Genomic DNA, 68,885 nt, shown 5'->3' with positions numbered 1-68,885 from the left:
TCTGCTCGGTCAGCCACAAGACCAGAGGTGGCTTTTTACACAACTGTGTTGTACATGTGATTCATCAACATCTTTTAGTGTGCATCGAGGAAGTTTTTTAATAGAATAACAGAACGGGACCGGCAGCTAAGTGCAAAAAACTGATGCATGCAAGTTGTTTTTTTTTTTTAAGATTGTTTCTTAAAAAAAACAAAAACTGCAGTGCATATAAAATATACTGTGTATTTATCAAAAAATAAATTCATTAATAAGGGGTGCTTAGTTAGTGAGTGGAGTGTCCATCTGCTGTGTCTACTGCTCCCAAATGTGGTTCAGACCACTGCAGAATGTGGCCTGTACTGAAATACTGCAGCTAATTTCAACGCAGTCCGTCTGCTCTTTTTAATTTTTTCTCATTTGAAAAAAAAAAAAAAAAAAGGTAATGAGAAGGGAGTTTACGTGTGTTAGCTATCTATTACCTGGGGACACCAAAAACAAAAAAACTTGTGACACCAAATCAAAAGCATCCATTGTAACCTGTGTTAAACCATATTAAAAAAAAAAAAAAAGAAAAAAGGTCAAAAATAGAGAGAAAATTCTTCTTTTTTTTCTAAATGCGACAGTTTTCTCTGGTGTCCAGTGCAGCAGCCAGCGGCACACAGCGCAGAGTTTTCCATATCTGCTGTTTATGACTTTGTAGTAGTGGCCCACCACAGTGTCACCACTGCCTACCACAAATTAATCCTACTTTGGGTGGTGTGGGCAGGCCACACAGCTATAAATATACCATGTAATTGTTCTTATAATAGACACATTTTTATCGTCTAATGAGTTTAAACATCTGCATGGAAAAAAAGGTTGTAGCCATCAAAACACAGCAACAAACATCAATCTTTTGCAGACTGAAATGATGCGCAAATTGTTCTACATGTCTGCAAATCTTTTCACTTAGCGACGGAAAAAAACAAACAACTTGTGGCCATTTTCAGACCGCCGCCATGTTTCCTCAGTTGTTATTCATCGTATGAGCCCCCGCCGCTTTGACTTGGGTCATCATGTGACCCTTGGGGTTCGACAATAACATTGAGATTTCACACCTTATTCATCACTTCCTGGGATCGGCCCTGGAGATTAGAACAAGTTTAACTTTGGGGCTCTTAAGACACTGCTCCAGTCTGGAGTCACCTCTTTTTTTCTTTTTTTTTTTTTTTTCCCATCGAACGCGGCGCGGACGTCATGTGAACGGCCATTAGAAAGCTTCCAACGTCAACAATCTTCTTCAGTATATTTCACAGATAAAGAGGCAACACTGGGATACACGGGCACTTTGTTAAATCCACCTCCCGGCTTCTCCGCCAGGGGAGCGGGGGAGTTTAAATAAACACTTCCTGTCTCACGGGTCCTGAGCTCATGGATCAGCCTCGGCTGTTATCGCCGCTCTGGCGCTCTGGCGCTCGGACACAAGACGGCGTTTACTCACCGCGATGTCCCTCTGCACCTTCTCGTAGGCCAGCGCGAGCGCGGAAGCGCCGTCGGGCGGAGACGGCGTCAGGCTGAAGGTGTAAGCCGCCGTGTCCCCCGACGCCTCGGCCAGCGCCTGCTGGAGGTCCTGGACGTAGCGCTCCGTCTGCATCTCCAGCTCCTCCGCCTCGCTGCAGACCTCCGCTGCACTCACTGCAGGCACAGAATTGGAGAATTTAGTACAATTCCTTAAGTAAAATAAATGACATTTAGTCTGACTTTTGTTGGGGTTCTGGCTGACGGCGTCATGAAGACCAGCTTCTTAAGATGGAGTTTTGAGTTGAGAGTTACAGGAATTGTGAAAGCCTCAGCTTCAGGCGTGAGGATGGCCTCCCCATTAAACAACAAAAAGGCTGCTCTTCTTTTGCCTTCAAGCACAAGCTGTCATCTCACATCCATTAAACTCCCCAACAGGCAGCGCAGTTCCCAACTTAAGCCTCTCAGCTGGTCAGTAGAAGCATTAAAACTCCTCCTCCTCCTTCTCTTCCTCTGGTTATTGATGATGTATTTTTATTTATTGATATATTTCTGAAATTTCTGATCTGCTGCAATCCAGTTCCCCCATGGGGACAGATTTACTGCTACTATATACGGTTTCCAAGACGGACTACTGAGAATTTGCCTTTTTTTTGTTTTGATGGCTGTTTGATCTGATGTCGCAATTTAGAACTGAGAATGAAGTGAAGCAACAAAAGTAAAATTGAAGATTTAAAACTAAAGGGTTGCTTCACTCCTCTCTCTCTCTGAACAAAAAAACAATGTTTTTGTGCTTGTTTGTTTTTTTTCCAGTTTTAATTCCTCAATTCTAAAAAAGCACAGCTCTGAAAACAACAGCACTGTGTCATTAAACAGCTGTTGTCTGTCTGGAAAATGTTGCATAACGCGAAGTGAGGAAAAGACGACGACCTCCACAGGTGATGGACGACATCACAACCGGGACGCCTGATTTTCCGAGCAAAGCATCTCGCAAAAGTCGGACCCTGCCAGGCCCTAATAAATCTCCCTCAGAGTGGAGCTGTCCAAGCAGCTGACGGGGTCAACGACGGCCGGCCCTAAACGTTCCCAGGTGAGGAAAGTGTGTGTGTGCGTGTGTGTGGCCACACAGGTGAGGCCGTCCACGCGGAGGCAGGGGCGTGTTTAATTCGAGGCAATTAGGAGGAGCGCTCACCTTCTCCTCTCCAGGCGTTCTGTCCGTCAGTCAGCAGCAACTGGAAGCCGGCGCCTAAGTCCCGCCCTCTCCAGTCCAGACGCAGGAAGTAGGACGAGTCGGGCTCGGACGGGATGCTGACTTGGCGCACTGACATGTGCATCTCTGCACCAAAACAAATGAGGAAGCAGGAGACGACTTTGAAGGCGGAGTGTGAATGTTTTTGGTGTTAAGATCGTGTGTCTATAACGCAGAGCCTGATGGCCAGGACCAACTTTTATATTCATGAAGCGTTCAAATTCTCCCAAAGTCATGCGGGCCTATGTCTGTGTATATTCTATTTTCTTAAATGGCAGGCGTGGCCTTCTAAAAAAAAAACAATGGGTTGTTTTGAAGTAGAAAACCTACAGTGTGCTGCAATCCACTACAACAGAACAGTCTTTATTGTCTTGATCTCGAGGCCTCTAAAAACCTTTTCACAGTTCACTCGCACAACAATAACCTCCATTGAAGTATTTTTAACAGAAAATGGACATTTTGCACAGACAAAAAAACAACTATTGGATCAAAGTCAGTCTTCAAGAGCCTTGACAAATGTCTTAGCCAATCGCAATGCTTGTGTGACATCATATCAGTTTAACAGTGAATTAGATTTATGTCTTAAAGCATCAGCAATCAACTGGGCTAGTTAGACTCGTCGCTGCCGCTGTGTCTTCTTTAAGAGCCGCATTAACTCCCACTGTAGCAGCTCATTGTGAAAAACCAGCATGCTGTCAGCAGCTCATCATCAGCGCCAAGAAATGTGCCGTCGTGATCCTCAGCTAAGGGGTTAAACTTGCTAAGATCATTTAAACCTGAAACATTTGCTTGTCTTTCACCATAACTGCTCTCATAGGGCTGAACACAGCATTCATATTTGCATTTTGCAACTTGTGTGACCTAATTTGGGGAAAGAAAAAAGAAAAAAAAGATCAGGTGTTGGTTGCATGCTTCGTTCTTCGCTGAACTATGATGAACATTCATGCTAGGCTTTAGAGGTTATATAATTGCTAAACACTGTTTTTTTTTTTTTCCCGAAGTGCCAGTCGGTCGTGTAATGACCAAAGTGAAAATAATGAGTCCAACGCCGTGCAAACCATGTCATCACGGCCCTGTACGCACTGTAATGCACTAATATGCAACCTCTCATTAGGTCTAAGTACAGGCTCACTTCAGCGAGGCAGAGCAAAAGTCACATCTCAGGTAGATGGATGGCAGCTGAATACTAATGACTGGCCACAGCAGGATGCTAAAATCCTAACACATGTTTTGGAACGGGCGCAGCAGCAGCCTCACCTTTAACAACATCCTTTCAACATCTGCTCCGAGGCTAAATGTATGCACAGTCAGAGGAACCACTCATTTTGAAAAGAAATACTGGAAAGCGTTTTTTGGGGGGAGTTTTCTGCATTCAAATATTTTCTTCTTCTTTGCAGTAGGATGTGCAGATGCCTCAGATGGGCACAGCCCAGGAAAACTTGGAGCAAATCAATGATCATCAATCAACCCAAGGCAGTCCCTTTCATTCAGTGAGCAGTGAGGGCTGTAGACTTCTCTGCTCTGTCATTTCTTTCTTTATTTATGATGCGGAAAAGAAGTTACAAGATGTACACAGAGTTCAATTTACCTATCTTAAACACACACACACACACACACACACACACACACACACACACACACACACACACACACACACACTGTTTAAACATGTTAAGCAGCATGAAACTAAATGGGGCTGATGAACTGTACCTCCTAAGTAGTTAGAACAACTTCGAACGCTCTAAAATAATATAAGTTTGGGGTCATAAGCTCAAAACTATTAAAACAAAACAAAAAAAGGCATGGAACATTTGCACACAGTGTGCTAGTGGGATTTCGGATCAGTCCATCACTAGTGGGTATATTTCAGTTATTGACGTGTTTCTGATCGTTTCAAACAGTGACTCGTTTTAGCTTCTTCTGGGAAGAAGCTAAAACTACATGTTGCCAGCTAAGCCGTGGAAATATATAATAATCAGCAGCAAAAGCCCTCCCCCCCCACACCCATCCCTGTCTTCTCGTACACGGACTGTACAGCCAGTGCCAGGGAAGCTAGCAGTTCACCGACAGTCAGTATGACAAGTGTGTAAACACAGGCTGAAACCTCGACACGTGACGGCACGAGAAGAGACGAGGCTCCGGCAAAAAAGAGAAACGGAGAGGAGGAAGGGGGAACAACTTACCGCCAGCTTATTCGACCACTTCTGATAGCTTCTCTTCATAAAATTTAACTTTACTTTCTCCCACATAGAGCTTCACCGGCTGAGCAAATTAGACGCGTGACGTCATCATTAAGCGACATCAGTCAAAAACAGTCCAGCATTTATTCAACGTAAAAACAAACATATAAAACTTTAAATAAATAAACAAATAAATACATTTAAAAAACATACTCAAAACAATGCAATGATGGGAGTCTGAAAAATATTTTAATGTGACAAATGTTTTTAAAAATGCATTCTTAAAACGATTTATTTATGCAGAAATACTACCAAGTTTTTTTGACAACTTTTTTCATTACTGCAACCTATTGTAAATACATTTAATGCGGGGCTGATAGTAATCAGATTTACAAGTGTCCTATAAGTGCTCATGTATGGAAGCAAATAGTTACCATAATCCAAACGTTCATAGTCATGGAGTGATAGGCCCAGGGTGTAATGTCAGATCATGATTTGAATGTTTTGAGAAGTACTCCAGGTGGAGCCAATTTTTAAAGTACTTTAATTAGAGTCAGCAAATGCCAACTTCAAGCTTCCCCGAGAGAATAACTGGACTCCACTTATACATTGTCAAGTCATTCACTGCACTCTGGATGATTAATAATCACTCTGGAAATCACAGTAAAAGAAACCATGTGAAACAGTTTTGCGCTTTACGAGTTGTCTGACACGATCCCGGAAGTTGTTTTGGTTTACTTGTCAGAGGGGCAAAGGCAACAAGCCGTGTGCCACATGTTGCTGAGAGGAAATGAAGAGATTACAGCAAGAGTATGATTTGAGTTCTGCAAACAGACTCTCTCTCCAACAATAATTGCTTTAAGAAGTTGCATGAGTGAAAGAGCACTTTACTAGCAGTCATGAAGTCGAGAGACATGGGGACCAAATCAGCTGTTTTCCTGCAGGGATTAAAAAAAAAAAAAGAAAAAAAACCCACACAAGACATGTGTTTAGTTCAGGACTTTGTGCATGACTGGAGTTCACAAGGAACTAGTCAGTTCTCCCAGGTGGCCTTTAAGTATGTGCTACCATGTGTGTGGGACTGTGGGAAAGAGTAAATCAGAGTAAATTTGGATCTATTTGGAAAGGAATTCAGGGTTGCCCTGTTTAAACAGAAAAAAAGGTTGCATATCTGTTTTCCTCTGACTGTTAAAAATGTATTTTTCACATTTTAAAACACATGCTACCTGCTATAAAAATAAATAAATAAACACAGGATTGTACAGATCCGTTTTACTCTTGTTTATTTTAAAAGAGCTGTAAAATTCATCAACTTTTTCTTATTGCTTAATCCGTCCTTTTTTAAATTCACATTGCTCCGTGATGCTCAGCAAATGAAAGAGCTTGGTTAACATGTGTACTGATTATAAGGTTATTTTGGAGGCCTAACTAGAAAACACAAATTCTGCTGCTGTGACTTTGCATGTTTAATGAACTGACAGATAAAATTTGTATGCATTGCATTGAAATAGATATCCATGACACCAAGTCGTTAACTGTTTTTTTTTGTTTGTTTGTTTGTTTGTTTGTTTGTTTGTTTTTTAAGCTTGCTGGTCAGTATATCTGCATTTTATTAGACTCAGTGAGAACAGTCCACTTTGGGAAGAGACATGGCTCCAGCACAACAAAACTTTGTTCACTCTGCCCGCAGGCATTTACTATCAAACCTGCATCAGCCATCCAAACTGGCTTCCAGACGTCTTTGTAAACACAAACGTCTGGTTATGTTTCAATATTATTGTTGTTATTAATTTTGGGCTGTCACTGTCCAACAAGTTAAGCCCTCTGGAAAACACTGGAGTGTTTTGATTCTGGCCACTTCTACTTTGTTTTGAAATATGCACAAAATATCTGCAAATAGACTTTTTTTGTGCCTTTCCTGCAGGCGAGCTGGGTTTGTGGGAAGAAAAAAAAAATTGGATGCATTTCCACAGCTCATAGGGTTGCTCGTTATATTGTTCAAAAGATCATGACTTATGATCTGTCGAGTTTCTCCGTGTCTTTTCTGCGGTTTTAAAGGCAACGTAGACGCAAATCTTTCAGCCCGCCCAGCTTCTAAACGCATCAGACTGAGATGACCCCCCAAGATGGTGTTTGTTTCTGGCCTGGCAGCGAGTCGGTGCCATAGCAGCTGATCAGAATAAAGGGGTTATTCACAGAACTTCAGACTGGTTGTTCTGACAGACCGCGGAGGGACTACTGATAGAAAAGGTCAACAAACTGCTGCCCTCCCCTGAGTCTGGGTCATTTATTTAGGTTGGTACATGGAGGATGTGGTGTTGGACCTTGTTTGGTGTTGTTGGTATTAACAGAAAAGGGGAGAGAAGACAGGATGTGAATGCTGAAGCAGTCTTTTGAGTACAGTCTGGGTTTCGGAGATCTCCAGATAAATGCATTTGTGTCCCCCCCCCCCACTGGTTTCAGTGTTTTAACCCAATCTGTGCTCAGGGAGCACTATGCGCATTGTCACATATCGTTTCCACAAACATCACAGCAAAAGGGGAAAATGTTTATTGACTGATATCATGTAGGAGATTTTATCACCAGATGTTTTCGGCTTTAGCTCCGACAAATATTCTCCTGTCCTTCTGGAGTGATGGAGAAGGCGGAGAAAGTGGTTTTATTTCATTAAAATATTGTTTTTGTAGAGCATAAACATGTTTAAGGCAAAAAGCAGGCGGATATGTAGCAACAAATACATGTTTAAAAAAGGACATTTGACTGTCTTTGAAAAAAGTAGGGGATGCAATATAATTCAATCATGAGAGGCATGTGGGGGAGTGCAGAGGTTAGAAGATGTGCGATAACAGTGTAGTCACAAAAGCTGTTCCTGAAATCCTGGATTACAGTGTCACAGTTAAAACAAACACAGATGGGTCAAGGGGTATGAGTGCTGCAGTGATTGTAGATAGTGACTCAAAAAAAACAAAAAAAACACTCACTCCATTTCAAATCTGCCATTACATGCATCCACCTTGAAAAGCTCTAATTCAAAGACTAATTAGCATCCAAGTTATAGCAAAAGCAGAGCACAACCGATGGAAGCTCCCATAAAAAAAAAAAAAAAAAAAAAGAACAGAGTAGCGTGAGAGCAGAGCTAGTGCTAGTGTCAGATTTGCTCGGAATTTTGAAATTTTATGAAACAGCAATCACTCACAAACATTAGTTGTCACTCTCACACCACTTGAAAGCCTTGCGCTGTTGCACAACTGGCAGTAAAAACTGATTTGATCTGATTCAATGGGTCTGCTTTGAACGCAACAGACAGATGGGCCATCCAATCACCTTCCACTTTTTTGCAACTATTTCTATGGGCTCTTTTGAAAATGGATACGTAAATTTAATTTGAGGGATTTGAAAATGTTCTATTTAGCATGCCAGGATATTTTATTCCTTCTTTGATTTGTTTCATTTATAAAAAGAAAAAAACAAAACAAAACCAAAACATGAATATGATAATTAAAACAACATTTTCTGCAACTTTGACTGTGGAAACTCACATTATAAATGACCGAGGCAGCCTTAGAGCAAACCTGTTTCCCTTTGGCCCCCTGGCATCACCAGCGGACCAGGCCCAGTAGCAAAGCCTTATTAGCTCCAATAGAGTCCTGACAGATCCACGCGGGGCCCTTTTTTCTGATCTCCTCTCCTCTGTCATTAACTGAAACTTTTCACTTTCATCTCCTCGGTTCTACTCGGGGATCCTTCCTTTCCTTCCGCCTGTCTTTAGCGTATAGCCCACACCAGCATAGCCCCGAGCGGACATATGTGGATGAACGTGTCCCGGCACTTTAGACTAGATCCTGCAGTAATGACTTCCAGCTCAAGGTTCAGGTAACAAGCAGACACGGCACTTGTGTCTGGTCAGGGACAGCTGACTGCAGCTCTGCAGTCTGTCAAAGAAAGCCGTCTCTGTCAGGCTTCTGGGTTCCATGGCTGCTGTTACGCAAGCAATTCCAAAGCAATTCCAAATACTTAAGGTAAAAAATAATAATAATGTTAATCAAACAATAAAAAAAAAAAAAGAAAAGCAAATTGGCAACATTTTCTTTACACCTTCAATTTTGGTGGTCTGTTGAAAAATGTAATTAGTTAACTTAGTTTTGATGTAAGGAAACACATCAGTAGAATAAAGAAAGCTAATCTCCAACTCATATGTACGATATATATTAACTAGACACAGCTAGACATTTGGCTATATTAACACACACACACACACACACACACACACACACACACACACACACACACACACACACACACACTTAATCTAGGTTTGTGAAGAGGCAAGATGAGGATGTTCTGTGACAAGCTCTCAATATCGCCAAGGGTCTTATTGAGAGTCTTGAATATGTGAATCATTATAAACCCATTCACCACCACCACACCACAGAGCTGTCTGTTATTGAAAATAATTTATCATACATTTACACTTCTGTGGGATTTTTCAGTTATCCAGGTCAGTGTAGTGTAATGAGGGTTGAGGGGGAGGCAACAGGATTTAGTTTACTATCGGTGTTCTATTTGATTGTGGTTTACTGTACCTATCTAAATGGCCACTTGAGGGCGCACGTACAAATGACAGCTTGGTATAAAACGATTCAAAGGTCATCTTCTCAGTCAGGTGAGAGAATCAGCAGACATGAAACTCTGCGCTGAGCGTCACTTCTGTTTGAGATGGCATTGAACGAGGCAGCTTTTCTCTCCCTCTGTGCCTCTGTGGTTTAACAGGAAGTTACTGTTAGACCTCAAATTTCTGGAGCAACATAGCAGCAACTAGATCAACCAGACTCAGACTGAGAATTCATTGTAACTTATTGCAGACCAAGCACAAAATTACAACATTTTCTTGCGTTTATTTGCAAATTGCACTTTTTCGGAACGATGGAATTTTAAGAAGTCAATTTTGCAAACGTCAGTGTCCGAGAGACAGGGTGGTTTCCATTAGGGCACCACAGCACAGGTGTAGGTATGGGGGCGTTTAGGTCAGGCTGATAAACCTGTGATGTGCCTCTGAAGTTTTGCTGAGCTTGCAAAAAAAGGAGACAGGAAACTCTTCCTTAACTGTTGCTCTTCCTTTCACCTTTAATTTCACTTTCAACATTTGTGGGATGAGGGGAGGATGCCTGTTAAAATGGGGTCCGTCAATGTAGGTCACAAGGTTCGTTAATGCCATGAAAGCGTGGAGTCTGGGGGTTTCAGTGGCCATAAAAGCAAAACATGTGGGGCATTTACAGTGAAGCCCACCTCAAACCGCTGGAGGCAGTCCTGCTCGAATCTGCATCGGTCAGTGCAACGGCATCGTAAACCATCCAATCAACCCTCAGCCAAGTCGATCCTCAAATATGTATGTTGTTGCATAAGAAATGTCGGGCCCAAGACATTATCTTTTCACTGAAACAGAACTTCCAACTGTTGTTCCAATCAACGTCAGGTTGGCAAAGATTTTGGCTGCTCTGACAGCTGAAGATGTTGGGATAAGGCCCAGACGGAGCAAAAGCAGAATCAAAAAATCAGAGAAGCTGAAGCTGTAAAGCTGCAGACACTGTGAAAACTGCCAAGAGTTGCAAAACTCTTGAATCATTGCTGTTGCTGAAAGGAAACCACTGGATGGCTGGAAGGGGAAAGGCCGAGTGTGTGACATGTAAAGGAAATAGAGAATACCTCTCACTGAGTGCAGTGACAATAAAGGCATTTTTAATTAATACTGTATGTAAGTATCTCATTACACAAAGTCAAAATAAATCATAGCTGTGTGTTCATTCATCATTACTTTGACCAGAGCTAAAAATGACAATGTGCTCTTGGGGATCACAACATAGATCCGGATTCATGTGGAACGTCAGAAAACAGGGATTGATGCGGAGAGAACGACAAAGTGTCTTATCAAACCTACAGGCGGAAGCACTCGGTAGAGAGCGGAGCAGCACCGCACAGACTCAAAGTTGCGCAATCCAGAGACAGAAAGACAATTGTTGGGAGTTGAAGACCCCAAGCCCCTCCTCAGCTCCTCCTAAATTGGATCCAGGAGACGTTCAATGGGATCTGCTGTGCTTTTGTTGTAAGGCTCCCGCTCTCTTAAACACACACTCAGAGAGTTTGGGTAAATTGTGTAATCATGCCTCAGCGAGCTGGCAGCACACAGCTGTCTGGCTGCAGTTTCGCTCGGCTCCATGAAAACGCACCGGGTTCTGTGGAAACCAGGCGCGCGCAGGGGGTTGGGGGTTTGAGGAGAGTGGGGCGGTGGGGGGTCTCCTGAGGGTAACCTCAAGGAGGCGGTTCCCCAACATCTTTACTTAGTTTGTGTTTCACCTTTACGCAATCGCCAAGGCTCTGGAGCGGGAACAACAACTTTGTGCAAGCTTCTGGCGAAGTGAACAAGCCAGGCAGAAATGAGCGGTGGAAGAAATAGTCAGACAATTGATATGTTGTACTATATGCACCTGAAAGTGCTGTATAGTGTGCGCAAAAAAAAAAAAAAAAAATACACACCATTATGTGGAATAGCACTTCTCATTGTAAGACAGTCCATGTTTGAATTTCAGTTCCTGTTGCAGATTTTTGGGATAAAACAGATTGTAGTCTTGTTTGTTCACTGATTCAAGGATTCCACACCAGAGGAAGCAGAAGACTTGCGGATCTGGTGAGCGATAAATTTGAGACGTCTTAAGACGGACTTTTGTGAGTGCAAAACTAGCTCTTTGAGAAGCCAACATACAGAAGATAGACACCTGCTTAACCCAGTTCTGCCTCTATGTGGTTGAACCATGGAATTACAGCTGAAAGGGGGGAAGGGGTTTGATTCTCTCACACTTTATAGGAATGGTACCATAGGCCAGATAAAAAAAACAAAAACAAATAACAAAACAATGCAAATTTCAAATCATTCTTTATTTGTTTTTTTTTTTAACATATTTAGAAAACCACTAAAGGGAGTCCAACAAGATGCCTGGGTGCACATGATGGGTAAATGAGTTTATTTACAAGCTTCCAGAGAATGAAGCCGCTCACAATCAAATGGAAGTGTGAGCGGTCAGAGTCTGCGCTCTGCAGGTGATACCTGGACGCTAGAACGTCACAACTTTGGCCTGTTTGGGCTTGACCTTCTTGACAGGAACATACACATCCTCATGGTCTGCACTCATGTTGTTGGACAACCAGGGGAGTGTCATAGCGTTGGCTGGAGGGAGAGGTGGAAAATGTTAAAAGACGCGAGTGAACTTTCTCACATCTTTACTTGACTAAATCGAAGAAACCTATTTTAAATACGTATATTGTGTAAAATGTTTGAAACCTGACTGGTAAATTATATGTATAATTCTATAACCAAGCTATAAGTAGCAAATTCACAAGTTCATATTAATGAGATATATCACATATTTTGTAAAAATGAAGGCAACAAACATATCTGAAATCATCACGGTTAAGCGGACAGCAGTGGCTTCACTTAGGTGATACCCATCCTAACTGATTGCTTTAACACTTGACAAGTGTAAATACTTCTTGGGAGGCCACAGAGTGCAGTGGGGCAACAAAGTCTTGCAGAAATGCCAGAGTCTCACCTGCAGCTTGGTGCTCAGGACAGTCCTTCTGAAAATGTTCGACTGAGCCACAAACTCGACAGCAGCCGCCTGTAGACGCAGACGGGAACATTTTCAGTGGGTGAACTACCAACTGGTCCACTGGCCCAGTGAGAGTTTGCGTGCGTTCGTACCTTTGGCATAGAGTCCTTTGGGGTTGTCAGGGCAGGAATTGGACAAGTGTCCCGTCTGACTGCAGATGAAGCACTTGGCGTACGGGTAATCACCTGGAGGGGAAAGAGCGGCTCCGCGTCAATAGAACAACTCGGTATGCATCGACCGCCGGCGCCCGCCCGCGAGCCTGGTCCTTACCAAGGGCCGGGTCCACTTTGGCTCTGCACCTCTGGATTTCGTGCTCGGTGGAGCCACAGCGGTAGCAGATGCCGCGGCCCATCTCTTCGTCTCGGTCGGCCTCGGGGCAGTCGGCCAAACCGTGGCCGGGCTTCCTGCAGTTGAAACATAGCTGGAAGGCAGGACAAACGCGAGGAATGTCAGAGGAGAAACCAGGGAATGCAAATTCAGAAGAAGAAAAGGTCCCGCTGCCACCTCACCCACGGCTGCCAATCCCCCCCCGCCGCACCCCGGGGGGAGGGGGTTTGTGTCTTCTTGTGAAAGCTTCACCACATTACTGTATTACAAACTGTACTGCGTAATTGGACACAAACTTTTAAATAGCAGGTAAACGTTGGTACAGCCTTACCACTGTCAAAGCAGTAAGCACAACCGAAGAATGGAAGTAACGACACACAAATTCCATCTGACCAGAACATTTTTTTAAACTCTTAATTCAAGCCTGCGGTCTAATCTGTCAGAAGGAACAAAGCCAAAACCACTTATTTTTCTTGTAAGAAAAACATTCACAATTTTTTGTGAGGTAGGATGCAACGCAAAGCATCTAACTGCTTCTTTAGTTTATAAAAAAAAAAAAAAAAAAAAAAAAGCATAATGGGACGCGCTATTAATTTTACACTATATACCTTATTTTAATCAAACTTGCCCATCTCAACTAAGATCTGACACTTTGCACCAATGTATTGGTGAATGTACCCACCATTTGGCTCTTCTTGTCACTCTGCCTCTTCACCCTCCTGGTCTCTCTTCTGATGTCCTTTTTCAAGGCAGTTTTCACCTCCTCCCGGAGCTCCTGGTCCTCCCCGCCTCCTCCTCTGGGGAGCTGCCGTCCTGATTGTTGTAGATACTCCAGGAAGCCGTTCACATCCTCGTCCGTGTACTCCTTCTTCTTCCGATTGGGCTTTTTCACGGCTGAGCCGCCCGGTACAGTCCTCCTCAGATAATCCTTCTCGCGTCCTTCATCAGCACCTCCAGAAGAGGCAGAGCCGCCAGACTGACTCTTCTCCCCTCCGGCTCCTTTTGCTTTCAGCTGGTCCCATGGAGTGGCATCAGCTGGCTTCTGCTTGTGGTGATTGTTGGCTCTTGCCCACCTCGTCATGATTTCACCCTCTGCCTGCAGCTAAATGGAGGCAGGAAGAATTGTGATTCAACACTTATGAACAACAATACATCAAAAACAAACAACAAAACAAACAACAACAGATGGTTGGAAAGTGGTTAAACATAACAAGCTCCCTGCTGGTATGACATTCGTGGAGAAGCAAGCAGAGCTGATTTCTCTTGGTGTGTTTCATTTTCTGCAAGTTGCACCAGAGACTTGTGATAGTTTGATTTCATTTTATTTTTACCCGATAAAAGTCTTAAACGACAGTAAAATAAACCGCAAGGATATGATTGAATTTGATGACAGCATGAAAACATTACCGTTGGACAACTTTAACGTTAACATGTATTTAATGCGTTTCCAAAAGTTACGAAAGGATTTTAGATCTTCCGAGGTTCATGATGCTACTAGCATGTCAGACAGCTAGCTAAAACGATGCCTAGTAACCCTTCTTTGAAAGGATTGAAATAATGTTAAAGCCTAGCGATGTTTCGCATCACCACGTAACAATTAGGAGAAAATATATATATATAAAGTTTCTCAAAACATTATTAGAAGGTGTCGCTAAATCTTAAAGCATTACCCGGACGGTCGAAGCCCATGTGTTGATATTTTTCCGGAAGCACTTTCTTCTTCTGCGATTTCCCTTCTCGCCTCTCTCTTCTTGGGGTTCGTTGGGAGTGAATTCGCTCCATACTGCCGCCTCCCGTCCTGAATTGTGAACAGCAGATTGTTGCGTCGAGTCGGACACTCGCAGGTGATTTTATTTAAGGTGACTGATTTGTGGAACAGCCGGTTACTCCTGAGATCCGAGGCCATGTGTCACAAGTCCTTCTTCACTGTACTACTCTTTGCCCAATTTATTAATGCTGGTAAGAAATGCTGAAGACAGACATCAGTCGCCGCCGATCGATTTTAAATTCCAGAGATGTTTATTTATTTAACGTAATCTGTTTTGTTTTAGTTGTGCCCAGTCCCATACCTAATGCAACACAAGGTAAAAACCTTTAAATCACAAGTTTATGTGTTTATATATGACATGTTTATAAAAAAATATCTATCTATCTATCTTTTTGCCTCCACAGTGCTGCAGCAAAACGCGAGCAAGACGTTTATGTATACGAACAACCCGGAGACTCTAGATGGTGCTTGGCTTTGATCTGTAAACCTGTTTACCCGAAAAGTTTTCAGGGGTAAAAAATGAGAAGAGAAACTTTTTCGTTTCATATTTTAAAAAAGTAAACATTTTTGTGACAGAGATGTTGAAAAAAGACCAAGCAATAGTGGAAGGCGACATGATATTGGTCGTAAGTAATATCAATTTTATTTGCCTTTACTTGTAATGAAAGTTGAAGCCTATTTTTTAGAGGGATTGGTTAGACATTATTCTACAGCTGTAATACTTTTAAAATGTATCATACTTATCTATTTTCCTCACAGGGCTCAATTGAAAGGTTACAATGTTTTGCATGATAAGTTAACGTAAACGTTCAATACCAACAAGAATTATTTTTGCTTTGGTGTTACAGGAGTCCAGGATCGCCGTAAGAAGGAGTTGGTCGACTAAGGAGATCCCGTACGTTATTAGCGCAGAGTTAGGTGAGGCGCGTCTGACGTCACACCGTGTCGCGGGCAGGGAGGACGAGTTTCGCTCAGGTTTTTTTTTTTTTGTGTGTGTGTGTGTGTGTGTGTGTGTGTGTGTGTGTGTGTGTGTGTGTGTGTGTGTGTGTGTGTGTGTGTGTGTGTGTGTGTGTGTGTGTGTGTGCCTTCTTTACGCAGAGAGTCGGACCGATGAAATCCTCTTGGCCACGGCAATGCTGTCTGAGCGCACGTGCGTGTCTTTCCACCCGCGCACCACCGAGAGGGACTACCTGCTCTTCAAACACAGCCATGGGTGTGAAAACGTAACATTTATTATTATTATTATTATTATTATTAAGGCCCAGTGTGTAGTAAATATTTCAGTAGCCGTAGCGGCGGCGATGGTTCTTCTTCTTCTCTTCGACACGAGCATTCATCACGCGCAGGTGCTCTTCGTTCTTGGGATGCATCGGCGGGGAGCAGCCGCTGTTCTTGGGCCCCCACTGCGGCGTGGGCAACATCGTCCACGAGATTCTGCACGCCCTCGGCTTCCATCACGAGCACACGAGGAAGGACCGCGACCAGTACGTCCGACTTCTGCCCCATAATATCAAGGAAGGTAAAAGTCGCAGCGCTCGCGTCCGAACAAAAGGAAGAAGTTGAATTTTCTTCTCGCATTGTGAAAGCAAAAAAAAAAATAAATGAAACGATTGCAAACGCGATCAGCTCACGTCTGATGCTGCAGGGGCGGAGTTAATATGACAAAAGGCCTTGCACTTCCACACCACAGTGTCTCAAGTCATATCTTTGCTGATTGATGTACAGCATCTTTAAAAGTGGAAGTTAAGTTGGCCCAACTTGACCCTTCTACTTTAAGATGACTGAGAACCTTCACAGACAGTATCTACAAGGAATCATTTGAAGATTGGCCTGGATTTTGTTCTTGGTGGATACAAAAAGCTCAAAGAAGACATTTAATGTAATGCTTACCCAGGTCCTACACAGTATGAAGAAACTGATATTGGCTTATTACCAATACCCACATTTCCTGTTCTTTAATCCATAGGCCAACTGTTATAAAGTCACACTGAAAACGTTTAATGAACACAAACGACTACAGTAACAATTAGAATGAATAAAAGCAGTCATGTGGACATCAGGTTTCTACTTACTGCCATCCCTATGTGAGAAAAAAGTCTTACTGAAACCATATAGTGTTGTTGTCCACAGTTGTGATGCTATGAGTGAGGAATAAGCCATGTCTTCCAGGGAAGGCGAAAAACTTCAACATTCTAGAAGGAGAGATCTACAACCTCTCCTACGACCTTTCATCCATCATGCACTATGGAAGGTAATAAGAAAAAGAAAACAATTTATCCAAAATATAAGTTCATGAGCGCACATGAGGAGCTGCAAGTCTTGAATCTACCTCCCACTTGTGTTTCAAACGCCTGCACATTTCTTCTTCTTACAGCCATTTTTTCTCACAGAATGGGCTGCCCACTCTTGTACCCCTGGATGAAAACAAGAGCACTGGACAGCGAGTCATGATGACCGAGATGGACATTGAGAGAGTTCGACGCCACTACAACTGCGGTGTGTGCCTGTTTCTCGATAACCTGGCCTGAAAAGCCATGAGGGGAAAGTTCCCGAAAACTGTGGCTGGATAAAATTCTACAATGATTTCCATCTGAATACAAATATTCTGCCATGCAGACCTGAACAGCTACAAGCAAGACGCCCAAAGTCATTAATAGCCACCTGCATTGTGGATAATTAATAGTCTTGTACAGTCAACCAGCGTATACAGTGCAACTGTTTTTTCCCCCTCCCTTTTCTAATCATACACATTGTTCCACTACAGATGCAGTGGACGAGAAGACCGGGGATGAAAGCGACAAGTTAAAAAACAATGTTAACAACAAGAAAGAAGAAACCACAACTTCAGCGCCTACCCCGCTGCACCACGTGGACGCCGCCACTAGAGGGCAGCCTGGCACCGGTGGAGCGACGAATCGGCTTTGAGAGTTAAAAAGTTGACAACGGCCTTGTGTTTACAGTGCAGAGCGAAGATCCGGATTTCTCTTGCAGATTAAAACACATTCATTTTTTCACTTTTCCTTGATTAATGATCAATTCCTACAAACAAGTTTGCTATGAAAACTTTTTTGAGAATATGCATTACATTTTATGAATATGCGTAACACACACACAGACGGACCGTCTCCAGCTGTAAACTGAACTCTTGATGGTTTAATGTGTTTGACACCTTCGAGAGAAGATCAAGAGCCCAGTCTGGGGTGTGCTTGAGCATATTGCATTGCACATTGTCATAACCCCCCCCCAAAAAAAAAAAAAATAAATAAAAAAAATCCTGCATTATTTAGCTTCACTAGCTTTGTTAAATGCAGCTTTGGTAAGGTTTCTTTTTTTTTTTTCTTGGATCCAGCTGAGCTGCTGACTGAGACATTCCACCTCAGAGAGCTACTGACTGAGTTCCACCTCTCCAGCAGTGGAGCTACTAAGACAACGGATCAAAGTTCAGGGTTCACAAACGGAGTCGTCTGGTTAATGTTTGCAGGTGATGTGATTGCTGCTGACACGCACACGCGCACACACACACACACACACACACACACACACACACAGTAGGATCTCAGTGGGACTGAACAATCTTATTTATTTATTTTATTTATTTATTGAGGGGATAGCCTCTTGAGATGCACCATCTCGTTTTCAAGGGGCCCCCAAAATAAAACAAACAGAATACATAAACACATAAGCATAGCTATATAGATACTTGAATATATAGCTACATACACACATAGCTTGCTCACCCTCTCCCACCCACCCCAAAGACCACTACACCATCAGCTGATACACAACACAGTAAATAAGAGCAAGAAAAAAAGGGAGAGAAGGGGGCACAGTGAAAATACATTCAAACATATCAGGATAATGCAAGTACAATCACTTTAAAAACATAAACAGGTTGGATCTAAATAAAGATAAGGAGGGCAAGTAAAGTGCATGCATTCATAAATGAAGAGATACCAATGTAATTGCCTTCTTGATTTAGGCTGCAACCAATTGAGGGAGTTGTACATGAGACAGTGATGAGTTCTATATGGACACCTCAAGATAAACCTGCACAAAGAATTGTGCTGTTACTGAGGGACTACACTCAAAACTAATAGAAACATTCATTCAGAGGATTTTCTTTGTCCCAAAATGACGGAAAGAAGGAAGAACAAACTGTTCCGGATTGGAACAGATTCACTCAGAGTGTAAATTAAGAGTGTAGAAAGCTTTCAAAATGAATTTTCACATTGTCAATGCAATTCAATGTGAATGACATAATCAGCTTGAGCCAATCAGCGGCACTCGTTCCCTTTGATGAGGAAGAAGGTTCCCACAGCGATACCCAGCAGACCGACGGCCAGACCAAACCCACAAAACACAGCTGGACCGATACTGGGGGGCTCCGCCTCCACTTCTGCAAGCAAAACACACACACACACACACACACACACACACACACACACACACACACAGGTGTTTATTCTATTCTGCAGGCTTGTGGACAACGTTATGTTGTTTGTTTCTGCAGTGAGAAAGAACAGAGTTGTGTACCCCAGGCTCTGGTTAATGGTGTGCTGAGGGACTTATGAGTCACGGTGCAGTTGTATTTGTCTCCATGTTGAGGTGTGAAGTCCAGTCTGGAGATCTGAGTGAAGGTCTCGTCACTCTGAGGGTAAGGTGTCTTACTGGTTCCCTCTGGCAAGACCTCCCCGTTTCTACTCCAGGAGATGGTGATCGGTGCTGGATAGAAATGGCTGACGAAGCAGATGAGTGTGTTCTCCCTTCCCACGACCACATTGTCTGTGATGTAGATCATCGGACTGGAAGGTTGCTCTGCGGAGAAACGTCATAGTGAAGGTTGAAACTGCTCCACCACAGTCTGGTTTTGTTGGTTTAGTGGAAAATTGAAATGGGATTCATTCACTGATGAAACTTCTTCTTCTTCTTCTGCCGCTTATCCGGGGTCGGGTCGCGGGGGCAGCAGCCTAAGCAGAGATGACCAGACCTCCCTGGCCCCAGTCACCTCCTCCAGCTCATCCGGTGGGACCCCAAGGCGTTCCCAGGCCAGCCGGGAGACATAGTCCCTCCAGCGTGTCCTGGGTCTTCCCCGAGGCCTCCTCCCGGTGGGACATGCCCGGAACACCTGCCCAGGGAGGCGTCCAGGAGGCATCCGGAACAGATGCCCGAGCCACCTCAGCTGGCCCCTCTCGATGCGGAGGAGCAGCGGCTCTACTCCGCAGATTACTGACGATCTCGTTCTCAGAGTGACGCTAGTGAACAGATCTCACCAGCAGGCGGAGCTATTGCTATGTTTCAGTAAATCAGACACGTGCACTAGCGCCACAGCAGCAGCAGCAGCAGCGGCAGCGACAACAACAATAATAATTATGTTGAAGTTACAGAAGGATGATGTTACAGGAAGAAACGCAGTCGAATAGGAAGTTGAGAGTGAACTGATCTGCAGCTGACGAGAAGAGAAAAGGTTCAGATATTTACCAACACGCATCGTTGCGTTTTTGCTGAGGCGGATTAAAGTTTTCATGTTATATGTGCAGAGATCTTGATCTGCCACGATCCGTTCATAGGTTCCCTCTGCATATACAGTAGGACGTGCGAAGGGCGGAAATTCGTTGACGCCGTATCCCCTCTCGTAGTCTGCGTACCACATCTCTTCACCATCCAGACCGAACATGGACTCTCCATCAGACTCAGAACAGCCAACAGCGCGGACGTCTTCATGGAAACCTGGGGACAGAGACAGCAGACTCACTCACCTGTCCGCCTCAGCAGTTGTTCACCTCGGGCAAGAACATTAAACTCACTGTGAGCGGAGACGCAGGAGAGGAAGAGGAGCAGCGCTGCCTTCATCATCAGCTGTCGGAGGACCCTGAACCAGTGAGTGCGTCAACCAGTGAGTCAACCAGTGAGAGTGTGAGCCGCTGCTGAGGAAGACGCGCGGGGGAAGAAAAAAAATAAAAAAATAAAAATAAAAATATCAACAGCAATTCGACTGTCACGTAGTGAGCAGCCAATTAGAGAGCAGGGAGGACGTGACATTATCAACAGCCAGGTAAGAGAGGTGAGCTGTAGTCAGCACAGATGAGTGATCCGGGCAAAAGCAGCAATAAGTGGCCAAATCAGAATCAGTTGCTGTTTCTGTGGTGGCAACGTCTAATTTACATTTTTTTTTTTTTTTTTTACAATCGTCAGAACACAATTACTGGTTCTTCTCACACGTTTCCAAAACTGCTACTGTTGCGTCCCTGAAATCAGGGAGACATAATCACAAGGTGTCATAATGATGCTTCTTCGTAAGAGCGTTTACTGGAACGAGGAAGACACCGCGACTTCCCTGTGGTGTTGTGGGTGGAGACCAACATAATTAATCAAGAACTCACTGATCCAGATTACCGTGCGGATCACTGATAACATTTTTATTTACCTTAAGAAAAACAAAACAAAAAACCCAATAAAGATAACGGATGAATGAATTAAACCTTATTCAATTTAACCATCATCAACTTCACTATTGTAACATCTCTCTTTTATAGACACTTCATATAAATAATTTCTTTCTTAACATTATCACAGGATTGTGATCAATCACAGACCATAATCTACTATTATAACCCCTTACACAAACATTGTTTCTTTAGAGCAAACATTCAGTGGAAATGAGTTCACAACTGTGATGGAATTGTTGCAAAGGCTTTACTTGTTATAGTAAATGTTGCAAGCCTGCAAGAAAAAAAACAACAACGTTGTCATTCAACAATGCGTGGAAGAAAAAAGATCCTCATTTGCCCGGTCTTCTGCATTGGGCCACATGGCAAAGTGCGATGTTGATGTGTATTCACACTACAATGAAGAGTCAGTGTATCACAATCTGTGGGGCCAATTTATGGAATGGTCTGAATCTCAAACTCAAGGAAAGCAATAGCATTGTGCAGTTCACGTTATTATTATTATTATTATTATTATTATTATTATTATTATTATTATTATTATTATTATTATTATTATTAATAACAATAATAACGTGAACTGCACAATGCTATGTTTGTCTCCAATCTCCTATCCTTCCCTGTTCCTGCTTACATAAGTAGGAAAATGCATCAAAAAAGTGGTATTTGTCTACAATTTTAGTCACTTTTTAAGTATCAGTTTTGGGTTGGAGGAACTGTGAAATTTTTAAGCCACATGGATGATCGTTTATCAACAGTTTGCAGTTTTTATTCAGCTATGAAGGCCGCCTGATTGCGAGTGGGTGTGACTTGTGTGAGCTGCCTGCCTGGTAATAAGTGACGATAAGACCTATCGGTCCTGTTTTTCGAGAAGTTCCCAGTGTGAAAGTGTCAGTTTGTCCAACCGACAGAGCAACATGACTTCGGCCACCCTCAGCGTCTCGATGCTCCTCTTTGTCATCTGCACAGCAGGTAGGATATCAATACCATGCTCAGTATACTTATATTATCACTGATTACGATACCCATCAGCACTCTAGTCAGTAGAGATAGAGACTGTGCAGTAAACTGACTGTTTCCTCCTCAGATGGATTTTTACATTTTGTTTTGGGCCGCTGCAAATTTAACTCCACTGAGTCGAAGGACATCGAGTACATCTATTCTATGCATTTCAACAAAGAAGAGATAGTGCGGTTCAGTAGCCGCGTCGGGAAGTATGTTGGATTGACAGACATCGGCAAGCGGCAGGCAGAACATTTCAACAACAATCCCGCAGTGCTGGAGAGGAGGAGGAATCAGAAGGCCACATACTGTGATCACAACATTCCTATATTTTCTAGAAATGTCCTGGCGAAGTCTGGTGAGTGTTCGTCCCTATAGCAAAGAACAGCATCACATCCTACATTTATTTTGTGATTGACTCATGCAGAAGCGTCTGAAACTGTATTTCACTGACAGCTAGTGTGTTTCAACAAGCATTAAAAAAAAAGAAGAAATCTTTGGCAAATAACAAAACAACAACAACAACAACAACAACAACAACAACAACAACAACAACAACAGACAAAACATGCCCTTGACTCTTCGTTCTTATTTCCTTCGTCGTTACATTCTTGTGAGTCCCAGTTCAAAAGCCACGACGAGACAATTTTAGCAATTACCATTCAAATCAGTTATGTTACGCTATCTGCTGGCCTATTTGTGTTACTACATCTCTACGGCTTACTTCTGCTGAGTGTCTATTCACGCCACTGTGTGTTGGGTTGTCTTTTATTGCATTCTTCTTTTCTCTCCATGGCTTTGAGTGTCAGCCTAATATTAATACATTATATTAAGACACTTATTAATATTGATTTGAGTTGAATTTGAATTGAAAACCTTTATTGTATTTGTACTCTCAGAACAATGAAACTCAGTGCGCAACTCCTTGGGTACAAAATTAAAAAAAAGAAATACAAAACAAACAAACAAACAAACAAACAAACAAAAGAAAACACACACATAGTATACGATCATTTAAAATGCAACAGGTGGGAACTGCGAGTCTGGAGGTTCTGGTGGCCATGGAGTGCAATGTCCTTAATGATAACATGTGCGTAGAATTATTAATTGTGGAAAAACAATCGAGTATTCTTACATATCAAGGACCAAAAGCATTGGTCTCGCTGGTTCGTGGATTTAAATAAAATAGAAAAGAAACATAAAAGGACAGACAGTAAAAATGCAATATATGGAACACTGACAGCAGAGACAGTGAAACTGTGGGAAAGGGAGAGAGAGAGAGTCAAAGTCTGGAATAATTTCTACAGACGTCATTCTAGGAAGCTGACGCAACACTGTTTCTCCGCACGCTTTCAGTTGAGCCGTACGTCGTTCTGAGCTCCATGCCGCCCCCTCCTGGTCATCATGCCACCTTGGTCTGCAGCGCCTTCAAGTTCTACCCCAAAGAAATCACAGTGGAATGGCAAATTAACGGAAAGACGGTCACCTCTGGAGTCTCCTCCACTGACGTGCTAACGAGCGGCGATTGGTACAACCAGATCCACTCACACCTGGAGTACACGCCTGGGTGAGTCCAGGTCCAGGTCCAGGACCAGTACCAGATCCAGGTTCTGCTCATTTGGCAGAACTAGGGATCCATGATACCGATGGAAGTAGTGGGTATTGGTACATATACTTGGCTTGAGTACACTACTTGTACTCATAAAATATGTGCCGCTACTGTTAAATTTGTGTTTGCACTGCAGATGTTTTTGTGACAGTCACCCATGATCATGAAAAACCCGCTGAGGAATGTTGCTCAAACAGAACATCTGTGGGAAAGAAAAAAAAAAAAAAATCTGAGTAATTCTATAATGTAATGGCCTTATTAAGTACTCAGTGTTGGTATCAGTGAGTACTGAAGTGCAAGTACTCGTACTCTACTCATTCTGTATAAATGTTGTATTGGTGCATTACCAGGCAGAACCTCTGAAGTCGTTGCTTTTTGTTGCTGCAGACGTGGAAAGAAGATCTCATGTGTGGTCCACCACAGGAGCCTGAAGAAGCCTCTGGTGACCGACTGGGGTAAGTCCCTGTCTGTCTAATGAGCTGTTTATGAAACAGGGGGTGTCTATTCTGGACTCAAATGCACCACACAGACAAGGTTTGAAGGTTCAAAAAAAAGTACAGCTTTATTTTTGAGGGAAGGCGACTGGTCAGTTGAAAAGAGGGGGAAAAAAAGGGTCCGAAAGAAAAAACTGCTCCAAACAGGGCAAAAAGGGGCCAAAAGGCAAAAAAGGGATCCTCTTCTTGGGAAAAACGGGTCAAAACACAAAACTCACTCAAACGTCGAAGTCCGGGGGAAAGGCTGGAGGAGAGAACCAGAACAGGCAAGGTCAGTAGCAGGCGAGTCAGTCCGGGGTTACGTGCTGGAGCGTCGTAAATGGCAGAGGAACAATCTGGCAGGGAGGAGAGGGAGCAGGGCGGCTAAATAGTCTGGCAAGGAGAGCAGGTGAAGAGAGCTGGTGCTGATTGACCTGGGTGGAGAGAAGTGGTGATGCCTTCAGGGAAGAAAACGAAAATTAAGCATGAACATGACGGCAAACCATGACAGTCTGTCGCTTCACCGTCTGTCCTCAGACCCTTTGATGCCCGAGTCGGAAAGAAACAAGATTGCAATCGGAGTGTCTGGTCTGGTCCTGGGTCTGATCTTTTCTCTGGCTGGATTCATCTACTACAAGAACAGTCCAGGTCTGATTGGGTCTTTGTCAGTTTGGACCCCATTTCTTACTTTGTAATAACTTCATACAAACTGGCCTTTTAATCGTCTCTTTATCATAAGCTGCTTGCTCATTTCTAGCAACTTATAAAAACATGTTTGACTCTTATTAATGTACTCATCTCCTGTCTCTGTTCCAGGGAGGATTCTGGTTCCCAGCAGCTGATTCTGATCCCAAATCTCAAGCTGGGCTGTCTGGTCTGTGCTGCCACCTGCTGGAGCGGTTGCTGATCTATCTATCGACATTCCCCCCCCCCCCAATCGTCGGAACACAATGACATACCCTTCTCACACGTTTCCAAAACTGCTAACACACCAACACACCTACAACACACAACTGACAAAACAGCTAACTTCATGCTCAAAGCTCACATTGTAAACAAAAACACTGACACTACTTGCAAATGCAAGAATACACTAACACTACACCAGATCAACCAAACACCAACACCTTCTTTTTTCCATCAGAAACCTTCAATCGGTCACACAACACTGTCATAAAAAAAACACTGACACCCGTTGGATTTACAGAAACTGCAGTATGTTTCAGATACAGTATATTCTTTTGGGAATTTTTTGCACTGTCCTCACTTTTTCTCTTACAGGTATGTCAGCTCCTTTTTGCATCTAGTAGGCCTAGATGCATACAATGCTTCTTAAGAGCAAAAATCAGTGGAAATGAGTTTTATGGAAAAAAGACAATCACAACTCTAATGGAATTTATTTTTGCAAATGCTTTATTTGTAAATAAAATACTGCAAGCCTACAATAAAAAACAAACATTGCTGCTCAACAATGCGTGGATACTCAGAAAAAAAAAACAACAACACTTGTATAAAGAAAAAAAAAGCCCCTAATTTGCCGAGTCTTCTGCATTGGGCCACATGGCCTCATCAACTCCACACTGGAAGTCTTCCCTGCCAAGGCACTTCGGGAAGAATCTCTTCACATGATAATGCAAGTACAATCACTTTAAAAACATAAACAGGTTGGATCTAAATAAAGATAAGGAGGGCAAGTAAAGTGCATGCATTCATAAATGAAGAGATACCAATGTAATTGCCTTCTTGATTTAGGCTGCAACCAATTGAGGGAGTTGTACATGAGACAGTGATGAGTTCTATATGGACACCTCAAGATAAACCTGCACAAAGAATTGTGCTGTTACTGAGGGACTACACTCAAAACTAATAGAAACATTCATTCAGAGGATTTTCTTTGTCCCAAAATGACGAAAAGAAGGAAGAACAAACTGTTCCGGATTGGAACAGATTCACTCAGAGTGTAAATTAAGAGTGTAGAAAGCTTTCAAAATGAATTTTCACATTGTCAATGCAATTCAATGTGAATGACATAATCAGCTTGAGCCAATCAGCGGCACTCGTTCCCTTTGATGAGGAAGAAGGTTCCCACAGCGATACCCAGCAGACCGACGGCCAGACCAAACCCACAAAACACAGCTGGACCGATACTGGGGGGCTCCGCCTCCACTTCTGCAAGCAAAACACACACACACACACACACACACACACACACACACACACACACACACACACACACACACACACACACACACACACAGGTGTTTATTCTATTCTGCAGGCTTGTGGACAACGTTATGTTGTTTGTTTCTGCAGTGAGAAAGAACAGAGTTGTGTACCCCAGGCTCTGGTTAATGGTGTGCTGAGGAACTTATGAGTCACGGTGCAGTTGTATTTGTCTCCATGTTGAGGTGTGAAGTCCAGTCTGGAGATCTGAGTGAAGGTCTCGTCACTCTGAGGGTAAGGTGTCTTACTGGTTCCCTCTGGCAAGACCTCCCCGTTTCTACTCCAGGAGATGGTGATCGGTGCTGGATAGAAATGGCTGACGAAGCAGATGAGTGTGTTCTCCCTTCCCACGACCACATTGTCTGTGATGTAGATCATCGGACTGGAAGGTTGCTCTGCGGAGAAACGTCATAGTGAAGGTTGAAACTGCTCCACCACAGTCTGGTTTTGTTGGTTTAGTGGAAAACTGAAATGGGATTCATTCACTGATGAAACTTCTTCTTCTTCTTCTGCCGCTTATCCGGGGTCGGGTCGCGGGGGCAGCAGCCTAAGCAGAGATGACCAGACCTCCCTGGCCCCAGTCACCTCCTCCAGCTCATCCGGTGGGACCCCAAGGCGTTCCCAGGCCAGCCGGGAGACATAGTCCCTCCAGCGTGTCCTGGGTCTTCCCCGAGGCCTCCTCCCGGTGGGACATGCCCGGAACACCTGCCCAGGGAGGCGTCCAGGAGGCATCCGGAACAGATGCCCGAGCCACCTCAGCTGGCCCCTCTCGATGCGGAGGAGCAGCGGCTCTACTCCGCAGATTACTGACGATCTCGTTCTCAGAGTGACGCTAGTGAACAGATCTCACCAGCAGGCGGAGCTATTGCTATGTTTCAGTAAATCAGACACGTGCACTCGCGCCACAGCGGCAGCAGCGGCAGCGACAACAACAACAATAATAATTATGTTGAAGTTACAGAAGGATGATGTTACAGGAAGAAACGCAGTCGAATAGGAAGTTGAGAGTGAACTGATCTGCAGCTGACGAGAAGAGAAAAGGTTCAGATATTTACCAACACGCATCGTTGCGTTTTTGCTGAGGCGGATTAAAGTTTTCATGTTATATGTGCAGAGATCTTGATCTGCCACGATCCGTTCATAGGTTCCCTCTGCATATACAGTAGGACGTGCGAAGGGCGGAAATTCGTTGACGCCGTATCCCCTCTCGTAGTCTGCGTACCACATCTCTTCACCATCCAGACCGAACATGGACTCTCCATCAGACTCAGAACAGCCAACAGCGCGGACGTCTTCATGGAAACCTGGGGACAGAGACAGCAGACTCACTCACCTGTCCGCCTCAGCAGTTGTTCACCTCGGGCAAGAACATTAAACTCACTGTGAGCGGAGACGCAGGAGAGGAAGAGGAGCAGCGCTGCCTTCATCATCAGCTGTCGGAGGACCCTGAACCAGTGAGTGCGTCAACCAGTGAGTCAACCAGTGAGAGTGTGAGCCGCTGCTGAGGAAGACGCGCGGGGGAAAAAAAAAAAAAAAAAAAAAATGAAAAATAAAAATCTCAACAGCAATTCGACTGTCACGTAGTGAGCAGCCAATTAGAGAGCAGGGAGGACGTGACATTATCAACAGCCAGGTAAGAGAGGTGAGCTGTAGTCAGCACAGATGAGTGATCCGGGCAAAAGCAGCAATAAGTGGCCAAATCAGAATCAGTTGCTGTTTCTGTGGTGGCAACGTCTAATTTACATTTTTTTTTTTTTTTTTTTTTACAATCGTCAGAACACAATTACTGGTTCTTCTCACACGTTTCCAAAACTGCTGCTGTTGCGTCCCTGAAATCAGGGAGACATAATCACAAGGTGTCATAATGATGCTTCTTCGTAAGAGCGTTTACTGGAACGAGGAAGACACCGCGACTTCCCTGTGGTGTTGTGGGTGGAGACCAACATAATTAATCAAGAACTCACTGATCCAGATTACCGTGCGGATCACTGATAACATTTTTATTTACCTTAAGAAAAACAAAACAAAAAACCCAATAAAGATAACGGATGAATGAATTAAACCTTATTCAATTTAACCATCATCAACTTCACTATTGTAACATCTCTCTTTTATAGACACTTCATATAAATAATTTCTTTCTTAACATTATCACAGGATTGTGATCAATCACAGACCATAATCTACTATTATAACCCCTTACACAAACATTGTTTCTTTAGAGCAAACATTCAGTGGAAATGAGTTCACAACTGTGATGGAATTGTTGCAAAGGCTTTACTTGTTATAGTAAATGTTGCAAGCCTGCAAGAAAAAAAACAACAACGTTGTCATTCAACAATGCGTGGAAGAAAAAAGATCCTCATTTGCCCGGTCTTCTGCATTGGGCCACATGGCAAAGTGCGATGTTGATGTGTATTCACACTACAATGAAGAGTCAGTGTATCACAATCTGTGGGGCCAATTTATGGAATGGTCTGAATCTCAAACTCAAGGAAAGCAATAGCATTGTGCAGTTCACGTTATTATTATTATTATTATTATTATTATTATTATTATTATTATTATTATTATTATTATTATTATTAATAACAATAATAACGTGAACTGCACAATGCTATGTTTGTCTCCAATCTCCTATCCTTCCCTGTTCCTGCTTACATAAGTAGGAAAATGCATCAAAAAAGTGGTATTTGTCTACAATTTTAGTCACTTTTTAAGTATCAGTTTTGGGTTGGAGGAACTGTGAAATTTTTAAGCCACATGGATGATCGTTTATCAACAGTTTGCAGTTTTTATTCAGCTATGAAGGCCGCCTGATTGCGAGTGGGTGTGACTTGTGTGAGCTGCCTGCCTGGTAATAAGTGACGATAAGACCTATCGGTCCTGTTTTTCGAGAAGTTCCCAGTGTGAAAGTGTCAGTTTGTCCAACCGACAGAGCAACATGACTTCGGCCACCCTCAGCGTCTCGATGCTCCTCTTTGTCATCTGCACAGCAGGTAGGATATCAATACCATGCTCAGTATACTTATATTATCACTGATTACGATACCCATCAGCACTCTAGTCAGTAGAGATAGAGACTGTGCAGTAAACTGACTGTTTCCTCCTCAGATGGATTTTTACATTTTGTTTTGGGCCGCTGCAAATTTAACTCCACTGAGTCGAAGGACATCGAGTACATCTATTCTATGCATTTCAACAAAGAAGAGATAGTGCGGTTCAGTAGCCGCGTCGGGAAGTATGTTGGATTGACAGACATCGGCAAGCGGCAGGCAGAACATTTCAACAACAATCCCGCAGTGCTGGAGAGGAGGAGGAATCAGAAGGCCACATACTGTGATCACAACATTCCTATATTTTCTAGAAATGTCCTGGCGAAGTCTGGTGAGTGTTCGTCCCTATAGCAAAGAACAGCATCACATCCTACATTTATTTTGTGATTGACTCATGCAGAAGCGTCTGAAACTGTATTTCACTGACAGCTAGTGTGTTTCAACAAGCATTAAAAAAAAAGAAGAAATCTTTGGCAAATAACAAAACAACAACAACAACAACAACAACAACAACAACAACAACAACAGACAAAACATGCCCTTGACTCTTCGTTCTTATTTCCTTCGTCGTTACATTCTTGTGAGTCCCAGTTCAAAAGCCACGACGAGACAATTTTAGCAATTACCATTCAAATCAGTTATGTTACGCTATCTGCTGGCCTATTTGTGTTACTACATCTCTACAGCTTACTTCTGCTGAGTGTCTATTCACGCCACTGTGTGTTGGGTTGTCTTTTATTGCATTCTTCTTTTCTCTCCATGGCTTTGAGTGTCAGCCTAATATTAATACATTATATTAAGACACTTATTAATATTGATATGAGTTGAATTTGAATTGAAAGCCTTTATTGTATTTGTACTCTCAGAACAATGAAACTCAGTGCGCAAACTCCTTGGGTACAAAATTAAAAAAAGAAATACAAAACAAACAAACAAAAGAAAACACACACATAGTATACGATCATTTAAAATGCAACAGGTGGGAACTGCGAGTCTGGAGGTTCTGGTGGCCATGGAGTGCAATGTCCTTAATGATAACATGTGCGTAGAATTATTAATTGTGGAAAAACAATCGAGTATTCTTACATATCAAGGACCAAAAGCATTGGTCTCGCTGGTTCGTGGATTTAAATAAAATAGAAAAGAAACATAAAAGGACAGACAGTAAAAATGCAATATATGGAACACTGACAGCAGAGACAGTGAAACTGTGGGAAAGGGAGAGAGAGAGAGTCAAAGTCTGGAATAATTTCTACAGACGTCATTCTAGGAAGCTGACGCAACACTGTTTCTCCGCACGCTTTCAGTTGAGCCGTACGTCGTTCTGAGCTCCATGCCGCCCCCTCCTGGTCATCATGCCGCCTTGGTCTGCAGCGCCTTCAAGTTCTACCCCAAAGAAATCACAGTGGAATGGCAAATTAACGGAAAGACGGTCACCTCTGGAGTCTCCTCCACTGACGTGCTAACGAGCGGAGATTGGTACAACCAGATCCACTCACACCTGGAGTACACGCCTGGGTGAGTCCAGGTCCAGGTCCAGGACCAGTACCAGGTCCAGGTTCTGCTCATTTGGCAGAAATAGGGATCCATGATACCGATGGAAATATTGGTACATATACTTGGCTTGAGTACACTACTTGTACTCATAAAATATGTGCCGCTACTGTTAAATTTGTGTTTGCACTGCAGATGTTTTTGTGACAGTCACCCATGATCATGAAAAACCTGCTGAGGAATGTTGCTCAAACAGAACATCTGTGGGAAAGAAAAAAAAATCTGAGTAATTCTATAATGTAATGGCCTTATTAAGTACTCAGTGTTGGTATCAGTGAGTACTGAAGTGCAAGTACTCGTACTCTACTCATTCTGTATAAAAGTTGTATTGGTGCATTACCAGGCAGAACCTCTGAAGTCGTTGCTTTTTGTTGCTGCAGACGTGGAAAGAAGATCTCATGTGTGGTCCACCACAGGAGCCTGAAGAAGCCTCTGGTGACCGACTGGGGTAAGTCCCTGTCTGTCTAATGAGCTGTTTATGAAACAGGGGGTGTCTATTCTGGACTCAAATGCACCACACAGACAAGGTTTGAAGGTTCAAAAAAAAGTACAGCTTTATTTTTGAGGGAAGGCGACTGGTCAGTTGAAAAGAGGGGGAAAAAAAGGGTCCGAAAGAAAAAACTGCTCCAAACAGGGCAAAAAGGGGCCAAAAGGCAAAAAAGGGATCCTCTTCTTGGGAAAAACGGGTCAAAACACAAAACTCACTCAAACGTCGAAGTCCAGGGGAAAGGCTGGAGGAGAGAACCAGAACAGGCAAGGTCAGTAGCAGGCGAGTCAGTCCGGGGTTACGTGCTGGAGCGTCGTAAATGGCAGAGGAACAATCTGGCAGGGAGGAGAGGGAGCAGGGCGGCTAAATAGTCTGGCAAGGAGAGCAGGTGAAGAGAGCTGGTGCTGATTGACCTGGGTGGAGAGAAATGGTGATGCCTTCAGGGAAGAAAACGAAAATTAAGCATGAACATGACGGCAAACCATGACAGTCTGTCGCTTCACCGTCTGTCCTCAGACCCTTTGATGCCCGAGTCGGAAAGAAACAAGATTGCAATCGGAGTGTCTGGTCTGGTCCTGGGTCTGATCTTTTCTCTGGCTGGATTCATCTACTACAAGAACAGTCCAGGTCTGATTTGGTCTTTGTCAGTTTGGACCCCATTTCTTACTTTGTAATAACTTCATACAAACTGGCCTTTTAATCGTCTCTTTATCATAAGCTGCTTGCTCATTTCTAGCAACTTATAAAAACATGTTTGACTCTTATTAATGTACTCATCTCCTGTCTCTGTTCCAGGGAGGATTCTGGTTCCCAGCAGCTGATTCTGATCCCAAATCTCAAGCTGGGCTGTCTGGTCTGTGCTGCCACCTGCTGGAGCGGTTGCTGATCTATCTATCGACATCCCCCCCCCCCCCCCCCCTCCCAATCGTCGGAACACAATGACATACCCTTCTCACACGTTTCCAAAACTGCTAACACACCAACACACCTACAACACACAACTGACAAAACAGCTAACTTCATGCTCAAAGCTCACATTGTAAACAAAAACACTGACACTACTTGCAAATGCAAGAATACACTAACACTACACCAGATCAACCAAACACCAACACCTTCTTTTTTCCATCAGAAACCTTCAATCGGTCACACAACACTGTCATAAAAAAACAAACACTGACACCAGTTGGATTTACAGAAACTGCAGTATGTTTCAGATACAGTATATTCTTTTGGGAATTTTTTGCACTGTCCTCACTTTTTCTCTTACAGGTATGTCAGCTCCTTTTTGCATCTAGCAGGCCTAGATGCATACAATGCTTCTTAAGAGCAAAAATCAGTGGAAATTAGTTTTATGGAAAAAAGACAATCACAACTCTAATGGAATTTATTTTTGCAAATGCTTTATTTGTAAATAAAATACTGCAAGCCTACAATAGAAAACAAACATTGCTGCTCAACAATGCGTGGATACTCAGAAAAAACAAAACAACAACACTTGTATAAAGAAAAAAAAAGCCCCTAATTTGCCGAGTCTTCTGCATTGGGCCACATGGCCTCATCAACTCCACACTGGAAGTCTTCCCTGCCAAGGCACTTCGGGAAGAATCTCTTCACATGTCTGATCCATCCCTGACAGTGCTCAGGTGTGATCTCCTGGCAAGCGGCATTCATGGCTTCCAGGACACACACCCTGACTTCAATTAGTTGACTAATTTGCATAACTTCAATCAGCTGCTTTTCAATGACAACTAGAAAAAAAACAGAGATAATTTATTTAAATCTATAAAGCGTCCACTTGTCTGCAGTTTGTGTCAAACAAACAAGAAATGTTTTAATTGTATAAGTCACACAGGCTGATGTTGTGCAAAACTGTGTGAGGAGTTTTGGAAATGTTGTGACGTATTGGAATTTGTGTTGGGACGACTGTAAAAAAACTGTAATGTGGATTATTTAGTCAGCGAGGACTCACCCTGCTTCACCGCTCACTCCAGCGGCTGCTGCTCCTCATATCAACTCAACATGGAGGCTGACATAGAACAACTTTAACGTTACAGAAGGACAAACCTGCTTTACCTGTTTCTCAAACACTGCAAACCTCCGAACACTCCTGCGTTTTTCGCCTCCCATTTCCTGTACATGACATGACTTAGAGCCGCACTTTCATTCAGCTGAGCATGTGAGTGAGATCAGCACCAGGAAAGGCAGGTTCCACATCAGCAAAGTCCCCTGCATAAAAGTGAACTGAGAAATGCACCAGAAGAGAAAAATTAGTTGGTAATTGAGAGAAAAATCAATCAATCAACTTTTAGTCGCACAGCCCTAAATCACAACCAAAGGCGTCTCAAAGCTTCTTTGTGCAATCAGAGGATAAACCAACTGAATTGAACCCTGTAGTGCATGGGAGGAAACCTGGGGCAGATCCAGACCGCAGAGGGTCAGAGGTCATCTGACCTTTGACATTTAGTTTGGGGTGAAAAGGAAATACAAAAAAATGTAAAGACATAGAGACAGAGACAGAAATAGCAGTAGCCAGAGTGAGTTACAGGGTGAACTTTTATGAATTCATCTTGGTGCTTCACATGAGAAATCAGGTTCACTGAGATGGAGAATTCTGAACTGAGAGCAGATCAGTGTGCTCTTGATGTGTGAAACCTTCATGCGGAGATGCTCCAGCCGTGGATGATGAGAGCAGAACAAGTGGTTGTGTTGCTGCTGCCTTCACAGACAAGCTGCTCCGGCCTCCATCTCCAAGTCCTGCTTCTTCCACTGAGGATTCAGCTCCACCAGTGGCTTCTGGGCCGTCTCTCCCGGTAACCACAGCAGCTTGTAGGGAGAACCAGTCCGCCAGCCACCAGGCTCAACTGGGGTCAAAGGTCGTGCCACGGCCACAGACAGTGTGCAACACTGTGTGTGGATAAAATTCTGTAATGATTTCCGTCTGAATACAAATATTCTGCCGCGCAGACCTGAACAGCAACAAGCAAGACACCTAAATTCATTAATTGCCACCTGCATTGTGGATAATTAACAGTCTTATACAGTCAACCAGAGTAATCAGTCCTACTGTTTTTTTTTTGTTTTTTTTTCAAGCATAAACAGTGTCCCACCACAGACACAGTGGATTAGCGCCTCAATCTACCCCGCTGCACCACATTGATGCCGCCACTAGAGGGCAGCCTGGCACCGGTGGAGTGATGAATCGGCTTTTGGAGAGACGACAGTTAGAGTTGACAGCAGGCTTGTTTGTGTTTACAGTGCAGAGCGGAGATCCGGATTTCTCATGCACATTAAAACATTCATTTTTTTTTCACTTTTCCTTGATTAATGATCAATTCTGTAAACAGTTTGACATGACACACACACACACAGACAGACAGTGTCCGGCTGTAAACCGAACTCTTGATGGTTTAGTGTGTTTGACACCTATGAGAGAAGATCAAGAGCCCAGTCTGGGGGTGCTTGAATTGAGAGTAGTGCACATTGTCAGTTTTCTTTGAAACAGCAACGTGGACTTGCATCGTTGGCCAGAGTGCTGATTGTGTGCTGAAATGTCTCAGGCAGTGATGAATCAGATTGATGTCCCGATTGCAACTGATTCTATATATTTCTTCCCCCCCAGACAGATATTTTGGCCCTTGTTTGTATGTGATGTTATTTTCACCGTAACAAGAGCAAAATTCTGCATTATTTAGCTTCAGTAGCTTTGTTGAATGCAACAGCTTTGGTAAGGTTTATTTATTTATTCTTTTCTTGGACGATCCCCTTCGATATTTTCAAGGTTCTGTCCTCATTCTGTCAGACTGACTTTACAGTAATAAACACTAGTGCTCCCTCGGCGTCACTCTTTGACTGTTTGCTACTATATGTCAAGCATAAATGTCAGAGCAATTTTCTGCAAGCTTACCTGCATGACAATGAGCCTGAGACAAACAGGCGACAGTTAGCCGAGATAACAGGGGAGCACCTCGGCCTTGCTTCACGCTCCTGTTGAGATCTGAAAGAGGAGACTGTGCACGCTGGCGCGTGTGTGTTTTTTTTTCTCTCCCGTGTCCATGATCACTGGAGGAGGAACGGACTCTGACAACGAGAAATGCCAGAAGGAGATTATTTTGATTCACAACTCAATTTGATTATAGTAGAGTAGCTGGCTGTGCTGAACTGAACTGCCACCAGTGATTGAGGAGACATCAATAACATTGACCCTCGCAGCTGTGACAAGCAAAGTTTTCTTTCAGTCCATTAAGTACATCCTGCAGTGCCCACTAATGACTTACAGTGTGTACGAGGTAGACTCCACGTTTCTGCATCTCAGAATGAATTCTGCTCATTCTGACACCACAACATTCGCGCACCTTGGTTTTGATCACGCTGCTTCTGAGCCGCAAGTCTTGACATGGATCCTGTCACTATGCCTCCAATTGATCACGTGCCCTGGCTACTTGGCCAAGGGGACCTCGCTTTGGCAGGACTGGTTAGCGCGCATGACTATGACCCAGGAGTCTGGGGTTCGAAGCCCGCCCGCGCCCTCTTCACCTCGCCACAAGTAGCAACGGTGTGTTGAACTTAAGGTGGAAAAAAAAAGGAAAAGTAATCAATGTCGGCCAAAGCACTAAGAAGAAAAGTTGAAGGGGCAAGTAGCAAGAAGCAGAATGTCCACAATAAATGTGTGTCAGCCAAGGACGTGACATACTGACAAACACAATAACAATCAGCAAGAGAATAGAAAATTCAGCGGTAAAGAAAAAAATAAAGATGAATGGAAACTAACAGTCTGAGGTGAAGCAATGATAACTGTGTTTTCACTATCATGTGTGCAAATTGAAAACGTGGACAACCAATATACCTGCTGGAAGCACATCAGTTTTTGAAAACAGTTTTTATACTTGCATGGGTGGTGGCATTTTGGCTGGTTGTAAAAAAAACAGCGACTGACACGTTTTAATCACAAGTTAAGCTCATATGACAAACACATAGAGTCACATGACACAGCCACACAGTTTGGAAAGATATTGAGACTTTATGACTGGGAAAAAAAAACAAAAAAACATTAACGCAAGATTACATTGGACACAGCAGATCACAACCTCCAAGTTGCAGCAAGGCAGGCGGGGCTTCAACCAAGGAGCCAAAGAAAATATTGCGCTAAAACTATATGACAACCGTCAAATAGCTGCAGTATATGGAGAAAATAAAAGCACAGTGGAAACAAACATGCCAGTAACCTAACAGTTAGAGCGACAGGAAGACTCTAACCCTCAACCGACGGAAAAGCCTTAATTTGAAGGCAGAATAAATACTTGAGGTGTGACTGACCAAGAATAATAAAATAACGTCTCTGCTTGAGTGAATCAGCCACTGCTCCCTGACAGGCACTTATGCTTTTCTGGGGTTTAAATCATCTTAGATTTATGATCCCCCCCACTCCCCTAGAACAGGTGTTGATTTTTCCATTCCATAAGTGCAAGGGCATGTGCTTCTTCCTTTACAGAAACAACTAAATCTCACAAGTGCATGCAAATGAGCCGTCTATTTGTCGGTTAAAAAAGAAAAAAATCTGACAGCTGCAAACAGCACAGCCTCTGCTGAGCAGCTGCGATAAATTCGGACTTCGCGCAGCCATACAGAAGCTATCGGAACATTAATGTGTCCTCCGCCGTGTGCGGACGCCCACAGAAACACTCCTTAAATGCATAAATTTCCATACGATTATATAAAGTGCTCAATAGAACAATGGGACTAATTTTAAAGCTTGAGCGTCCACATTATGGACATTTCATGGCAGGGATTCCAATCAGAAAAGACCAGGGTGGACGTGGTGAAGTTGCCTCGGCGATGCTGACTGGCAAGTGTCTCCTGCACTGACTTATATCCTATCCTAATATCCTCAAATAATGGAATTTAAGATGTTGTAAGCCCGGCCGGAGAAGGCAGCTCAGAGCAGCCTCGTCTCACTTTTTAGCCATGCCCCTGGGCCAATCACCATCCTTCGTGGGAGGTCGGGGCAGCTCCGCAGCTCTTCAGCCATGGCTTGGGCCATGACAAAGGCCAGACGCATGTACCCAACAAGAGCCACCACACTGGAGCTGCAACAGCAGTTTTGTGAGAAGCAGACATTTCCTGATTGAAAAAAGAGCAACTAAGGTCAGCGTGGGCTTCTTGCGCTCCCGACTTTTCTTGTCAGCTTGCCTCAGTGCCGGACTGTGAACGCAATACCAGGGAAAAAAATGAGGGGGGAAAAAAGCCCTGACCTGTTTTGAAAAGACAGAGGCTTTTGACCAATCGCCAGTCACAGGTTTGCTTTTTCAGATGTTTCATACCCCGATGGATGAGGTAGTGTGGATGGAGAGGTGATAAGTGGGCCACTCCTTGCGAACTAACACAGCAGGATGGAGACGGATAACTTCTCAAGTGCTGCTGCCGTCAAGCACGCGTGCTGGCTCAATGGCTTCCACCTCACTTCAGACCACCAGGAGCGAGCAGGACCTACTCAATGTAAGGAATTCACTGAGGGCAGATTCAACAGAATCATTTCATTTTCAATTGAGGAGATGCGTGGAATATATGGTATAACTGTGCATGTGACAATAACATATTGACGCACTCACTTCACTGAAACCAGCTGATGAAAAGGAGTTTATTGAAGTTGTTAACAAATGTAAGAATAAAATGTCTACATATTGGAATGACACTGACATGGTGTTAACCCAGAAAGTAATCAGTGCCATTGCAAAACCATTAACTTATATTTGTAACTTGTCTTTTTAAGACAGGTGTGTTTCCAGCCAAAATGAAAATGGCTAAAGTTATTCCACTATACAAATTAGGATACAGAAGTCAATTCACTAATTATAGGCCGGTGTCTTTACTTTCTCAGTTCTCAAAAATATTGGAAAAACTCTTTGCCAGCAGGTCGGATCATTTGTTAGTTAATTGTCAGTCTGGATTCAGATCAAACAGAACGACATCTATGGCTTTAATGGAGTTAATTGAAGAAATCACTTGTTGTATAGATAACAAGAAGTATGGAGTTGGAGTATCTATGGATTTTTTAAAAAAAAAAAAAAACATTTGATACAATAGATCACCATTTGGTAATTATCAAACTGGAGAAGTATGGTATCAGAGGGGTTGGACTAAACGGGATGGAAAGTTACCTAGTAGGCAACAATTTGTACAGATACTGTAAGTGACAGCAGATCAACATACTGACAACATACATGATTTATTTTATACATCAACGATCTAAGTAAGGTTTCAAATATCTTAAATTGTATGTTATTTGCTGATGACACTAATATTTTTTTACTCTGGAGAAAATTCTCAGCAGCTTTTGGAGATGGAGATGAAAATTTAAAATTTAAAAAATTTAAAAATTTGGTTTGACTTCAATAAATTAGGATTAAATTTGAACAAAACCAAACTTATGCTGTTTGTAAAATAAACTCACAGGTAAAAGTGATGATTAATTATATTAACATAGAAAGAGTGTATAAAAACAAATTTATTTCTGGGTGTGATTCTAGACCATAAAATCTGCGCGTATCTCCTTATAAAATACAGTATGTTAAAGCAAAGGTGGCATGGAACATTGGACTGTTGGGAAAAGCAATGGCAAATTTCGGATGGGAGAGCACAGTGTACTTTGTATTGTTCACTTGTTCTGCCTTATCTGAATTACTGTGTAGAAGTATGGGGCAATACCTACACAGCCAAAATACCATCATTAGTCATACTACAAAAAGGAGCCGTACGGGTAGTAAATAATGTAGGATACCGTGAGCACAAAAACACACTGTTCTTCAAAGTGCATGCCCTACAGCTTAGAGACCCACTATGCTCGTACAAATGTGAAAAGTATGTGTAATTCAATTTGTGTTGCGGTGTTGTGGAATGGTCTTGACTAAAGCGTGAACCGAGCAAGGAATGTAGACGATGTACAAAAAATGTTTATTTTATTTTTTTTGTATTTTTTTTGTCTGTATCTGAAATAAAGTTTACAAAAAACTGCTGCTTTTAAAATTTTCTATGCATCCATATTTTGTGTTTCATCAGTGTTTCTCTGTTATGTATACATCCTGAACATGTCTACATCACTCAAGTCTGTTTTGTTGTTATAAACATTTCCCATAGCGGTATTGTTCTTTTTGGGTTGTATTTGCACACGTTGTAAGATGACGTTTAAAATACTACTTTAGGCAGATGTTTCAAATAAGCCCATTGCAGCTTTCTTTTCCTATTATGCAAACTATTTTAAATTGCGCAAACTGCCCTAAACTAAATTGAAGTTGAACTTAGAGTCGAACCCACAACCTTCTCGCTGTGAGGCTGACTACCGAACTTAGTCTAAACCAATGTGTGAATGGACTTTACTTCGGAACCTTGGACAGGTCAGCCTTCATCCCCTCACATAAAAAAAAATAAAAAACATAACAAAACTTTGGCGTCTTTCAAAATTTTTCCAGTCGGCTCTGTCCGGCCGCTCGCAGCGCTTCTGTGAGCCAATACTTGCATCATGGCAGCATTAAAGGGAATAGCAGCCGTACAGCAGCCGCAGCCTGGCTGCAGCCTGGGGCAGAATGCTGATAACAGATAATGCTATAGGATCAGAGTGCATGTTCACACCACCACTGTGGAGCTTCTTGTGCTACACAGTGACCACAGGCTGTACAGGAGGAGCCACCCGGGTTCTTCTGTGTCTTCTTACTTCTGCCTGAAGCTGCTGTGTCTGCACTGTTGTAGGTGGACTCCCTGGAAGATGTCTTCTCTTTGGGGATTTTTCCATGGTAAACCCAAACGGCCAATCGCAAACAAGCTTTGCAGAAAGTTCACACAGCAATTTAAGGACGGAGATGTCCGCCCATTACCAGCAAGGCGTGCCTAATAAAGTGGCCGGGGAGCGCCGTTCTCCCAGTTGTCTTTAGCTTTTCCACTGATGCACGAGACGCACCGCCACGTTCAAGCAGTCAGCGACAGCCATGTGTGGTGTTGTGAAATAATAATTTATCCATCCATTATATATTGCCGCCTACCAACGCACTCAGAGCTTTGAGTGCCGCTGTCTCATCTGTCCGGGGTGAAATCAGGCTCATCCTGCACGGGAAGACAGTTCATTATCGAGGCCTCTTTATGGACCCTTATTAAATCTTCCCCTCTGACGGCGTCACATCTGGCAAGTCCCCCGAGCACCTTTACATCTCCTCCTGATTAGGGATCTTTATATTGGCCGCCCGCCCGCCCGCGGCGAGCGCGTCATCGCACCCTCCCACCTGTAGGAGTTCCCTCTTTCATGGCCGCGTCCTGTTTTCTCTGCCGACAAAGGTCAGCGCATCATAAAGGCCTTCTCTCTACTGGAAAGGCACCCATGGGGAACATTCACTTTAGACCTTTACAGAGGCATCATAGCGCATCGAATTTTCCCTTTTTTTTGTCTTTCCCTAGAAGGAAGCTCACAAGACACATTATTGAATTTTCTTGATGTAGAGAGCGTATTGTCATAATTTATTGCCTTAAAAGGCACCACAGAGGACACTCAATCTTTTTTCTTCTTCTCCCCCTTACTAAAGGGCGGCCAATAGGGCAATCCCTCCTGTTTTAGCCAGGCCAGACAGCAGTTTAGCACTGCTTTTATCTACGAGGGAACCATTGTGTTTTATACATCCATATATAAATTAGGTAAATACTGGAAAGGCCAGTTACAGCGACAGCACGATTGTAACAGTGCAACATCACCAGTCAGACTCCTGTCAGTGAAGTCGTCCAATCTTCTGGATTTGTTTTTTTTTTTTTTTTTTTTTTTTTTAAAAGAAACCTCATTTTTATTTTTATTAGATGTCTTAACCATATCAACAAATCCTAGGCATGGTAGAAGTTAAGTAATAAATTGAATACATTTCATTCACTGTCTCAAATATCCAAAAATGAAAGTGGTATGACCAGCAGCAGCGCATCCAAAGCATGCTGGGATGCTTCTTCTTCTTCTTCTTCTTCTTCTTCTTCTTCTTCTTCTTCTTCTTCTTCTTCTTCTTCTTCTTCTTCTAACTCAGAACAGACCCGTGCATTAGTATTTCCGCAGCGTCTGGCGCAAATCCGCTCATATAAATGTAAATAAAGGATTGAGGGACACATGTCGTGGAAAACTCCCTTCGCAGCGTCTCTCGAGGTAAAACTTATCCGCCTTCCGTGATATGGCGCAGCCTGGAAGCAAAGCTGCGCCTAAAGTTGCGCAGCTGCAATAAATCTGGTCGAATCGTCGGACTTCTGGAGTCACGTTTCCACTTTCTTTGTCCTTGATATTCAAAGAGGAAACGGAGCGTCGCGTCGCGCTGGAGAGAAGCGCTCAGTCCGTTTTTTCTTCCCTCCACCCCCCTTTTTTTTTTTCTTCCTACGCTGTGCGTAAAAGGCGCGTCGTCGTGATCCAACATCCAACATCCTCCTCAGTCAGTTCCTCCACATCGCCCTGAGCGAGCAGAGCCTGGACACGGCACGGAAGGCTGAGAGAACAGCGGTGGCGCGGATTTGGGCGGTTTCGAGCCAGAGGTCCGTTTCTGTCACATTCGCGGGACGGATCGGAACGGGAGCGTGGCACTTTTATTGAAGAGGGCTCGTCAGGCGCGCGTTTCTCCTTTTTTTCCTTTTTTCCTTTTTTTTTTTTTTTTTTTTTTTAAATTCTCGAAAACCTTTTTGCGTAGCTTTTAAGCATCCCTTGTAGACCGCCTCGGTTCGTCTGACACCCTTTGGATACGTCACTGGGAGGCTTTGGCAAGATTTAAAGTTCTGAAGTTTTAGGTGACGAGGTGACGCAGCAGAAGTGAAGATCTACAAATTACAGTAAGCACAATTATTGGATCGTCTTAGATTGATTTTTTTTTTTTTAGATCTGAATGGTATTTGTTTATTTATAACTGTGCTATCCTGAGATGTAGACATTCATTTCTGCTCACATTTCTAAACAAGAAAAAAGGAAAAGAAAAAAAAGCACCTCTGCCATTAAAAAAAAACGTAATTTTAGCTGTCTGCGCTTTACTGGTCACAATTTGATTCACAAAAAAAGAAATTGGTGAATATTGATCTTAATAATGGCGATGATCTGGCCTCCGAAGTCAGGCGACACAACGCTTTGATCTAATAAGATGGCAAATGCGGTCGCCTCACCTCAATCAGCTGCTGAGGAGGCAATAAAACATCAGGCTGCTCCTCCAGAGCAGCAGAGCAGCATCTCATGCTCACACACACACACACACACACACACACAAGGGCACAAATGAGACCGTAAACGGAAGAAATAGCTATGATTTTGCCACCAATTGGCATCGTCGCCGCCTCTGCTTCCCTTTTGCCTCCGACTCATCACCACGACGCCTGCGAGCGATCATCTAGTTTAATGTTCTGTGTAGGGAAAAAAACACAAAAGATCAGTAGCTGCACCCACTTGTTAAGTGTCTGTCTATTCTTGAGGAGTGGCCACGCGGACGCTTGTGGATTTCAGGGGGTCAAAGGTCAATTCAAGTCCAATGCGACACAGATTCGGTGGGATTGGCAATAATAACAGGTGCCGTGCAATCAGGTCCCCCTTCACCCCCCGCAACCGAACCATCAGAGGCTCCATTTCGGTAAGAAGCTGCTCATCACCTCTAATCCCACTCCAATGACTGCGCGTTAATTACCTCTCATTCACACACCGGCTTTTAGAGAAGGTACCGTTCTGCTGATTTCTCTCCTCCACATCAGACGCCTACGGGAGGCGTTTCATGAGAGCCATACAGTGCCACAAACACACACACACAACACACATAAATTAGCACAACACGCATAACAAACCGTGACAAGATTTTGCGGCGTTTACTTTCCAGGAGTTGTAAAAGTGCCTCTCTGCTCCCATCCACACACACACACACACACACACACACACACACACACACACACACACACACGCAACTTCTTGTTTGGCCAACAGGGAAGAGTTTGAGTCTTTACTGGAAGGCCATCAATGGGAAATTAGTACTGAAGTGAAATGAGTACGTGAAACATATTCAACCAGCTGCTGTCAAAGAGCAAAATTTACAAAGGCTATTTCCCCCTCATTCTTCTGAAAAACAGGGCAGAAAATGTTTTTATTCCCCACCCCCACTTTCAGTCATTATTTATATAAAATGAAGAATCTGGAACACTGTGTTAATCTTTAATCTCCATCCAACGGATATCAAAAGCACTGTTATTAGATCAAGTGGGCGCTGCAGTCAAGTTGTTAAGTAGCGTGAAAAACGAGTTCTAGTCTGAGTTTGTTCAATTCATTCCTTTGATATAAACTCTGCTTATTTGTTTTGTAAATATTACATACAGACCATTGCACACACACACCCTTTTGTTTACCATTAATAATGGAATAAACATATAGTATCATGGTAAGTGACAAATTGCATCCTATCATCTATGTATTCCTATGTATTATTGATTCACTTGAATCACTGTCATGTCTATCTATCTATCTATCTATCTATCTATCTATCTATCTGTCTATCTATCTATCTATCTTCTAACCAGGTCTATCTATCCATGGCTCCACCTGCCCCGACAGTGCACCGGCTGGGGAACTCCCTCCTCTAAAGGGTCGCACCCCACCCAACCCCGTCTCTGTCCCACTCACCGTGTCCCCACCATGGCTGCCGCTCCAGACGCCCACTGCCTGTCGGAGGTCGGCGACCCGCCCGGCAGGAACGTCAGCCTCCTCTCCAGCCCTCAGCCCTGCAACCGCAGCGCAGTAAGGGCGCCGCCGTACAGCCCGCAGGCCACGGCGCTTTTCGCCATTGGCATCACCTTCATGATGCTGCTGACCATCGTCGGCAACATCTTGGTCATCATCGCCGTGCTGACGTCGCGATCCCTGAAGGGGCCCCAGAACCTCTTCCTGGTGTCCCTGGCCGCGGCCGACATCCTGGTGGCCACCCTCATCATACCCTTCTCGCTGGCCAACGAGCTGCAGGGCTTCTGGGCGTTCAGCTCCATCTGGTGCGAGATCTACCTGGCGTTGGACGTCCTCTTCTGCACCTCCTCCATTGTGCACCTCTGCGCAATAGCGCTGGACCGCTTCCTGTCCATCTCCAGGCCCGTGTCTTACGGCGCCAAGCGCACGCCCGTCCGCATCAAGTCGGCCATCATCGTCGTCTGGCTGATCTCGGCCGTCATCTCCTTCCCGCCTCTGCTCACCCTGGACAAGAGCGAGGGCGGCGAGGAGACCTGCGAGCTGAACAACGAACGCTGGTACATTCTCTACTCCACCATCGGCTCCTTCTTCGCCCCCTGCGTCATCATGATCCTGGTGTACATTAGGATTTACCAGATAGCCAAGCAGCACACGCGCTGCCCACTTGGGAAGAAGCACAAACCCGACGTCGCGCCGGACGCCGGCGATCCGATCACTCCCGTGAAGTTGCGCGAACACTTGCATCGGGGCGCCAATGAAAAAGTTGCAACAGAGACCCAAAAAGAACAAGTCCTGACCAAGGTGCCCGGCACAGAATGTATCCCATCGCTGCTTGAAGACCCTCCTGGGAAACCCTCGAGCCAGGAACCGGAGCACAACCCCACTCTTCGAGTTCAGAAGTCCTTGTCTGCGCCCTCCATAGCCCAGCGGGAGACCCAAGCCCTCTCGTCCGAGCCCCAGAAACACCCTCAAACAGCGGACGAAGCGCTTCCGGACAGCACGCCTGGCTCCGGCTCGGAGGGCGACATGGAAGTGGGCAACGATGGCGCGCTCCGAGCAGACGACAAAGAGGGAGGGAATAAGGCCGACAGGCAAGCTCTGCAGCCGTCCCACGGCAGGGGGTTCAAAGTTCACATGCTAAACGTGGCCGGAAGGTACAAAAACACCGTGGCCACATCCTCTGGCACGAAGCTGGTACACGATGAAACGCCCAGGGCTCAGGGGACGCCCATATCTCGCCGCAAGGCCATGCTGAACCGGGAGAAGAGGTTTACCTTCGTGCTGGCAGTGGTGATGGGGGTGTTTGTGATCTGCTGGTTCCCCTTCTTCTTCTCGTACTCTCTTCAGGCGGTGTGTCCCGAGACGTGCAGCATCCCCCTCCCCCTGTTCAAATTCTTCTTTTGGATTGGCTACTGCAATTCCTGCCTCAACCCGGTCATATACACCATCTTCAACAACGATTTCCGGAAGGCTTTCAAGAGGATACTCTGCCGGGACACAAAGGGCACCTTTTTCTAGAGAGCCGAGGGCTTTCTGCCAGCTGTGCAGAGGAACTTGTTTACCTCGCGACAAGATGTGGTTTGTGTCTTTCTTCATTGGACCGGGAGTGACCCCCTCAATTTCCAGCATTGACATAAACACTCGCACATTAAGGAGGAAATTGCCTCCATTTTCCCTTGTGTTCATCCGACACACTGTTGAGTCACCGCGGCGACAAAGAAGGGGGGTTGGGGGGTGGGAAGGGACTTTAGAAAGCCACATACAAGTGGCTGAATCAATTATCTTTAATGTTATTTTAGAATATCGTGTAATTGAATATTCAGTGACTTTGAGGGAGCGGGATTTGATTACGTTTGGGGAGCGGAAGTCGAGAGGATGCAGGGGGTCTGCGATCGCAAGTAAAAGTACAAACAGAGCTATGATTGTACATGTGTGTTTTTGTAAGTGGGCGTGAGTGCGTGCGTGTGTGTGTGTGTGTGCGTGCATGGATGTAGGGGAGAGCTGCCTGAGGGTCTGACTGGAAGAGAACAAATACCACTAAGTGTCTTTTATCGAAGATAAAATGGGCACTCAAGGAACACAAGATCAGGGAAAATGTGAGCATCCTCTGCGCTCTGTGCCTCTTGCTCTTTTCCTCCCGTTCCTTCCCCCCCAACCCCGTCTGAAGCTGCAACGCGGGACGTACAGGCGATGATAGAAGGTGCTGTGTTCCTCCCTCCCAATAGTCTCAGCAGATCGGGCTGGATGTTACACCTCTCACAGGGACTCACTCATTAAGGTGATACCCGAAGGCTCAAACGGAGAGAGAGGGGGGAGAAAAATAAGACTGGGAGATTTAAGAATCAGCAGAGGCCACATGAAAGGCGGGAGGCTCCACGTGCGATTGTGATGCACTCGGAGGCAGCGGCGAGCTGAGCTTGTCACTTCCCCCACTTTTTTGCTTTAATCTTCGCCTGCCTCCCATGTTGCTGTTTTCCTTTTAGCCCTGCGGGAGCGAAAAGAGGGTGCAGCGCACGTACTCTGGACAAACAGATGCAGTTCCGGCAGAGTTCTGACAGATTCCTCGTTTATTTATTTATTTATTTGCAATATGCAGTGAACGTGATGGACGGTGTTTGCTTCTCAGCAATACAGACTGCAACTGGGCGGATGAGACAGCACATCACCTCGGCTGTCAGGGATTTCCGGAGTGCCGCGTGCAAACCCAGTTACTTTGTGGCTGCATGTTGTTCTTTTGATTTGGAAATGCACTTCCTCTGGTAGGCGATAGAAATTAGCGAGAATGCGTCATTGGGTACTGTCTGGTAATGTGCGACAACGCGTGGAATCAGCCTTTTGTACATTACTGTAATCTTTTGAAAAAACAAACAAACCTCTTGTTTTATCATTTTTAAGGTCCACGTGAGATCAAGAAGCGAACGTCTCTTTTCCTTTCACTGGATCACCTGAGTGCAACATGCAAATGTGCGGCAGCTGTCAAGTCGTGCTCTTTTGGTTTTTGGCAAGCTTGCAAATTTCGGCGCAGTTCATCCAAAGGGAATCCTCACAGAATGATCAAGTCAAGAATTTTCTGATGCCAGAGACGTGTGCGCCTGCCTCCTTTTGCAAATTCTCACCGTGCATTTCTCTCAAAGCTCTTTGATTCAATATCTTCTTGCCGTGTGATTCTATCACGTACACTGATGCCGCCAACTGTGTACCATGAAGAGACAGGCCTTCAAATCAGGACAATCTCTCATTTTGTTCCGGGATTTTCGGTTGGACTTTGACCTGATGATATTTATCACTGTACCTATCAGTATTGCCTTGTATCTACTTGTATCTTTTATCTCTTCTCCTGTGCTGTTGTGTCCCAGTGCTTTTATTTTGAAATCGATTCATATAAAGGACTGAATAAAGGGCATGGCTGTAAACGCAGCGCTGGTCACAGAAGAGGTTGACTGAGACAGGCTGTCTGAACACAAAGAGCGGCCGATCGAGCTCCAACGCTGCCTGCTTGCCTGGGTGTCGAAGGAAAAACACCAGTCGACTCCAGGCACTCCGAAATAAGATACATTTAAAAATTCACTGCTGTTAAAAAAAAAAAAAAAAAACTACAATCAGGCATGCAATATTAATTTGAATAATTACGACGCTCATAATAGCTCACACTTTTTATCACCCTTATCGATGAGCTGTGAAATTCAAAAGCAGAAGGTCTTGTTTACTTTCTGCACCGAAGAGCCGCCCGTTACTTAAACGGAGTGAAATGTGTTAAAGCCTTCCAGTGGTGTCGTTTAGTGTAATTAGGACAGCACGCACCGCCTCCTGAGCTGATGTTGCCTCTCTGGGAGCTTCCTCACAGTTCAAGCGCTCGTACGTCTCGTTTAAAATGCAGTGGATTTCAGATCCCACTGCTGAAATGATCATACATATGTGTGCATTTTGATTTGCCACCGACACAAACACCGATTTTCACCAACACTGGAATAACGTTAGTTGCATTGTTCTCTCTCTTATGTAAGAGTCGACGAATTGTTCCAATGGCTATGTGGTTAGAACAGTCTCAACGGCAAACCATGCAGAATAATTCTTTTTCTTTTTTTTTTTTTTTTAATTGTTGTGATATTATAGTATATTATATTATATTACATTGAGCGCATACACAAAAGTACTTCATTCACAAAGCAGGTAGCAGCTCCTGCGAGCCGCGCTTACGAGCCGCAGAAAGAGACAAAGATGAAATACAGGAAGCGGCTGTGAGCCTAGCTGCTGCTAAAGGGATTAGCCTGAATTCTGCTGTGGCTGTGTGGCATTTCCACATAAAGAGAACGGCCCTGTGGTGTTGCGCTTCTCCGAGTGAGCGGCAGAGGCCGTCCCCGCTTTAATCCTGACCAGCTTTGGCCACGGGTTTAGTTGATCGCCTCAGCGCATCACGTCTCAAAACCAACAGGAAGCCTCGAGCTACGGCTACTCGGCCAAACAGGCGGTAAAACATCAGGTTGGCCCACTTAGAAGAAATCTGAGAGACAGAAAATTCATGGCTCTTCTCATCCTAAAAGCTTTCACATGATGGACATTTGAGATTAGTGAAAGAATTCTTAGGAAACATTCGGAGCGTTCATGATGATTCATGGGGCTACGGTGGCAGTTGTGACAAGTTAATCAAACTTGCCGTCACTTGACTTTTATGATGACTACAAGACCTCCAACAGCTGAAACAGCTGTAGCTGATGGCTGCAGACAGACAGACAAGTCAGCAGTTTGGCTCCTGTTATGAATAATATGTTGCCAGGAGTGAGGCGAGAAAAAGAGACCGTATTTTTGGCCCGCTACATTCTTCATGAGATTACATTATGGAAGTGAAATGATAAACCGGGAGTAATTTGTTTTTTTTTTTTTTTTAAAAATATATCATGCTGGATTCAACAATGTGTGGTCACTGCTGGAAATCCATTTCCGACCAATGGGAATTATCCCATTATCCTATAAACGCGTGCAGCCAGAGCATTCTAAAGATGATGTAGCATAATCCTGCACACGCTATTCCTGTAGATTAGCCTAATCTTCTGGCTCTGACTGAAAGACGGCCCGTCAATATCGTCCTTTCATTTCCGCACGACGAGGAGCCCTCCCTGCAATCTGGTTCCTCCCTGCATTATGTGGCCTCCTGTGAATGCGCGCACAAAGCAATTCCGTGACAAAATGTTCCCAAGATGCGACATAATAACTCGGTATTTTCGAAAATACACGGCATAAAAGCACATTATGACAAGCTCCGCAGCAACATGGGAATATAAATTAGAACAACCTTTGCCTGCTGCCGGCGGGTCAGGCGCATCTAGATGTTTTTTTTTGTTCAAACACTGAACTGCGGAATGCAGAGATGTTCTTGCCCCCTTGCTGACAGCTGGTTTGCCCGGGTCGAGTTTAAATATTTAGCAGAGCCGAGGCAAGTGTGAAGAAAATGACTGGAACCTTGTTAAATGTTGTAAAGACATGACTAATTCATGCGTTTTTATCAAACAAGTATTATCGGACCGGCAGTAATGATGATCGATGCGACACTCGGCGCGTGAGACGCTTTTGTGAAAGTACATTTTAAATATAATATTTTGGCGTTGAATACTTTGGTGTTTCCATAAACTGGCAAGATTTCTGGGGGCGACACTTGTTCCTTTGCCTTCTCGAAAGTACTGCTTGGGAAAAAAAGAAGAGAGCAACTTTCCCTATATCTGAATTATTAGCGCCGAACATCTTGAAGACCATCCAAATGTCAAATGATCTCATACTGCGCCGGAGAAATTCCAAACGACTGAAAGCTAATATCCTTCTCTGGATATCCCCGCTCGGAGGCTTTACGTTATTGGATTTTTTTAATGTCTTTTTTATGACGACGTATTAAGCCACCAAGTGACACTAGATGTTTCTGTCCATCATGACGGCCAGCAGTCATTTATTCATCTGTTCACATTCCTGCCCGCAAGCAAAAGGGTGCCGTGTTTGAGTACAACTGACGGTGATAAAATTAAAGAGACACTTTTTTTTTGCCACTGTAGCACCAGTATTAAAACAAAGTTTTCCAGAGAAACTTCCGAGCTATTTGACTCGAGACACCGAGCGGTGTGTCCGGCCGAACCGGATGGAGCTTCTTCTTCGTCTTTCCCTACTCGGACTTTTCTTATTGACAACAACAACCAGGCGGCTACCCTGAAAAGTGTGCCAATGTAGGTCAGCTGGCAAAGCTGCCACTTCTGTGGTGCAGCGTGATTTGGAACCTGCAAAGTTTATGAAAAATGTAGCACAACATAAATAGCGCCACGCCATAAATACGACAAGAAAAATAGGGCATCGGTGTGAAAGGAACAAAATAACGTCGTTACACAGTGGCGCTCATGGAAGACCAGCCAGATTTCAGCCACCTTCGAAACAGGTCTAACATCCAACGTTGCTCAAGAGCAGGATTGTGCACGTTTCACCTCTGAAAAACACTCAACATACATCTTGCGAGCATCCAACACAAAGGGTTTCAGTTGGTCATATGACTTTGCAGCGGATTCTATAAGCAGTCCACTGCTTTTAGCAGACAAAGAGGCAGGAAGTGGATGAAAGAGGGAAGCAGCTGTTTTGAAAAACCACAGAAGAAGAAAAAAAGGAGACGCTGTAGACTTGTATAAACAGTGGCAGCTGCTACCAACATTTGTGTTGCTGCCGTGGTTGTTTTCACACGACTGGAAGAGATTTTCACATAAAAACAAAATTAAAGTGACAACAAAGGTTCTAACAGTAAGAAAAGATTTGCTTTACTCCCATAATGGATTTCGACTGAATTTACCTGAACACTGCATACTGCTCACAGTGGCTAGCCTGCTGCAGCAAGTGGAAGCCTGTAGCTGGAGCTACCTGGCTAAAGTGCAAGACCTGATTGGTCTGTTTCACCCAGTCACGTTTTTGCCCCAGCTTGAAAAAGTAATTCTAGGAGATCTTGACGACATGAGCGTACACAATAAATCCAAGGGATTCAGAATCGGTCCGTTTGGCAAACAGGTTACCAAACAACAGACTTGGGATATATATATATATATACATATATATATATATATATATATATATATATATATATATATATATATATATATATATATATACATATATATGTACTTAGGTTGGTCTCGACCAGTGGTTCTCAAACTTTCTCTGTCACGCACCACCTTGGAGAAAGAAAATCTTTCATGCCGCCCCCCCCCCCCCCAAAAAAAAAAAAGGGAGGGAGGGAGAAATAAAGTATAGATTGTACAATATAGGAAGTATAGAAATAAAATTGGTTATGGACTTAGGACATTTATGTAAAATTCCAATGAACTTTTTTTTTTAGGTGGGTCTGGGGGTCTGGTCTGGCTTTGCAGTAAGTGGTCCCAGAGACTTTAGATTTAAAGGTCATAAAACAAAAAAAACATTTATTTTAATCTCGTAAAACACTGAGGCAGTGCCGCTGGCGGGTTGTTTGAACAAACTCCAAGTCTCACTCGGATTTAGCACCGCTCAGTTTGGCTTAACAAGAAAAAGAAGGTTTGCAAAAGGCTTTTTCCGGCTTTCTTCTCTACCTGCTCAAAAATGAAAAACGCATATATATATATAGGAAAGCAATATTTCATTTATTCTGCATATGTCATCTGAACATATTTAGAACTACCAGAGTCACTTTCCAAAGTGGATCCCACTGGGACAACCGGCTCACCATAATCAACCTGTTTACAGACACCTTAAAGGTCTGTCCAACACCTCTGCTAGCAAAGACGCTGATGTGTGAACTTTAACCTGCAACATGTTAGTCTTGTCTGACACGCTTGAGTCTACATCAGTTTCACCCCTTTACTCACAGGTCAAACCACTTTGTTTTTGAGGCAGCTCGCAGCTCGGTGTTCATTTCCCCGGCAAGGTAACACAGTATTTTTTTATCCCCCCCAAACAGCTCCCTGGTGGCCTGATGATTTATTCCAGCGACACTCGCTCACGCCCTGACAAGCGCGCACATTCTGCTGACACACAATCACGGAAGCTACATTACACGTGAGCTCGCACACGAGGAGGAGAAAGTGAGGTGAATAATTCAGCCCAAAATCACATATTAATGCTGCTTGGCCATAAGGACGGCAGTGCAAAGACGAACAGGGCTGCATTATTTAAAATGGTGAAACAGGAGACGTTTAAAACAATGGCTGCTCCGTGTACGTCCCCGGGATAAACTGCGATCAGCGGGGAGCCTCGGCGGTCCACGTCCACCGAGCTCTGCCGCCTCTGCCGCCCCGCCAGAAACTTTGTACGCGTGCGATGAAAGGAAGACGGCGTTTTCACCGGCGTGACGATGAATAAAATATTAACAAAAGGCAATCAGAGCGAGTCAGGAGGCCCCCGCGGAGACGCGAGAGGCTGAGGGGAAAAAAACGTGCCGGCTGACGACTGACGGTTTGCGTCACAGGCACAGCGGCGGCAGAGGCGGCTTTGTTTTCGAGCGTCGAAAATACATGGTTTTGTCGGAGGAACAAATCAACCACCCTTTGAAATGAAACTCAGCCCCATGTGGTCGATTTACCGCCAAACTCAAAGCAACGCTGTGACGTTTTTCTACCTCAAAAAACAGAGTTTGCCACAGTGCCCCGAGCTGGCCCGTCATGGCACTACACGTCTCCTTCCGTACGACCCCCCCCCCCCCCGCGGCATGTCTCACTTTGTGGCAACTTGTCACACATCAAAGTCGACACCTCGCGCTCGTCGTCAGATCGCGCGTCTCAATCGAGAAAACGCGCGGCAGGATGAGGGGTTTTTTTTTTTTTTTTGCGCCATGCTGGCGAGAGCTCAGAGGGGCGACAGGCGCTCAACAGGAGGTTTGTCGTCGGACGAGTGGGTGAGGGTCTTTCATCCCTCGCTGGCTCGCCGCGTGCCGCTGCACCCAATTTTCCCGTTTGGCTGCGCTCGCGAAAGTTGTCGACTCGACACTTTGTCTTTGATCATCCCGACAAGATTTTAATTGCAGGCTAGACGCCGGGTGTGCAGCCTCTGCTCAAGGGAATTACACAACAATTGCGCAACTCTCAAGGGGACGTCAGAGCAAAAAGGAAAAAAAAAAAATCTAAAGGTGTTTTTTTTTTTTTTACTTCCATTTTTTTACTGCAGCTGGTTTCAACCTCAGCTTCTCAGGTGTTTGTGGTCGTGGCTGCAAGAGATTCGCAGGGTTGGTTCCAACCTGGGGCCTTTCAGTGTGGCGTTGTATGACTCTGTGTGTGTGTGTGTGTGTGTGTGTGTGTGTGTGTGTGTGTGTGTGTGTGTGTGTGTGTGTGAGAAACGAGTTTAGACGAAAAATTCCTGTTTACACGAATACCCTAGAAACGACTGAAAACGCTGTAGTACCTATGCCCGGCCTGTTGTGGCGCCGCAAGTTTACTCCCTGAAGGTGTAGGAAGAAGAAGAAGAAGAAGAAGAAGAAGAAGAACCCCTGAAGCCTGACGTGTTCAAAGAAGCAGGAGCTCGCTGACAACATGAGAATAGAAAGAAAGCTCGCTCATGAAAAGACGGTGTGGATAAACGCCTCAGTTGAACTTCTGCTTCGAGTTATTCTAGAACACAAAACCTTAAAAGGTCCGTGTTAAGGTTGACTGGGAGTCCTGCCAGTAAAAGTTTTGAAAAAAAAACAAACATTTATGTCATTTAGGTCTCTGCCAGAATATCCCAGTCTGCTGCGCCGACACAGAAGAAGCTCAATAAAAAGTAAAACAGGATGTTTGCAAATCGCTGTGGTTGTGTTTATTTTCACTTTACACACAATCCACGATCGATCCACGAGCGCCTAAATGGTTTGTAGGTGCGAGTACGAATGGCTGTTTGTCTCTACGTGACTGGCAATGTGTCCAGGGTCAGTGCTGGACACTCAGGAACTCGTTCATATGATGTGCGAACGTGTATTTCTGCTTGATGAACGTCGTTGGGACCGCGTTCATTCTGCCGTTTGTGAACGACAGAATCTCTCGCAGTATGACTTTTTGTTCAAGAGTGTGACCGGTCTCCTTAGAAAACCCTGCTAAAGGCATTCCGTTGTCAACCTGGCAACACCAGCCAGCACAGCCGCACCGCCACGTGCGTCATCTAAACTGAAAACCAAGCAAAAACAAATGAAGGCAGCAGCAACTAGTTCAGACGCTACTAAGTCCACTGTAAATAGCATCTTTGTATGATTATTTAATAGAATTTTATGGGAAGGTCAGTGATGACTCAGGTGGGAAAATCTAATACTACTACATCTACCACTCTCCTATTTTTGTTCTTATAATTCCTCTTTTTAAAAAAAAAAAAAAAAAAAAAAAAAAAAAAGGGAAAAAAAGACTGTTAATAGCAGTCAGTTTTCCCAATTTCTTTTTTTTTTGAAAAATAAACTAGTGGTGAAAGGCTGCAGTGAGGACTGAATGGGCAGCAACCAAGTGTTAAACTAACAATAGGGAAATGCCATTATTCTGAAGGTGAGATCTGACACTTAGTTTTAGTGTTAAAACTGATAAAAGAAAAAAGGGGCAAACATCCTCGCACATCTCTTTTCACGGCCGGTGCATCAGAAGGTGACAATTAAGCCCAAACTAACAAAAAGAATTCCAGCATACATGGCCAACTTGCAGAATATTTATTGCGACGTTTCGGTCCTAGTCAAGCAAAAAAAAAAAAAAAAAAAAACTTGATAATGATGATAAATTAATGAGGATTCCAAATTGAATACAAAGATGAGATCGGACTCTTTTAGTGTTAAAAAACTGTTTTTCATTTTCAAAGATAATAGCTCGCAACAACATATTGAAAAAATAAAGAAAAGAACATTGAACTCGTTCATTTTTGGAACCATGAACTTTGTTCAGAATTCTGAATGATGAACTATGAATTGTACTGGTTCTAGTTTTAAATGTTGTGAACTAAATGCTTTACTACTTCATGTAGATTTTGTGAGCTGAACTTGTGAGCTTGTTTATGTAGAAAGCAACTTTCCCACCAACGCTGTGCAGGGCGTAACTCCGCCTTCACGCCAGCAGAGTTGGGACGGAAAACTGCAGCACGACACAAGAGAAAATGGATGGATGAAGCTTTATTGTCTCTCTTTCAACTTCTTCAAGATGAGGTCCTGGTCTATTAATGCATCTTCTCTGCGACGCTGATGCTAACCCCCACTCCCCAACATCCCCACCGTAGCCCTGCCTCCCGACCTTCAATGAAGACCGCCTGCATTCTCCTTTTTTAAAAAAAAAAAAAAAAAAGAAAAGCTGAGAGGTGGCTTTTAAACCTCAACGAGTGGCCCGCAGCTGCTGCCCGGCCGCCTGCAGCAATAAAAAAAAAAGACACACGGTGACCGCTGACCTTTTGTATTTCCTTTGTTTTTTTTTTTTGTTTTTGTTTTTCACCTCTCGGAGCGTTCGCTGCCTCCGGTGCTTTCAGAGCCATGCGCCTTCGCCTCGGGCACCGACTTCTCACGCAGACAAGGAAGACAGCTTCTCAGGATAAGTGACAGGAGTCGACAGGGGGGGGGGGGGATGGTGGAGGAGGAGGGGAGGGCAGCCGAGTGGGCGGACACGAGCGGTGACGAGGTGACAGAGATACTGTACGGATTAAATAATAGGGGGAAAAAAAAAGGAATGGCGACGGCAGATGTGCAGCGGGGAAAGAGTCGATTGATGAATCGTGGAGGACGCGCGCAGAACGGGGCCAGTGCAATAATAACTGATGTGGCGAGCACCAAATTGCAGCATATTAACTTAAAAGATAGGATACAGAGGGGCTCAGGCTTATTTCTCACCAGTCTTACTTTTCACTCCAGCACCCGTTCAAACAGCAATAAGAGGCGTTTTGGTGTTTAAAACAACATTTGCGCGACTCACCTCTGAACTGCCGACACTTTACAGCACGTAATGTTTATGGCTTTTGAGCGGCACCGCTATTTTTTTTTTTCCATTATGATGACTACTTATCTGATCCCCCAAAAACCCTGCAGGGTCAATACAGTTTAACAGGTTTTGGTGTCACAACTCAAGAAAAGTGAGAAGAAGAATATGGGAGCAAAAAAAGCAGAGGAAAACACCAACCAGAGGGGAGGGGAGTTGTTTGTGCTTGTGTGTGTGTGTGTGTGTGTGTGTGTGTGTGTGTGTGTGTGTGTGTGTGTGTAATAATCCAATTCCGTGCTCTTCAAACAAATAAGGATGTTATTCTGTTAGAAAGTAGCCATTGTGCTCCAGGGGTCTGTTGTAAGATCGTTAAATGTCAGACCCCATCTCTGCAGAGACTAATAGGATGAGAACGAAGGGACACACACACACACACACACACACACACACACACCCATACATGGGGAGAGCTGGTTTTATTTTGATTTTAGACAGCTTGGTTCTTCTTATTCCGTGTTCCAGGTGGCCCACCTGGATTCACTCTTCGGGAAATGTAATTGGAACGTCGCCCATCCGTTTGAAAGCCTGCTAACGCCCCCTTGACCTGCAACACACCTGTCTGGACTGGTGAAATTCAAGGATCTGAATCCTCGCAGATCCATTTTCAAAAAAATCCACAAAAAAAACCAAAACAATTCCGATCCGAGAGCAAGTTAACAGTGATGCTGTTGGGGCTGGGATATCCGAGAGCAGCAGCAGTCGATCCTGCGAGGAGAAATGGGCGGCGGCCTCGGTCGGGGGTGCTCGATCTGTTTCAAAAAGAGGCATCCATCCCAAGCTCATAAAACAATGATGGCCGTGATGTGGCTCCTGCAGTAGCTCAACCGCGCACGGCAGCCGGATCGTTCAGATTTAATCTCTGAAATCTCGATCGTCCATCTTGCTGGCCTCCTGCGGGCGGCGTTTTCAATCGGTGGCGGCCGCGCAGCCAAGAGATACGAGACTGAGAGGCGACCGGCCTCGAGCCGCACCGGGGAAACATGCGAAAGGAGCAGGAAGAAAGAAAAATAAAAACCCTAACGGCTCTGAAAGGGATCGTTCAACATTTTGGCAAATGTGCCTATTTACCAGAATCCCTTTGGACATATGTGTGGGTCGGTTTCCAGGGCAGTGGGCAGGGGGCGTACGAGAGCGTAAGGGGGCAAATACACCAGCTACTGGAGCTGGAGGTCAAAACTCATCAGTTACACAAATCTTCAAAACGTCTTTCTCCGCCTTGTCGAAAACTGCACGTTTGTGACGCCTCATTCCGGAAACTTAGGTCAAGCGTCCAACAGATCAACAATAGATTTTCCAAATACTTCACCAACATGAAGATTACTCTAAAGCCCCTTTCCCACTGGCCCAAAAAAAACCTAATGCAGACCCGATATGAATCAGCATTTGATGGCAGTGGGAAAGGCTCACTGAAAACGCCTGCCTGCAAGCGACCCGGGTTGAAATCGGCTCCGATCGGCATGCGGTGGAATTGGGACACCATGACATTCAGTGCTACGTGCGCTAAGTCATAATATCGCTATGTATATCACGTACCGCAGCCAAGGTGTTCGATTACGTTCCATCAGCGCTCAAGAAGTCGTTCATTGTCTTCTGGCTTTTTTGCTCGCGGCTCGCGCACAAAGGCGACCACCAGGCGCCGAAAGGACCGCTGCGCGGCGCTAGCCGGCCCGCGGACGTGCGCGCTGCTTCGAGTCTGGCCACGGCTATTCTCGAAACGATTGTACATTCAAAAGTGGCCGACAACAAAGAACACTGAATTCTGTCGCACTTCATCGACGCGCAATGACGTCACCGGGCACGCAGCGATGAAAGTGGAGGCTGTGCAGCCTTCCAGCAGGGGTCGGACCCCGCTGGTTTTGGTCAGTGGGAAGGGGGCGAAAATGCCGACTGATAGAGAGTCGATCCGCGTTCAACAAACACAGAGTGCTAATGTCAGTTGGAAAGTGGCTTAAATGGCTTTCTGTATTTCACTCGCTGAAATCTGCAGATAAAGACAGTTTTTTGCTGCAGATTTTCTTGACCCTGTGGACCATGCGGACGGACCGGCTTCTTTAGCAGCTTTAAGCCCTCCGCCCCTCCCATGGGCTGTTTAAGAAAGGAGCCTTTATAAAGTCAGTCTGAGAGATAAACTCGCCGCATGTCTCCGCCCGTTTAGCACACGCATCTGCGTATTCATGAGCTCACTTATCTCGGCCGCGCGACTGGCGCCCATGTGTTGAATAACAGATTTGGGATGACAGCAACAGCAGGACGCCGCCACTCCAGAGTATTTTTAGTCCAAACGGGGCGAGTTTCCAGAAAAAGCCGTTGAGCGGCTGAAGTGTGTGACTTCGGGACGAGCTGTAGGGCTGTTCAGCCGCACGACCAGTGGCACGTAATTGATTTTCCCGGATGTGTTTCAGCGTGGATTGTCGCACGAGAGCCTCCCTCGCAGATGTTAGTCATGTTTTTCGTACTGCGCACTGCTGCTGGGTCAGGCCATCTTTGCCGGGTACTTTCTGCTTACACTGCGGAACTGCGGTGTCAAGGAGCCATGCTCTGCTTACACATTTCTCTGGGGGTTTTCATGGGTGTTTGGGCATCTTTTTTCAACTTGACTGACTGTCACACGCGCCGCTTTCATTGGGCCATCTGTCCAAAGAAGTAGGATTAGCGAGGAGAAAAACTTGACGAATACGGACTCGAGGTAAAAGAGCCTGCCGGGGAACTCGGACGGACCCGCTATTCAAGCTCTGACTTCCATTCGTGGAGCGCGCCATTTTGAAATGCGAATGTACTCATGGAATGCTGATGGATCGCCGAGATTTCAAGTCTGGAATCTCACGCGTCCATCTTGAAAAGCTGAGATCTGAACATTTTCCAGTGGGTCTCAGGCTTTGGAGCAGCTGTATGTGTCGACCCGACAATAAACTTATTTAGAATATTTCACTGCAATGCAGATTAAATCTATCTATCTATCTGTCTGTCTATAGGTACTTTGGTTCTTCATGTCAATCAAAAGGGGAAAAAAAAGTTAAAGCAGAGTTCTCAGACTCTATTTACTGTGGATGTACTTTTCAAAAACCTCTGTGTCCAAACGGTGGAGAGACTAGGGATGCAGTAGTTTGGTAAAAAACAAAACAAAACAAATATTGTTGCATCCCTATCTATATATGTGGGGGAAAAAAAACAAAGCAAGATTAAAATGAAGAAGAAGTAGTGGAAGAAGAAGCAACTGTGAGGTGTAAACAGGTGTTGCTGCTGGGGAGATTAGTGTTGCTGCAGCAGTGGCAGTTTTCTCAGAAGTGGATGCTGTTTTGCCGTTAACGGAACAAAAAACAATGAGGCTTTTCTTGCTGTGTCTATTGTCGCCCCCTCACACCTTCAAGACGTCTGAAGATTTTGCCAACTGGTTAAACGAGGGGTAAGAAAAAAAAAAAAAAGTCTGATCAGTCTGCTGAAAATGTGATTTCACACCGGTTCTTCAACGAAGCAGTTGTTGTTTGGTTTTTTTTGTCTTTTGTCTGTTGTCATGCGTTTAAGAAGAGGCAATTGTGAAGTGTAAAGAAAAAGAAAAAAAAAAATGCCCACTAGGAAGCATCTCACAGCCAAATGAAAAAGCTTTGTTCACTAACCAACCTGAAGAGAGAATTCATTCAGAGTTCTGTGAATTCAAGATTGCGTGTTTGGAATTATGTGAACACAAATCCCTTCACCTGGCGGTGGTCAGCTTCAGTGTGACCATTTAAAATCCGCCAGCCTGACCCAGAAAATGCATTTTTCTGCCGTCCCTTTGCTTGTGCCCTGCGAGGCTTTTACAGCAGCCTCTTAGTGAGCTCATCAATTCAACGCTGGCGCCTTCTCGCTCCGCTTTCCATCGAGCTTTTGTCCCACTCCGGGTCAACGACTCAGGGTCACTCGGCGTAAATACCTGCTTGCAGGTCAGCCAAGTTCGGTCTCCGACAGGAAAAAAAAAAAAAAAAAGATCAGCCCTGACCCGCTGCCAGCGATATTTGTCGAGCTGAATGTTTACGCTGCTGCCAAGAAACTTTTTCGTGGGGGGGGGGATTGACTGATTCGACATTTTTCATCGCAGATCGTTGCACAGCGTCCACCGGTGGCACTCAGGTGAAGCAAACCCATTAAAGCATTTGGAATTTTAAACAAGCATTGCATCGTGATGAAAGTGGATGACGGGGCAGAGTAAACCTGCGAGACATCAAGGAGTATCAATCTATCTCGCTGGATTGAGTGATTGAGTCCACGCCGCCACTCAAATGCCAAGGACAATGTTGCGTGACAGGATCACTTTCAGAGCAACGTGATGGATGCTAGAAACCCTGACAGCCAATAATAAAAGAAAAAAAACCTGGACGGTGATCCATGCATGTCTCTACAGCAAAACATAAATTATAGATAGATTCCTTCTGAAACCAACAGATCTCTGATAAAAGCATCTGCTTTTTATATGTATATATATATATATATATATATATATATATATATATATATGTATATATATATATATATATATATGTATATATATATATATATATATATATATATATATATATGTGTATATATATATATATATAAAGGCATGTCAAGAACAAGCACATTCATTTATTTTCAAGCTGTTTTTTTTTTAAAGCGTTTGCTCCATTATCTATTCGCTTTTATGGTTTCGTTGCGCTGATAAGGCCGCGCACAGTTGTGTTGTAAAAGCAAAATGACTTGCGAAGATTTCTATTTTTATTACCCTGTCTTTTGTTGAAGAGACGAGGGGTTTCCGCGGCTTTTATGCTAATTAGCGCGCAGCAGCAAATTCGAACACATATCAAACATCAGTGAAAATGTGCCACAAAAGACTAATAATAATAAAAAACAAACAAACAAACACCTGCTCTCCTTCCTGTTCCCGTTGGCACGACAATGTGTGCGCGATAAAACAACGCCGCTACCTGCGCAAAGTCGTACGTGATGACAGTCATTTTGAGAGCGGCGCCAAACACCTCTGCACGAGCGCAAACAGGCTGCAACGACCATTTAAATTCAGGAACAGACTGAAGAGGCAAAAAAAAACAAAAAACACTGCCATCGGTATCAGCCTGGCTCTGGGCGCAGATGGTCTGCAAAGTTTATCCTGATGTTTATTTATACCCTCTATTCATCACTTATTATCGTCACATCATTATCACCTCACCTCCCCCGTGGCCACTCTCAGAAGATACGTTGCCCTTGACGATATACAGTACATAAAATAAGGACTTGGAAGAGATGCAAGTGAAGGGACCATTTTAGCTACTTTAGCAACTGGTGTTCAGTAAAGTCAGTTGATTTCAGGTTCTAAAGTGATAAAGAGCGCTGAGACTTAATTGGTGGACCATCCAAAAGTCAAACAAAGTAACATTTTAAGTCATTAGTTTCCTCGCTTTTAGCTTAATACAATAGCTGTGTTTACATGAACACAAATAATCGGAACGAAGGCCCAATCAGATTAAAAATGCTTCATGTAAACACGTCAATCGGAAGATTCTGATCCGGTCCGTTTGAAACGAAATTTTATTCCGAACGAGAGAGGTGGTTTACGCCGATCATTATTATGAATGACATCCATGTTCACACCCATTCGGATCTGCGCATGTGTGCTACCTCTGCGTGACGCGTTTCCACCTTAGCGGCAGCCGGTCATTTTTTCGCCAAACAGAAAACATGGCCGGAGGGAAGAAGGACCGTTCTGTCGCGGACACAAATTTCTTGCTGGAAATACATAAAAAAAAAAAAAAAAGCCAGGATTGTTGAGTGTCTCGATGGTCGAAAGGCGAGAAACACAGAGTTGTACAAAGAGGTACACGGAAAGCTGCAGGAAGCCGGAATCCACAGAGCGATTGACCAAATAAAAAAAGCGCTGGAGAAGTTTGAAGGCTTCCTATTACAAAGCTAAAAGCCCAAATGGTAAAAGCGGTTCTGAAGCCGCCAGCTTTCAGAAAATAAAATGTGGGGGGAACAAAGAGTGGACAACGTGGCGTTTGTTTACAACACAGGCGGAGGCGCGGCTTCTTCTCCTCGAACTATTTCCGGAAAATTAGACTCCGACCCAAATGATTGACTCTGATTAAACGCTTGGTGCATGTATACGCACGTCACGGTCGGATCATTTTAATCAGTGTCCATGCAAACAGGGAATTTGGAATTTCATTGGAATTTGGAAAAAAAGATTTTGATCGGATTGGAGAAATGTGCGCATGTAAACATCATGCTAACGTTTCATCCTCTGGCTTAGCACAGCACATGCCCCGCCCTCTAGAAGACCCAATATATGACGGTAGATGCATGGAAAACAACCTCCACTGTTGGAGGCCAATCACCGCCATGATTGGCCAGCAGCTGCTTTCTGTTCACGTGTCGCCCTTCAAGGCTATTTCACTCATGAGGGCCATTGCCGTGACGGACGCCCCGCCGGCGCTCTCCAATAAAGTTTTGCCCCTCATTTTCATGTGAGACTGCAATCTGTGCACAGAGGTGTGAAAAGACAACTGCGGCCGCAAACCGATATTTATTTTCATCACAGAGTGGAGGGGAATTATTCTGCACCGTCGCGCTGAATAAATTGTCAGATTCATTTGAATGAGGCTGCTACCTGAAGACGTCTTTGCTTCCTCACCTCCAACACACTCGTTTTGAGTTTGTGCAATTGCCTTGGACCGTCTCCCTCTCGTGCCATCTATCCAAAGTTGACAAAGCTTTCAAATTACCGGATTATTATCCGAGCGTGCGGAAAAATAACTGCTTCTCTCTCGGTGTCAAATGTTTATTGGCGCGAAGAGATTCCAGCCAATAAGACACGATTTGCCGCGAGATGCAATTAAAAACTGAGAATACAATAAATTTGTCTTTAATTCCACTGCTGATACTCACAGCCTCGTTTCAATGAGGGAAATAGTCAAAGCTCGTGCGTCTGGCCCGGGGAAGGGCTTTAAGGAGACTTTGGTGATTCATTCCCACCGTGGAAAAGATGAGAATCGCTTCTTTTGCAGCACCTACGTAATTAGCTGTTTCATCACTTGACCTACGACGCACAGCCTGTTGGCCATCGTGTCTTAATATTCCCCGACAAACCAATTTGTATTTCCCGCCTTGGTGGTATTTGAGCAGGTGATGATTCGCAAATTGCAAATAATCTGCACGGCAGAGGAGTAAATTTAATCTAGGCATAAATTACACCGTTAGGATGCCACGAGAGGTAAGGGCTGATTTATTTCCCTCCGATGCTGCGGACTATAAAGGCAACCTCAGCTTTGGCGTGTACGTGTGGGGAATATGAAGAGGGTTTGAGGTAAACGGACCCGATCGGCATCATGTAAAGAGACAATTGTCCTCAATCTGCAAAAAAAAACAGCAGCCCAGCAGAATGCATTTTAAAAAACACAGAGCCGCCATCGACCGGGAGACTGACCGAAAGAGACACAAAGGCAGACCTAAAAGCTTTGAGGGGAGCGGAAATAAATAAATAAATAAATAAATGATAATAATAAACGATCGTGGCGTTTAATTCGGATCACTGTGCCGGGCGCATGAAAGCGATCCATTAGGATCAGACAACAACATCAGGCTGGAAATGAAAGCGGTTGCCAGTATTAATAACCACAGCGAGATCTATCACGGGGAGAGCAGGGAAAATGCCAACAAACCACAATTAATTTACGCTCCGAACTGCAGATAAGAGCGCGCGTGGATCAATACATGTGACTCATCTAATGCGAGCCGCGGACGTAATTATGATCCCGACTGCACTTTTTACAGGCCAGTAATCCTTTCTGTGCAAAAAAAAACAATCCTATGAAGAGAACTGTAATATATAATATATTATAAGTACGTATAGTATGTATGTATGTATGTATTATATATGTATATATAAATATGTTTGTGTGTGTGTGTGTCTATGTGTATATGTATATATATATATATACATATATATATATATATATATATATATATATATACATATGTATATATATATATATATATATATATATATATACATATATATATATATATATATATATACATATATATATATATGTATATATATATATATGTATATATATATATATATACATATATATATATATATATATATATATACATATATATATATACACAGACACACTCATGAGTTTCAGTCTGTTCCATTAGAAGGAGAGGAGGAGGGAGGTTGGCCAGTCGGACGAAGAGGCGGCGAAGGGAAAAGAGAGGTGAAACGTGGGGGAGTCAGCTGTGAAAAAAACCACTGAAAACTGGACCTGAAATAGGCGGATGAAAGGTAGGTGGCGCGGCGTGCAAGTTATAGGACGCCGCGGCGGTTCAAGTCGGAGTTAATGCAGTGAAATGTGTGAGTGTGACGCAAACACCATTTGGCTCTCGATCTGACCGGGTGAAAAAAAGAAAGGGAAAAAAAGCAGAGGAGCGGTTTGGAGTGCAGAGATTAGACATCGGCAGTCCGTGAAGAATTCTCTTGGTATCCTGACGGTCTTACGTTAACAGTTTATTAATGTTTAATAGAGACTCGTGGGAGTTTGGAAGGGGTGGATATGAATTCAGTCAGGGAGAAAACCCACCTCAATAGACATGGAGGAGGCCCGGCGGAGTGTTTCCTCTCAAAGTGAGCGTCCGAGTTCAAATCTGAGCGCGAGATCGGAGCCGAGCGGCTTCAGCTTGAGTCAATATTAAAGCGGGACACACTGCGCAGACGACTGGAGGGATGACTGGCAAATTTTTCCCCGGCCAACTCCGAGGAGGCTCCCTGTTTTATGTTTGCCTCGAAATTTCCGTCCACGCTGAAGTTTGTCCCTGCGTCCCGTGAAAACTGGTTTGCCAGCTCACCCGACGAGCCGAGGGGTTTTTGGGAGGATTTGTCGGGTGAAGGAGTGCAACATAAAGCACTGCGGCGGCCCGCCCGAGCCCGCCCCGTCCATCACGCTTGTTGGGGCTAATCGGCCGGGACGCGGCGTGAAAGTCTCGCCGCGTCCCACTCACCGCTCCTGCGGATCGAATGGGAGTGACTCCGCCATAGCAGCGCCCGCGCTAATCGCTTTAGCGGCGAGCCGCTGCGGGAGTCTCCGCCTCGCGTTCACCTTTTCCCGAGCGGCTTGGAGCCGTCGCGTCCGTCTCAACGTAGCTTAGCGAAAACAACTTTGGTTGTGGTAAAAAAAATCGCTGCAAATTTTAGAACAGATTGAAGAAACATTGTCTTTTGCAGGATTGCAAGACACAAAAAGGCCACAAAGTATTTGTTTTTTCTTGATCCTGACTCGATTAAAGCGTAATCAAATACAACCCTCCACTAAATGATGCGCACAAGTGCCGTCATCATTCACATGACGACCGTAAATCGATTACAGCTGCGTAGTAAATGCTTTTATACTCTGCCTCCTCCCTCACACGATGAAAAAATGACCGACTTTTTCTTGCTGTCCGGTTAAGATACAGTCAGACGAACCAGTCGGTGCAGAATTTACGAATGAACGTGCAGCCGCAAAACATAGGTGTTCTGTTCTTTGTCTGTGAATATTTTCGCTCGTGTTAAAAAATCTTCGGGATTTAGATGATAAACGTTGTAGCAACTGCAGGGGAAGTTATTTCGGAAAATGAAATAGGGGTTGAGCTGCTTTATTTTACTTTGTGATTTGATTTTGCTCTCTCGCTGGCTCTGCCCTAGATGTGTATCTGTGTAAATCAGCGGCCAGAGGAAAAAGAAAAAAAGAAAAAAAAAAGTGGTTAACTCAAGGACACAACTGAGAATTTTCTCATCTTATCTGAAGAAGAAGAAAAAAGAAACTCCTATAAAATTATTGTTTATTTAATTGAGTCATGAATTATTTATAACCTCTGCGATCTAAACCGTCTTTCATCTCCACCCTCCGCTCAGGAAGACTGAAGATATTTTTTCTTTTTTTTCTTTTTTTAGAAACCCTCTGTATTTTCTGACACCATCAGACAAATGACTCACTCCCCCAGGAAGATGAGCACCATTTTTTTATTTTTTATTTTTTTTAAACAAGGCACCATTAAGAGCGCTGCCCACGCCCACGCCCTCTGACGGACCCCTGCATTGTCAACGCACCCCCCCCCCACCCCAACCCCCCACCCAAACGTGGGTGCTAATGACGCTGCCTCGCTGTGGGAGGCCTTTGTGCCGCTTGTCTTTCACTGTCAGTTCCTGATTGTCTCCACTTATACGCGCTGCAGGAGCTGCGGTGGAGCCACAGTTCATGCATGCAACGCGCGACACCCCGCTTTCCACGGAGGGTGGGTGGGGGGGGGGCGACAAAGCCGGCTAAGTCTAAAAAAAGATCATGATATTGAGAGTAAAATATGATGAACTGAGATGGATTACAAGGGGCGTCTGAATGAAAAATGTTATTGATCCGACTGTAATGGACTCGTTATTGCTGTCATAATTTCCATCAAGCAACATTTTAGTGGTTTTGACATTTCTGGGAGCGAAAAGGCAGATTGAATGTTTTGCAGTTTGTTGAAATTACATCTTGTATGGATGGATATCTTCAAAAAATGTTTTTGCAATTTGACAATTTGACAAAAAAATCCCAAATTTATGACAAAAAAAAGATCCAAAATTTATGACAAAAAAAAAAAAATCCAAAATTTATGACAAAAAAAAAAAAAAATCCAAAATTTTTGACTAAAATTATTTTCCCCAAATTTTTTGGAAAATTTTTCAAAAGATTTTTGGAAGCGGGTTGCATTAAAAAGTACAAGAAAGAAGATTGGTAATCGACCAATCTTCTCCTCAATAAGGCTCAACATCAAGTCAACGCAGCTGTATGTGAACAAAACTGCGAGAGGTAACATTTTTTCCACCTGGGAAACAAACTCCTGTGGCTTCTTTTCATGTCGAAAAAAATCCAGCCGATTCCGACCAAACTCCCGCTACCACAGCATCCGCACTGATCTCATTAACAGTTTGCTTCGGGAGCAGCTCGCTGCTTTCATCACGTCTGAAACGACACTGATTAGCCTCGCGAACATAACAACAAAAAAAAAAAACCCCAACAAATGTGAAACGCGTCAGACATGCCACATTCCAGACGCGGATCCTCGGCGAGCGCCGCCGTACAAATAGACAAGAGCCATGACAGAACTGCTGCGAAAATTGCACCTCCTCCGGTGACACCAGTGAACTTTTCTTCATCTGTAACCGGCGCGGACCAGATGCCTGCAAGACACGGCATCGAAATGCCCGCGTGCTTCTGTCTGACTGGAGAAGTCTCAAAGAGCCTCCGGCCGCCGGGGGATCGGGTCAAAAATCATCAGACGTAACACACAACAGCAACGGCGTGTGCGTGCGCGCGTGTGTGTGTGTGTGTGTGTGTGCGTGCGTGTGTGCGTGTGGGTAGATTGACGGATTTGGCGAGAAAGCGCTGACATACCTCTCCTCTCTTCCGATGCGATGCTGATAGCGAGGCAGATGGAACACACACGTACACGCTTCACGCTTTAACCCCTTCACTCTCTCGCACCGGCTGAACTTCAGAGCCGCAGCGGGGGGAAAAAAAACATTACAAAACAAAACAAACAATCCGAGGTCAAAGGGGGAAGAATGCCATGAGTCTTGCCCGTGCCAAGTCAAGGGGTTTTCTCACTGGGAAGATGAATGAATTATTGAAACGCCGCCTCACATCCCCTTTTTGTTTGTTGTTTCTTTTCCTGCAGGAGCAAAGGGCAACGCCAGCGGCTCTACAGTCAGTAGTTTGCATGAAAAAGAAGTTTGCATTTTTTAATAGAGTATAATAGAGAGGGTTGGCGAGTCAAATGAAGCCCGAATGATAATTCGGCGTGTTACAACAGTGGGCGGTAAACACACCAGGACGCACTGTAGCTACAGCATCGGCGCTGCAACCTCTATGTCGTCCTCTTGAATAATACATACTGTGTTTGTTTTTGGCCTGAGATCCGCATGTTTGCGTTTTCAGACTGTGGTTTAAAAGGTAAAGTGACGCGCGAAAATCTCACCACTCACCTCAAAGCTCACCCAGCGAGGAGCGAAAGCAGCTTTGTGTCGGGTAAATGGACGCTGGGAACGCTGTCACATCTGTGTCCAAAAAAAACAGGTGCAAGGGAGCCTTCTGTAAGTAGAGGGGGAAGAGGGGGCGGGGAGGGGGAGGGGGGGGACACGGGGAGTGCAGATGGAGACACTCCTCGCCTTTACTCGAGCCGGCGAGGCAAGTTTCTCACTTTAATTTATCACTTGAAGCAAAAACGCCATCAGCCAGCGGATGGGTTTCAGTACGTCTTTGCTCGCACATGCAAAAAGCCTCGGGGGGGAAATCAAGACGGGGGCGAGCGGGGTGGGCATTCTGGACGCGGGGGGAGCGCCGCGCGCATGATAAATACACCCAGGACCAGCACTTGTGATTGGGATGATAATAATTGACTTGATAGTGGCCATTATGCATAATGAGAATATGGGCGCGCAACACAAATGAGTCGCGTAAGAGGCTCTCGAAACTCCCGCAGATGAAGGGTTAGGGTTAGCATGCGGCGAGTGATCCAACATAACGAGCTCACTCGTCCGGTCGTTACCACGTGAGCAAGAGACTGCGCATGTTTACTGTTTCCCATAGTTCATGGAATAGAACCTAAGAAATATTCCCATGCAAACGCTTCAGTGGCCTGCAAGTTTGCTTAAAAATCTGCTTCCGTTCAAGTTCAAGTTCTCTT

The 68,885-nt window shown here is 44.3% G+C and overlaps 8 protein-coding genes across 9 annotated transcripts in view; 4 read left to right on the top strand and 4 right to left on the bottom strand.

The window, feature by feature from the left end:
* Nucleotides 1–5,028, bottom strand: part of xrcc4 (X-ray repair complementing defective repair in Chinese hamster cells 4) — a 24,920-nt gene extending 19,892 nt beyond the window's left edge. For both annotated transcript variants that reach the window (XM_076029789.1, XM_076029790.1), the window contains exons 1-3: nt 4,909–5,028; nt 2,669–2,812; nt 1,460–1,653 (exon numbers count right to left, since the gene is read on the bottom strand). In XM_076029789.1, coding sequence (XP_075885904.1) covers nt 1,460–1,653; nt 2,669–2,810 — 336 coding nt within the window. In that variant the 5' untranslated portion in view covers nt 2,811–2,812; nt 4,909–5,028. The remainder of the gene's footprint in view (nt 1–1,459; nt 1,654–2,668; nt 2,813–4,908) is intronic.
* Nucleotides 5,029–11,814: 6,786 nt separating this feature from the next.
* zcchc9 (zinc finger, CCHC domain containing 9) lies at nt 11,815–14,697 on the bottom strand. Its single transcript, XM_076029788.1, has 6 exons — nt 14,564–14,697; nt 13,576–13,995; nt 12,837–12,987; nt 12,659–12,751; nt 12,507–12,575; nt 11,815–12,124 (listed from the first exon to the last, which is right to left on the bottom strand). The coding sequence occupies exons 2-6, from the start codon at nt 13,972–13,974 to the stop codon at nt 12,012–12,014; spliced, it is 825 nt and encodes a 274-aa protein (XP_075885903.1). The 5' UTR covers nt 13,975–13,995; nt 14,564–14,697; the 3' UTR covers nt 11,815–12,011.
* A 74-nt stretch (nt 14,698–14,771) lies between these two features.
* LOC142889898 (hatching enzyme 1.2) lies at nt 14,772–17,586 on the top strand. The gene is made up of 10 exons (XM_076028573.1): nt 14,772–14,852; nt 14,945–14,977; nt 15,066–15,125; nt 15,238–15,287; nt 15,510–15,579; nt 15,760–15,874; nt 16,008–16,180; nt 16,831–16,912; nt 17,036–17,157; nt 17,426–17,586. The coding sequence occupies exons 1-10, from the start codon at nt 14,798–14,800 to the stop codon at nt 17,584–17,586; spliced, it is 921 nt and encodes a 306-aa protein (XP_075884688.1). The 5' UTR covers nt 14,772–14,797.
* A 1,246-nt stretch (nt 17,587–18,832) lies between these two features.
* LOC142890602 (rano class II histocompatibility antigen, B alpha chain-like) lies at nt 18,833–20,596 on the bottom strand. The gene is made up of 4 exons (XM_076029797.1): nt 20,466–20,596; nt 20,140–20,388; nt 19,195–19,476; nt 18,833–19,057 (listed from the first exon to the last, which is right to left on the bottom strand). The coding sequence occupies exons 1-4, from the start codon at nt 20,512–20,514 to the stop codon at nt 18,936–18,938; spliced, it is 702 nt and encodes a 233-aa protein (XP_075885912.1). The 5' UTR covers nt 20,515–20,596; the 3' UTR covers nt 18,833–18,935.
* A 1,355-nt stretch (nt 20,597–21,951) lies between these two features.
* LOC142890601 (H-2 class II histocompatibility antigen, E-S beta chain-like) lies at nt 21,952–25,647 on the top strand. The gene is made up of 6 exons (XM_076029796.1): nt 21,952–22,079; nt 22,195–22,467; nt 23,466–23,676; nt 24,106–24,173; nt 24,729–24,839; nt 25,008–25,647. The coding sequence occupies exons 1-6, from the start codon at nt 22,025–22,027 to the stop codon at nt 25,031–25,033; spliced, it is 744 nt and encodes a 247-aa protein (XP_075885911.1). The 5' UTR covers nt 21,952–22,024; the 3' UTR covers nt 25,034–25,647.
* Nucleotides 25,648–26,135: 488 nt separating this feature from the next.
* LOC142890603 (rano class II histocompatibility antigen, B alpha chain-like) lies at nt 26,136–27,926 on the bottom strand. Its single transcript, XM_076029798.1, has 4 exons — nt 27,796–27,926; nt 27,470–27,718; nt 26,528–26,809; nt 26,136–26,360 (listed from the first exon to the last, which is right to left on the bottom strand). The coding sequence occupies exons 1-4, from the start codon at nt 27,842–27,844 to the stop codon at nt 26,239–26,241; spliced, it is 702 nt and encodes a 233-aa protein (XP_075885913.1). The 5' UTR covers nt 27,845–27,926; the 3' UTR covers nt 26,136–26,238.
* Nucleotides 27,927–29,285: 1,359 nt separating this feature from the next.
* Nucleotides 29,286–32,958, top strand: LOC142890600 (H-2 class II histocompatibility antigen, E-S beta chain-like). Its single transcript, XM_076029794.1, has 6 exons — nt 29,286–29,413; nt 29,529–29,801; nt 30,778–30,988; nt 31,405–31,472; nt 32,028–32,138; nt 32,307–32,958. The coding sequence occupies exons 1-6, from the start codon at nt 29,359–29,361 to the stop codon at nt 32,330–32,332; spliced, it is 744 nt and encodes a 247-aa protein (XP_075885909.1). The 5' UTR covers nt 29,286–29,358; the 3' UTR covers nt 32,333–32,958.
* Nucleotides 32,959–41,540: 8,582 nt separating this feature from the next.
* Nucleotides 41,541–46,506, top strand: LOC142890594 (alpha-2B adrenergic receptor). The gene is made up of 2 exons (XM_076029787.1): nt 41,541–42,341; nt 44,055–46,506. The coding sequence occupies exon 2, from the start codon at nt 44,170–44,172 to the stop codon at nt 45,730–45,732; it is 1,563 nt and encodes a 520-aa protein (XP_075885902.1). The 5' UTR covers nt 41,541–42,341; nt 44,055–44,169; the 3' UTR covers nt 45,733–46,506.
* Nucleotides 46,507–68,885: the final 22,379 nt, after the last annotated feature.

The sequence above is a fragment of the Nelusetta ayraudi genome, unplaced genomic scaffold, assembly GCF_046127955.1.
Source record: "Nelusetta ayraudi isolate G7.1 ecotype Tasmania unplaced genomic scaffold, CSIRO-AGI_Nayr_v1 ptg000026l, whole genome shotgun sequence".
NCBI classification, from domain to species: domain Eukaryota; kingdom Metazoa; phylum Chordata; class Actinopteri; order Tetraodontiformes; family Monacanthidae; genus Nelusetta; species Nelusetta ayraudi.
Note: the sequence above shows the minus strand (reverse complement) of the source record. Positions and strands in the feature narration are given on the sequence as shown.

Excerpts from the sequence above, each read along its gene's own strand:
- zcchc9 (XM_076029788.1), bottom strand. The coding sequence starts at position 13,974 with ATGACGAGGTGGGCAAGAGCCAACAATCACCACAAGCAGAAGCCAGCT. Across the intron at positions 12,988-13,575 it reads GTGACAAGAAGAGCCAAATG|CTATGTTTCAACTGCAGGAA; the intron begins GTGGGTACATTC and ends CCTGCCTTCCAG. Across the intron at positions 12,125-12,506 it reads TCCTGAGCACCAAGCTGCAG|CCAACGCTATGACACTCCCC; the intron begins GTGAGACTCTGG and ends CTCTCCCTCCAG.
- LOC142889898 (XM_076028573.1), top strand. The coding sequence starts at position 14,798 with ATGTGTCACAAGTCCTTCTTCACTGTACTACTCTTTGCCCAATTTATT. Across the intron at positions 14,853-14,944 it reads TGCCCAATTTATTAATGCTG|TTGTGCCCAGTCCCATACCT; the intron begins GTAAGAAATGCT and ends GTTTTGTTTTAG. Across the intron at positions 15,580-15,759 it reads CGTTATTAGCGCAGAGTTAG|AGAGTCGGACCGATGAAATC; the intron begins GTGAGGCGCGTC and ends TTCTTTACGCAG.
- LOC142890602 (XM_076029797.1), bottom strand. The coding sequence starts at position 20,514 with ATGATGAAGGCAGCGCTGCTCCTCTTCCTCTCCTGCGTCTCCGCTCAC. Across the intron at positions 20,389-20,465 it reads CTCCTGCGTCTCCGCTCACA|GTTTCCATGAAGACGTCCGC; the intron begins GTGAGTTTAATG and ends CTCTGTCCCCAG. Across the intron at positions 19,477-20,139 it reads AAACGCAACGATGCGTGTTG|AGCAACCTTCCAGTCCGATG; the intron begins GTAAATATCTGA and ends GTTTCTCCGCAG.
- LOC142890601 (XM_076029796.1), top strand. The coding sequence starts at position 22,025 with ATGACTTCGGCCACCCTCAGCGTCTCGATGCTCCTCTTTGTCATCTGC. Across the intron at positions 22,468-23,465 it reads AAATGTCCTGGCGAAGTCTG|TTGAGCCGTACGTCGTTCTG; the intron begins GTGAGTGTTCGT and ends GCACGCTTTCAG. Across the intron at positions 24,840-25,007 it reads CTACTACAAGAACAGTCCAG|GGAGGATTCTGGTTCCCAGC; the intron begins GTCTGATTGGGT and ends TCTCTGTTCCAG.
- LOC142890603 (XM_076029798.1), bottom strand. The coding sequence starts at position 27,844 with ATGATGAAGGCAGCGCTGCTCCTCTTCCTCTCCTGCGTCTCCGCTCAC. Across the intron at positions 27,719-27,795 it reads CTCCTGCGTCTCCGCTCACA|GTTTCCATGAAGACGTCCGC; the intron begins GTGAGTTTAATG and ends CTCTGTCCCCAG. Across the intron at positions 26,361-26,527 it reads ACCATTAACCAGAGCCTGGG|AAGTGGAGGCGGAGCCCCCC; the intron begins GTACACAACTCT and ends TTTTGCTTGCAG.
- LOC142890600 (XM_076029794.1), top strand. The coding sequence starts at position 29,359 with ATGACTTCGGCCACCCTCAGCGTCTCGATGCTCCTCTTTGTCATCTGC. Across the intron at positions 29,802-30,777 it reads AAATGTCCTGGCGAAGTCTG|TTGAGCCGTACGTCGTTCTG; the intron begins GTGAGTGTTCGT and ends GCACGCTTTCAG. Across the intron at positions 32,139-32,306 it reads CTACTACAAGAACAGTCCAG|GGAGGATTCTGGTTCCCAGC; the intron begins GTCTGATTTGGT and ends TCTCTGTTCCAG.
- LOC142890594 (XM_076029787.1), top strand. The coding sequence starts at position 44,170 with ATGGCTGCCGCTCCAGACGCCCACTGCCTGTCGGAGGTCGGCGACCCG.